General features: G+C 43.4%; 4 protein-coding genes across 4 annotated transcripts in view; 2 read left to right on the forward strand and 2 right to left on the reverse strand.

Annotated features, from left to right (window-relative positions):
- Positions 1-2,488: 2,488 nt before the first annotated feature.
- LOC119277012 (reticulon-4-interacting protein 1, mitochondrial-like) lies at positions 2,489-6,388 on the forward strand. The gene is made up of 7 exons (XM_037558208.1): positions 2,489-2,847; positions 3,265-3,492; positions 3,852-3,925; positions 4,347-4,506; positions 5,370-5,489; positions 5,571-5,679; positions 5,972-6,388. Exons 1-7 carry the CDS (start codon positions 2,629-2,631, stop codon positions 6,151-6,153), a joined length of 1,092 nt encoding a protein of 363 aa, XP_037414105.1. The 5' UTR covers positions 2,489-2,628; the 3' UTR covers positions 6,154-6,388.
- A 14-nt stretch (positions 6,389-6,402) lies between these two features.
- On the reverse strand, positions 6,403-9,066 carry LOC119277013 (OPA3-like protein). The gene is made up of 4 exons (XM_037558209.1): positions 8,867-9,066; positions 7,765-7,899; positions 7,460-7,546; positions 6,403-6,996 (listed from the first exon to the last, which is right to left on the reverse strand). The coding sequence occupies exons 1-4, from the start codon at positions 8,993-8,995 to the stop codon at positions 6,802-6,804; spliced, it is 546 nt and encodes a 181-aa protein (XP_037414106.1). The 5' UTR covers positions 8,996-9,066; the 3' UTR covers positions 6,403-6,801.
- Positions 9,067-10,492: 1,426 nt separating this feature from the next.
- Positions 10,493-28,836, reverse strand: LOC119279638. Its single transcript, XM_037560817.1, has 3 exons — positions 28,266-28,836; positions 11,947-12,186; positions 10,493-11,306 (listed from the first exon to the last, which is right to left on the reverse strand). Exons 1-3 carry the CDS (start codon positions 28,834-28,836, stop codon positions 10,726-10,728), a joined length of 1,392 nt encoding a protein of 463 aa, XP_037416714.1. The 3' UTR covers positions 10,493-10,725.
- Positions 28,837-69,193: 40,357 nt separating this feature from the next.
- The window catches only part of LOC119279639 (trans-resveratrol di-O-methyltransferase-like), a 4,236-nt gene continuing 1,340 nt past the window's right edge, over positions 69,194-72,089 (forward strand). The window contains exon 1 of the mRNA XM_037560818.1: positions 69,194-69,313. Coding sequence (XP_037416715.1) covers positions 69,194-69,313 — 120 coding nt within the window. The remainder of the gene's footprint in view (positions 69,314-72,089) is intronic.

The raw sequence follows: 72,089 nt of genomic DNA on the forward strand, positions 1-72,089 counted from the left end.
TAGCCTCTACTCTACCGTCGTCCATCCCTTTGGCCGTCTGAATCTGCAGTTTTCTGCGTGGTTCATTATCTGATTCGGTAGCAAAATCAAGCCCGTTCGTCCAAACTGTGCCCGTAACCATAAACAACTATTTTGAATCAGCTTCAGTTGCAAATCTTGAATATGATTCATGCCATTTTCAATGTATTTTCCTAAAGCACGCCCCTGTGTAGTTCAATGGCAAAGCTGATTATGCGAATTCAGCTTTGCTAGTGAAGTAGATCCACAGTTAATTTGAAGTCCGCTAAAGCTGAAACAAACCAAGTTAGTTCCTCCATATTCTAATTCGGTCAACAACTCCATCGCTACCGTGTAATGTTCTGATGGTTTACCTCCCGAGCTTACAATTACAAGGTGATATTGTGTTGCAAGGTGATTTTCGGTTTGTGCCATACTTTCATCATTGATTTCTTAACTACATAACAACGGGAAATGGATTCTGAACATTTTATGTCTTCTTTGTCTTCGGTGTGCATTCTGTGCCCGACTTTGGTGATCAAAGACATAGGAATTAGTCACTTCAAGTTATTGTCGGGTTATGCAGCTCCACCGTTGTTATGTCATGTTTTGAAGGTGTATCACCTTACATCTGAGTCTACAATGTTTGAAACATAATGCTCATGTCTCTCTTCCCTTTCTAATTGTTGCATGGTGATGTTTTTTTGTGCTTATTGCAAAGAGATGTTGGTTACCATCATTCCTGTCATCGTTGCTTGCTCACCTACATAGACGTGGTATAATGGGTACTTAACATGTATCTCTTTTTTCTCCTCGATCTATAATATATCATGCATAAGCGAGATTGCTCACTCAACTTTTTTGACCTCTGTGCGTATGACACAAACAAGGGAGGCCATTCGACTGCGATGTTGTGGCACCTAACGCCATGGTCTTTGGCCGCAACTTAATCATAAGTGAATCTTGTGTGGACAAATTATGGCGAATTTGTCTGATTCTACATGGAATAACGATATGTTCATATTAATTTCATGTTTGGAGTACGTAAAATAGATCGCCGACATCACTCTGCGACCACCAAGATCATGTGACTTCCAGGAGGCTCCAACTTCTAGCACCACCCCCGTTCGCCCAATTCCTTGATTACCACTTTGTCAATGTCAACATGAATGTATGCTACCCTATCACTTGTCTTGCATGCTCTAGGTGGATATTCTTGTCAATATGGTTATCTCTCTTCAACATCCATTATTCAAACGCCTGCAAGCTGTATGTGGGAGTCCTAGAAGGCCCTCACTCTCGGGGTGATATGATACCCTAGTAGGGCAGTGTGACCACCGAGAGTGATCCCATGCTCCTTATTCGTAGCCTTGCACCGCTAGAGGTTCATCTTTGAGGCGAAGTCGCCCAAAACGAAATGACTAATTTTCCCCCTTTCCTTTTTGGAGGTCCTTTTGTACTGTAGTGACCAATAATTTGTGTGCAAATTTCCATTGATGGTCCCTTTAATTTGCGTAAGGGAAGCATTGTCATCACTTTTATATAACAATACCTAGCAGCTTTTGGGCATTGTGGACCCATAGTACTTAAACTATGTCTTTCATTAATTTTAGAACATTGAAACTGGGTAGACTGGGCGTCCTTTAATGCTCTCAGCGATTTCGACCATCGGACTTTGCACCCTGGTCGTCTCTGACCCTTGGATTACTATGGGCATTCATGCTAAGTGGGACAAACGTCAATGGTAGCTATTTTGACGTTTGATTGGGCGTGCCTAGCACGTCGAGGTAACGATGAGCCGATGGCCTATCGATAAAAGTAGAGAAAGGGCCTCCTGGTCAAAGGAAAAAAGCGGTGTCTTCTTTTTCTAGAAAAAAATACTTTGCATTTAGAAAAAGATATGCAATGGAAAATTGAGGGGGATTTTAGCTTGCAAGATCCTCTCAGTCCCCTTCGCCCCCCCTTGATACCCACCAAACCGAACGTACAACCCGTCTGAAGTTTGTGGACGGCAACCAAATGATGAAATGAATAAAGTATCTGGCCTTGAGCCTTTTCCGCAAAAGAAGAAAAGAAGTGAATATGTATCACCTAGACCTTTTTTTTCCTTTAGAAAAGTATATAGGAGTATCATTCATACTCTTTTTTTTTTTGCATGAAGTATCATTCAGACTCTTTTGCTCCAAAATGTAACACCTTATGTGTATAACCTGCTGAATTTATGGAAAATCACCGTAGCACGATCCTAGAGCCGTACAAAGAGTGAAGTCCCAACGAACGGACGAGATCTCTCCATCCTCCGACGCCGCGACCCCTGGCTGGGAGCCGGACACATCGCACCCACCTCGCCCGTGCGTCCACCGTCGCCGCGAGCTCGAATTCCCCTCGAGCCACGTCTGCCCGCGTGAGGACACGTAAAGCCTCCCTTCCCATGTCCCCACATGTCACACACCCACGAGGCTCGATTATACTTAACCCTCTCCCCCCGCCTCCCCCCGTCTCCTTCTCCGGTCGCCCAACCGAGCAGGGGTGTCGCCATTGTTGTCGCCTCTCTCTCGCAGGCCGCCTCCGCATCCGTCACTAGGCCACGAGACCTAGGATCCCCCGCCCCCTCGCTGTGACCACGCCGCGATGTGGTGGAGGGCGGTGGCCAGGGCTCGCCGCCGGATCCCGGGAGCGCGGCCCGTGTCGACGGCGGCGGCGGGGAAGAGCGGCCGCGAGGTGGTGGTGCCGCGGTTCGGCGGGCCGGAGGTGCTGGAGGTGAGGCAGGGGGTGCCCGCGCCCGATCTGAAGCCCGGGGAGGTGCTCGTGCGCGCGCGCGCCGTCTCCATCAACCCCCTCGACCTGCGAGTGAGCACTCCCCCCCATTTTGGACACCCCCTCCCCACCTTGGGACTTAGCGGAACTGTCTGGTGAAACAGTCGTTTCCTTTTGTTCTGACACGCGGGGAATCAGGATTAGCTTGGGCCGTTGGGCGCCTGTTTTTATCTGAACCGATCACATTGTAGGAATTTATTGGCCACTCACTAATTTGTTGCGATGTTTGCTACTGAATAGTGTGAGGATTACTGCCATTTCAATGAAAGACTGCTATAATATACATTAGAGTTAATACATTTTTGGTCCCAGATGACACATGATGTGTGTTACCAGAATATTAGATGTACTTTTCTGTTCTCAGAATAAATGAATCTGCTTGCAGATTATATCAGTCTGGTGCTAATTGTTGGAGTGTTTATACTTGGTAAATGTATTGTTTGTCGGCAGATGCGGGCTGGCTATGGCCGTTGCATATTCGAGCCACTCCTACCTCTCATCATTGGCCGGGACATCAGTGGTGAAGTCGCAGCTACAGGGACTTCTGTGTCGTCATTCTATATTGGGCAAGAAGTGTTTGGTGCCTTGCATCCAACAGCGATTAGAGGGACATGTGCTGATTATGCAGTTCTTTCACAGGATGAGCTTACGTCTAAACCATCTAAGCTCACTCATGTGGTATGAGCTCACTGAAATCCTATCCTTTGCAGTCTACCATTTCTTAAAAAGTCTAATTCAGGATTACTTTCAGTTTGTCCACCTAGATTACTCAATAGTTTTACTATAATGATTTGATCTAGTTTTGGGCATATACCCTGTTTCAGTCTCTAATATATACAAGACATTTTTTTAATCAGTTTCAAGGTTGCACATTTGGTAGTTCCCGCAAAGGGTCTGTTATTTTTTACATTTGGTGATGGAGAGAAGAATTTTGTTTTTTCTGAAGTTGATGACTGAAGACATAGTGTTTAGTTTGATTGCCTGCTTGAAAAAGGCTCCTTACGAGCAGCGAGAGCTAATTTTTGTTTATATTACAGGAGGCCAGTGCAATTCCGTTTGCTGCGTTGACAGCGTGGCGTGCTTTATATGGTACTGCTGGAATTTCTAAAGGGTATGTTCTATTGCACACCACAGTTTGACAAGTTGCCTTTGTTGCTGTTTCTTGTGCATTGGTTGCACATTGGTTGATTTACTGAATATTGTTAATATGGCCGCTATTTACTGCTATGTTCATGATCTAGGTACGTATGCATTAGATGGTTTCTGAATTATGCTGAATTCCTTTGGCAGTTATATTTGTGCTCCTCCCATTTGCGTATTCAGCAGCTAACCAGAAGCATGCTACTGTCAAAAGTTAATTCATTTGAAGTTTTAGGAATATTTGTTATATTTTGCGCTACAGTTCCTGCTTCCCTTTTGATTGTTCTGAAAACCAATCTGTTAGTTAGGCCAGCATTCCTGATTAAATGCCAGCATATTAAAGTTTATTTTTTCCATTCTTACGAACTGGTTGCAATCAATTTTTATTTTAGACAAAGATTACTTGTGCTTGGTGGAGGAGGAGCAGTTGGGCTTTCTGCTGTTCAGCTTGCGGTAGCTGCAGGGTGTAGTGTTTCAGCCACCTGTGGAGCCCAAAGTATTGAGCAAGTTTTGGCAGCCGGTGCTGAAAAGGCTATTGATTACGCCACTGAGGTAAAAATCCTTCAGAAGTCAGAACTCTTGTCGTTATCCATAATGATGCAGTAAAGTCTCTTGACCTTCTAATATTTTGACCTCAACAACATAGCGAAGTCATGTATATGTATGTCCCTGGTTCGTGTAGATATTTCACTGTACAATGATCATTCTTTGTCTTAACAGAATAGGAATGCATATAGTGGGATAGTTACGTATTAGTATGGTACTCAAGACACGACATTTCATTTCTGTCGCTTTTATCTAGCACTGTAGTTTTATGGCCACATGAGCTGGTAAATTCATGCATAAATGGAAAAAAGGGGAACCTAGAATCACCACTTTTTCAACTCCACTTTGCTCTGTGATGCTGAACACAAGGGACTGCTAGCTGTTGTGTATCATTATCTCCTTTTATGTTTTTGCTGAATCTCCCATTTCTCTTCGAGGCTATGAAGCAGCAAAATTAATTATGCAATTTGGCAGGATGTGGTTAGTACGTACAGAGTGGCTTTACTTAGATCTATTGTTACTACTATTTCTTTCGTTGCAAAATTGCAGTACGGCAATACTTGCAGATTTATCAATCATGCTCTTGGTGCCAGTAGTTCTGTATGTGAGCTTGAGCAGTCATGCAACTCCATGTGTCTGTGTGATCTGCTGTATAAATATAAACATAACATTCTGAAATTGTTAGTTATTCTCCATATCTGAGAAAGCATGAAAGAACTTTGTGTCAGGGGTAAGGAATCTTTCTGCAGTTTGATGAAATAGTTAAAGCCGCTACCCTCTCATATATTTTGATTCTCTTTTCAAGAAATTCCTAGCCTTGAATACCATTTGCTCCATGATTTTTATGTTTTATACATTGTACACTACAGGATGCTGAATCAACGGTTACAGGAAAGTTTGATGCCGTGTTAGACACAATAGGAGTGGCTGAAACTGAAAGAATTGGCATTAATCTTCTGAGAAGAGGCGGGCATTATATGACCCTTCAGGTAATCAATCTGCACGTTTAATCTTTCGGTGTTTTTCTTTTGTTTCTCCTTTCCTTATTGTCTTTCCTTTTACGTGATTAGGGAGAGGCAGCTTCACTAGCAGATAGATATGGATTATATGTGGGACTTCCTGCTGCTACCGCTACTTTACTGAAGAAACAGATGCAGTATCGTTGTTCTCATGGAATAGGTAAAGAGCTCCGTTGACATGTATATTTTGATCCATTCGTATAATTCGTTTAGGAACTTGGTCAGTAACTGGCAAAGAAAATGCTGTTTTTGCAACAAAAAAGAAGAAGAAGAAGCAAGAAATACAAAGTGCTTTCTTTAGTTGAGTTATTACAAACACTACTAGGATTTGGTTGTTGCAGTTTTATAAAATGCTTTACCTAGCTATCTAGGTAGCATACATATATTCCATTATCTGTGTAAGATGTTGGTCTTAATAAATGCTGTTCCCATCCAATCTAATATAATTTCAGAGTACTGGTGGACATACATGAGAGCTGATCCTGACGGTCTCCATGAGATCCAGAGGCTGTCGGGAGCTGGAAAACTACAGATACCGGTCGAGAAGACTTTTCCTATCAGCCAAGTAAGAGAAGCTCATGAGGCCAAGGAGAAAAGGCTGGTGCCTGGCAAGGTGGTTCTAGAGTTCGACTAGTGTTAACAGGGTTTTGTCCGACAGCCACGGAAGGACCGACGTTCCTTCTTAATTGTACCATGATGTTTATTTTTGTCTTTTCTTCAAAAAAAGTTGTGCGGCTTAATTTGCTCGTTCTTTAGGTAGTACTCCAAAGGTTATTTTGTCAGGAATTAGTGCAAATGCAGTAAATAATGATATGCAATACGAAGAGACTTAAATCAAAGGATCCCACTCATTATTATTTTCAGGTGCATTTTGTCCCGCCAGAATACGTTTGTGGATGGACGTTGAACGAGCTTCCTCTCGATGTTCCTTCTGTGTTCTGCTAATAGTCCAATACCAGAGTCCTTAAAAATCACTTTCATGCCAGAAGATATTACCACTTGAGTTGTTACCTTGATTGCTCTCTAATATTAGTATTACTCTGAAGTCTGAACACGAAGTAACTACAATTCCAGGCACCTCATTACCACCAGGAACATATCATCCTCTGATGTCAAAAAAAGAAAGGGATATCATCCTCCATCGACAGCTCCAATTCAGACCAAACCTCTCGGGACACACTATTCACAACACGCGCTACACAAATCTCAGCGCTGGTTTGCAAACGCGATGGAATCATTCAAGGAACTGCCTACAGAGGCGATCTGCATCTGCCATCGGCAGCTAAGCAGCCGTGGGCTGCTGAGCTGCTGGCTCTGGCTCTGGCTCTGGCTCTGCCTGGGCGGCGCCGGAAGTAAAGGCCCTTGGAAGAACCCACGGCCACCCGCCCCCTACCCCGGTCACCCGCTCCACCTCGGCCACCCTCAGCTTCATCATCTGCTTTTCCCTCTCGAGCTCCTCCATCTTCTCCTTTATTTCCTGACATTTTTATAAACATGAAAAAGAGTTGATCATCTCCGCACAACTCTTGGCAAGATTGTATGTAGGGCATGAACCAAATTAACTGTCAGCGATTTGCTTTGTCTCTTGATATGTAAGTGCAGGATAAAAATAACTGTTAGTAATTACTTATAAATCTGAAGTCTAGAGAGTAGAGTCCACAACACAGGTTACTAGCACTTTCTGTCGTGTACTTGATCGTGATATATCCTAGAAATCTCATGTTTTCCATTAAAAATATGTTAGTGTGAAAACCGTGTCTCTCAGTGAGAACAATTTGAACCAATCATCTTTTTTTTCTTTTTCAAAAAGGTGAGTACCCTGGCCTCTGCATCAATGTGATGCACACAACCATTTTATTAAAAGTGAGAGTATCAGAGAGTGATGGAAATAAAAAGAAAACACGGCCACAACTGATCGGACCATGAACCAATCATCTTACCTCGAGCGCCTTCTTACGGGCCTCTTCTTTTCTGGCTTCTGACTTGCCACTTCTATGAACCTCAAAGATTATTGCACCACAAGCAACCTGAGAAATTACATGGGAGTCCATGTCAGTTGTAAGAGCAGTGCAGTTGTAATCATCTGCCATCATACAATCATCAAGTATTTCTAGGGGTCTGAAGATCTGGGACAGTTAATGATAACAGAAAGCAGATTCTTGAATTGTTGGGTTTTTAGTTTTTCCATATGCATTACAGAAAGCTGTTAATAACTCAACAGTCCATTCTGGTCCAGAGTACTTACCGAGAAAATGAACAGTTCACCAAGAAGATCTGTAGCAGCTTGAATAGCTTTCTCTTCATTCAGGGGCCGAATGTGAATGTCAGTTGCACGTCCAATAAGTCGCCTCTGCATGTTTGTTGCTAAACGATGGTTTGCCTGAACATAGTGTGATATACACCTTGTCAGTACAGCAATCACATTCTCATTATGTATTATATATACTATTGTTTAGTACTCTATACAAGACAAACAGAGCACATCCAAATTTAAATTTCTTTGAACAGATCAATAAACTATAAACTGTAAGCAAAATTGTTAAAAAGTTCTTGTACGAGTAAATCTCAACCGAGAACTTCTTTGAAGTGTTCCACAAGGATTGAACATCATCATCAACAATACTTCACATCTATTTCCTTCGCGACACATACGCTCTATCCACATGCATCAATAGCATACACATAAGTCCTTTCATTGTCAGCAAGAAGTAACGTGACATTTTGATGGTGATCATTGACAAATGTTGTTCACACAGAGTTCCATGATCATTCTAAACTGATCTGTAAGACTATAAGGAATCACTGTAAACTGTCATCACTTAGATAATCCTTTTGTGATATTAACACCAGCATTCAGAATTTCAGAACCTCAAAAAACTACCGTGTGTCCACATTACAGAACTTTTGGCGTCAGATAAGGTTGCACCAACAATCTGAATCAACTACATTGGCGTTCACAGGAATCAAATTCCCCCGAAACAACAGTGCGAGTGGTTGATAGAACAGGGTGACCTAAATCGCCAATTATCCCACACGCCTAAGCATGAAATCGATTCGATTTTGCACATATCAAAGCAATGCTGTCACCAACTTATAATTAACCAGTAAAAACAGAGGCAGGTCCTCACGCCTTTTCTAATAATCATTTTGTCATGCACTTCCCCCGCTTAAAATCATCAAGAGAGAGAGAGAGAGAGAGACAAAGAACACGGAAGGAAGATCCGCTCCGGTCCTCCAAACCGTACTGGACAGAAGCGATCAAGAAGTGCAAGCGCTGCCCCAACTTCCAGACACCAGGATCAGAGGCACGGGCAAGTCAAATGGGGGATGAACTGACGGAACGTCACCTGCGCGACGTCGATGATGAATCCGCGGAACCTGGGGTGGATGCCGGCGTTGCGCTTGAGTTTATTGGCGACGGGCTTGCTCAGCGTCCGGAACGCGAGCAAGCCGAGCTTCATCAATGGCAGCACCATCGTCGGTCCTCCGCCGGTGCTCGCGAAGGGGAGAGAGGAGGCGGCGTGGGTGTGGGGGCGCAGGCGGCGTGGCGGAGTTTGTTGCTGGTTTGGTTTGGCTCTACTTTTCTTGGAGAGGAAGGAGAGGGGACTCTTGAGGAAGGACGGGCAGTTGTTCGCTTATTGGCCAAGCTGGTCGCCAATTTCCCCGTGTCCGTGAACAATTCATCAATAAACTTATTGTCCAAGTTTGCCTCTGCTTCCATAGAACGTACGGAGCAGAACCCCAACACACACACACGTATGTATCTCTGCCTCCACAGTCACGTATGTATGCCTTCTCTTTGGTCGTACTATTGGAGTATCTTTTAAGATAGCACAAAATAAATCCATACTGACCAGACAATACATATGTGTTTAGAGCAACTTTAGCAAAGTCATTATATCGTCCCAATCGCCGTAATAATGACTATTTTGGCCGAAAAGACCGCTCCTAGCAGAGTAGCCATCCCCTCTATCGCCATAGTTTTTGGAGGCGCTTCAAATCAAGCCCGCGAGCCTTCATATTTGACGGTTGTACGATGATATTTGGGGGTCACACCATCTCGAAAACGGTTTGGCGCGACTGACATTTCCCCCTCCCGCCGCCTACCTTCCCTCGCCATAGCTCTGCCTTTGACTACTTCCGGCCATCCCTAGTCCCTGCCGACGATGTTGAACACCGTCTCGACCCCCGCGTCCGATTCCATCGGCATGGAGTCAAATCCCGTGACTTCAACAATGGTTGCGCCTCCTGCACCTTCGACGGCTGGCCACCACTGCCCAGGGCAGCACCTTGTCCTCACTACCGACGCGAGTATGACGCTGAGGTGGCAACCTATGCCACCGCTTGCAGGCGTCAACCTTCCCAGCCGGTATAGAAGGGGCCGAAGAAGAAGACAAGGGCCACGCCGTTGCCCCTCCCCGTTTCGTCCCGGCGGGAGGAAGAGAGGAAAGGAGAAACTCAAGGAGTTGGTAAATACAAGAATTGAGTACGTCCAGTATAATAAGCAAGAAAACCGGAGATGGGAGGAGAAGAAAAACCAAGAGAAGAGGGCGAGATGGAATGCTATGCAAGAGAAGAGATGACATCATGAAGAGATGGGGGCACGTATGCTCCAAATTCAGGATAATAGGGCGACAACTGAACACATTGAGTCAGATAATTGGTTCATCATGTTGGATGTGAATCAAATGGATCCAGTGGCGCGAGAATTTTTGAGAGACGGCGTGAATGGTGCTCATACGTTACAGGAACCTCGAAGGAGGAGACAATGCTCACACCAGAGGAGGGGACGATGCACACACCAGAGCAAAGGACGGTGCAAGCGCCGGAACAAGGGGACGGTATATCCATCGAAGCAGGATATGGTGCCACCTGAATACCTGATGTCCAATATAAGGTCAGCATGCAAAATTAGTGCCAAATTGCCAATTCCAACGGTCCCTGGAAAAAACATATCATTGGTCGCAACAAGCAAAGCATGAAACATTTGACTGCATATTCACAACAAGGATCATGGCAATCAGGGTTATGTTTAAGTAGCTTGGATATGGAATATGACTTCACCTCCTAGAGGTGTCAAGTCCATGAGCAATAGTAAATTCCAGCCATATATAACCCCAAATGGATAACCTCACATGGCATAACATTGCCAACGGCTATGGAATATCCCAATACACAACATAAACCACCAGAAAGTGTCAGCATTTCATTCTTCAATATGTGAAGCATGGTGAATGCAAATATACCATGTGCCATCTATCTTCTCGAAGACGTTGGTGGCAATTTGCTTCCCCCAAGATTTTCCTTTGGTCTTAACCAACTCCAAGCATGTAACATAACCAAGGTCACCACGCACATGAACCTCTATGTTCTTAAGATCAATGTTTAGAGGGAATTCATAATCCGCGTTGCAAACCATCTCCCAGCTTTGCAAGACCACATCGTGACCGGATATCCGACCTGCACCGGGATGGACAACATACACATGGTCTCCTTTAGCCCAGATAGAGTACATTGCAGTAAAATCTCCATTCTTGAAAGCGTTGTAGAATCGTGTATTTGCTGCAAGGACGGAAGCCTCAGTATCCTCATGGAGGACGCGCAGATCGTCCCTGATTTTGGCAGCATGGGCATAATCTTCTTCCCGGATAGCTCTGTCCAAATTACGCTGAAGGGTTTCTTCGTCAGCTAACTTATCTTCTTCAGTTTTTGGATAGCCATCAGCCTCCCCACTTTTAACATGGCAAATTCTGGATCTGTTAAAGTTGGAGGCTGCAATTTGAAGCCCTGCACTGAACGTGTGGCATTATGAGAATAGCACATGGTTTTGTTTCTACTTGATTCCTGTTGAAAAGTATTATATCATTCATGACCACTTTCGGCTAGATTCAAGTATCAGAAAATGTCTCATTCAGAATTACAGTTCCGAAGAATGTTCTAACTTATGCAGAAAATTACTACTCTCAGAAATACTCTGTAGCATCAGAAAAATACAAGTTGCACATTCTAGCCTTCTAGGTTCACAAGTGGAGCTAGACACATTAGCAATTGATGTTATCTTCTAGTAAACCTCTAATTTGCTCGAGTAAGTTCACGTTCAGCTAACTCTTGTCTAGGTCTTCTGTAAGTTAGGCCAGTTATATAAGATCATATGAGACAGTGCTAATATGCCACCACACAAGCGCATATTGGCATCTACACTACACAATCCAATTCCATAGCTGCATAACTAAAGTCTGACAGAAATAAATTATGCCCCAGAACTGCTGAAACATGGAAGCTGCGGGGCGCCCGACGGTGCGAGAACCGGAAGGAAAAAAAAATCCCAACCAAATTGAGTGGTTGGAGCAAGAGCCAGGGGATTACTGCGTGGGCTTATGCAATCAGACCAAGAAACCGAGAACAATAGCCAAGAAAGGGGCCTCACAAGGTTCTCTCCGCACTGCGTCGTCGGATGCAGAGGCGAGCCGGGGAGGGGTTGTGGTTATCGGTGAAGAAGAACGCCACTTCCCTGAGCGGCGCACTCGCGGACGGCCGCAAGATGGCGCTCGCAGCCTACGCCGCCGACATCGCCGGGAAATAAGTCGTCGCAGCCGCGAAGGCAGGCTATTCTCCGGCTGCTCGTGTTTATCTTTGACTCTCTCTGTCGTCGCTCGGAAAATTGGATCTTTTCCCCCACTTTACTTCCCACTTAGGTAATTTGCCCCCTGAAAGGCTGCGGGGTAGGGCCGAAGCCATTGGTCATTGAGACAATCCTGATGTAAATCATCTAACCCCTTGTAAAGTGGGACAAATCATCTAATCTCCCCGTCGTCGCTCGGCTCCGTTGTTATTTTAGGAAAATTATATTACGAAATCGTCCATGTGGTTATGTAGTTTTGCACTTTCCAGCGAAGTACTCATATACTTGAAAATACAAAACAACATTTGCAGGTGTGATGATTTCTTTTTCAGAAAAAAACCAGATCTATTACAAAAGTTCACCGAAAATACAGAACATCTCAAACATAATAAAAATTACATCGAGATTTCAATCAATTGAACTACTACTATTACCGCCAGAGCGAGCGCCGAGAGCCGGCTAGACATCGACGCCTTCGCCTCCTCTTCGAGATCCGCCCGCTCCGACTTCCCCCCACAGTTGCGATCCCCACCTCCGATCAAAACCCTCCTCCATCGTATGCTAGGTTCTCGGGGAAGAACACACACGCGAACAAATGTCATTTCTTGGTTTGGCAGGACAAATCATTTGGGAGGTGGGAAAACGCGAGGGGAGGGCTCTCGCGACTCCGCCCTCCCGCTAGTTCGCGCCGCCACCTCGCGACGGCCAGAGAGCCTCTTCCTCCCCGGCTCCCCTCGCCTCCGCCCTTCTTCGCCCTCCTCGCCGCCGCCCGCATGGGCCGCCGGGTAAAACCTGGTTTGCTTGGGTGGCGGCGGGGGTTTTCTTCTCCCCGTCTGTCTCCGGGGGCGGGGTGTGGCCGATCCTGCGGGGCCGCGACGGCGGGGCTGCGGGTCGCAATGTTGGTGACGTGGGCGCTCACTACTAGGGAAAAACTTATAGATAGAACCGTAGCAGTAGCGCGGTCTAAAGACCAGGTGCTACTTGTAGGTAGCAGTAGCGTGGGTGTATAACACGCTACTATTAAGGAAGTAGCAGTAGCGCGTTCCTCCAAACATGCGCTACTACTATTTATACACGGGCCCGGCTCCCAGTCACCACCTAGCAGTAGTGCCGTTTACAGGACCGTGCTACTACTATGGGCACCTTATCCACCCCGTCGTTTCCCCTATCTCCCTCACTCTTCCCCTCACACTCTCTCTTTCTCTGCCGCCGCCTACTGTTGTAGTTGTCGCCATCGAGGTATATGCGTCCTTCCCTCCTCCTCCGGTCGCCTTCCTCCCTCCTCCCACTGTCCTCCTCACTCCTCCCACTGCCCTCCTCCCTCCTCCTCCGGCCGCCCTCTCCTCCCTCCTCCCACTGCCCTCCTCCCTCCTCCTCTGGCCGCCCTCTCCTCTCTCCTCCCACAATGACCTCCTCACTCATCCCTCCACCCCCGGTCGCCCTCCTCCCTTCTCCCACTGCCCTCCTCTCTCCTCTCTCCTCCCACTTCCCACTGCCCCTCACTTCTCCCTCCTCCTCACCCTCCCTCCTCCCACCTCTCTCTGTATAGAAGTTTTGAGTAAAAAAAATAGGTATACAAATTTTTAGTAATAAAAATCAATTGTAATTTGATTGTAGAATGTTTGTTTTTTGAATAAAATAGAACATATAACTTATATGAATAGAATGTATGTATTTTGAATAGAATAAAATACAAAATATAGGTAGAATGGATGTTTTTTAATAGAATAGGTAGGTAGTATTTTCTTGTAGAATGTAGAAATCAGTAATAGAAATTTTTAGGTATAGAACATTTTCAATTATAGAAATGTATTGGAATGCTATATGACAAATTATAGAAATGTATTGGAATGCTATATGACAAATTATAGAAATGTATTGGAATTCTATATGAAAAATTATAGAAAATTAGTAAATGTAGGTCTTTTGAAATAAATATTTTCAATGTAGGCCTTTGAATAGAGTAGATTTTTTTAGTAAATGTAGGTATTTTGAATATAATATAAATGTGGCACAGGGTACATGACCGACGATATGTTAGTAGTTGTTATAGAAAATGTTAGTAGTTTCGTTATAAAAAAAGTTAGGTATAGAAAGTTTCAAAAGTTTACTAATTTTGTTCATAGGTTTGGATGTAGTTCATGCCTACTAAATTGAGAGAGAGAGAGAGAGACCTAATGATATGAAATGGTTTTGCAAAAAATGAAATGATACCAAGTTTGAAATTTTCTATACAAATGCTCATGTGTTTGTGCTCATATGTGGCGCAGGGTATATCACCAACGAGCCAGTCGACGACGCCCAGAAGATCATCGACGACACCCGCATCCTTGACAACCATCTTCTATAGTGAGTAATAAACATGTATATCTAGTGTTGTGTACTAGTGTTGCTCAAATATGGTGAATATTTAGGCATGTCATATGTAGTGTTGTGTGCTACTAGTGCTGTCACACATGAATATTTGGAAAATGAAGGAAATGTGCTTGCCCAAGTGGCCTATATTTGCATGGAACACCTCCAAGTAGCCTATGTTTTGCCGGAGTGTTGATTCATTTCCGTTCAGGCAAATTTCAGGCGCTCGATATGTCCTATTTTAGCAAAGGTCATGCCAGATTTTTCCATCAATTTTAGCATGGCTTGTGCTAGAATATAGGAAATATCGAGTGCCTTGGATTTGCCGGAAACAGAATTAAATGACATTTTGGGTTGACTTTAAGTTTGTTAGAGCTCCATACATGAGAGTCAAAAAAATAGTGAGGGAGAGTGTCCACCATATATGAGAGATGAAGAATCCCGACTGTTGTCATGAGGGGAGCTTATTCTTCATTTGAAGGTGCTAGACATTTTGGTGTAATGCACATTCAAATGAACATAGGAGCTTCCATCACCGTCGGTCGGAAATGTCAGAGAGGAAGAAGAATCCCAACTGTAGACGTGGGGATCGCTTCTCCTTCGTTCTCGTGTGCTAGACATTTTGGTGTAATGTATTCGGGGACGAAGGGAGGAGCGACCATCATCGACGGTCGAATATATACACCACGTGAGCTGAGAGTTTTCAAGAAAAGACCCGAAAGACCGATAGTCAACCCTTGATGAATAATAATGATCTAATTTAGTTTTTGTAGTACATATATTGAATTTCAGAACTTTAATCTTTGAATTATGAACATAGAAAATGTCCGAGGACGACGATAGGATCCAAGAGTGCGGGTACTACGGTGAAGACCGGGGTCTGTGCGACAGGCCTCATCTGGAAGGCGGTCGACACTTCAGTATTAAGCTCGATGAGACCTTTGATGTTTATACAGTACACAACCACTCGTACGCGTCGGTGCTATACGCATGGTTTTTAACCCCTTTCCGCGACGGCATTTGGAACCATCGCCAAGTGAGTGTGGGCGATAGGGGGGTCCTTCCCACATGACTCAGAAACCGTCGGGGATAGGGAGCCTTGATGCATACAGTTGCCCCTATATAATCATTTCCGATGTCTCGAATATCCGAAACGCTTCATCCTTGCTACTCATTTGTGCTCGCATTGCCATCGCAGTCGGAGTTTTGTGGTTTTACCTAAAACCAGGCAGATTCCAGGCACGAGAGTTTTCTAGGCACGTACCAAACTGGTTGTACGTTTACGATGCCTGGCACATCACAAACAGTTCATGATTATAAACCGTGTATGATAGATAGACATTCACACACATTTAGTATTCCCGAACTGTATGTGATAGTGTCTGACATCACACACGCTTTGCAAACAACAACTGTGTGCATTGTTACACACGTTTCCACTCCGTGAACCATGTCGGATTATGATGTATATCACATATGCTGTGCTTTATTAATCGTGTGCGCCGTAATGACCTACACACCGTAATTTCGCTCTAATTTAATTGCTGCTATTTAAAATTATGCCTAATTTAAACTTGAAAGTAGGCTATAGCTTTATTCATATCCATCAGGTTCAAACAACCAATGCATTATTCAATTCACACCTACATATGTTTAAGAATTACATAAGCATCAAATAAAGAATAATGAACCAGGGTTCTATACTTGTACTATTACAGATGGTAAAGAAAGAGGCGACATACATTCTGGTTCCTAAACAAGGTAAAGCGGAATGGCTCTATTGTACTCTCCTGGATGCAGAAGGCACACACGACTCTAGTCCAACCCCTTGTGATGGTCGACCGCCAATCATGTAATTTGAGAGGTAATCTTGAGTAAACTGCTTCAGGATCCACTACAAAGGAAAAAAATTCAGACATTGTCATCTAACACAACTCATTATGGGCAGTAAAAAGAAGGCTACAAGGTTCTTACTTACCATCCTGCAGTTCACTGTTGTCTTGCATAAAGTGTAAACAAATAGTTCGATTGACACCTTTTGACCCATTTAATAACAATCTTTATCAGTTTCCTCACTTGATGTTGGTTCATGAATATAAGATTTTATACATGTATATCTAGACATCATCAGAACATTAAGGTAACACGAACATTAAGGTAACACTCTTCCTTGTTGCTATGTAGCCTGTGATTGCATATTTAGTCATTCAGTACAATGCATGTTGCTATGTAGCCTCAGATATATTAAATATGACCCGAGTTAACCTACTGATAAATGGGTTACAGATATATTCAGTGAAATGTCTGATTCAGCGATTAATCCCTTATCAGCCTCCAGGCTATATGGTACCAGCTACCGAGATCCTGAACAGTGAGTACATATAAGTAATGTGATGAAACTAACCTTGATGGAAAACAACACTATTCTCAATATTGTCCTGTATGAGTACATATAAAGGCATGTTAAGCAAAACAGGCTAAACATCAACCAAATATATCCATGGTAGACAACATAATCTACAAATGATAGCTTCAGTGTGCAGGCTTAAGCACGCTACTTAAGCAAAACAAGAAGTGAAAAGGTGTGTTAACTGCATCAGACATAACATTTATAAACAAGCAAATAGTCATTCAAACTGGTATTGTGCAGGTCTAAAGTACACTAGTTATTGTTAAAAAAACCAAAAGGCATGTTAACTGCAATATCCTTAAGAGCAACCAAATATTGTAATTCGTAATGGTATTGTTGAAACTGTTATTGATGAAATTGAATTGCACGACAAATAGTTGCACATATATAGCATCACATTGTGAAGAACTGAAATAAACAAGGCATAAGGCCATCTCTAGCCGATCCTTTAAAAACTAAGGGACTAAAACCCTTAGTGGATATATATATATATATATATATATATATATATATATATATATATATATATATATATATATATATATATATATACTCTAGCAATTTTTGGCCGTTTCTAGTCGATCCCCTAAACTTAATGTTGTAAACTTCAATTTGATCAAGTTCAAAGCAGGTTCAACTGAAAGTAGCATGCATTTAAACATAAACATAGATAGTTTTGCATAACCAAACATAAAACATAAATTTAAACTAAGCTAAACTACTTTTGGTCGAAGTATAGGTTGAGTCAATCCTTCCTCGTCAGGTACGGTGTGCCACGAGCCGGGTCCGGGACGGTGCCGTCATCAGGGTCGTTGGGGAAGGCACTCCTCTACTCGTTGACGTCGATCTCCTCGTCCTTGCAGCCCACCTCGATGCCCTCCGCACCGCGTCCTCGCCGCTTCTACCTCGTCATCGGAGGAGAGCGCGATAACCTCGTCGCCCTCCGCGCCGCCGTCCTCGCCGCCTTCGACCTCGTCATCGAAGGAGAGCGCGATAACCTCGCCGCCCTCCGCGCTGTCGTCCTCGCCACCTTCGACCTCGTTAGTGGAGGAGAGCGCGATAACCTCGCCGCTCTATGCACCGGCAAAGATCGCCCGCTCGGCCTCCACGAGCTGCGGGTGCTGCCGGCGGAGCTCTTGCATGTAGGCCTCGTCGGTGGCCTCGGCCTCGAGGCGCTTCCACGCCTCGCGGTCCTCCCGCACCATAGCCGAGCTCACCACCCCTGGGTCCGGCCGAACGAGGCGGGCCGGACGTGTGCTGAAGGGGAAACTGAGCCTAGCCACCGCGCCGTGGTAGCGGACCTGCTAGCGGTCATACTCCATGGCCGCGAGCTCGGCCGTGTGGAAGCTACCAAGCCACCGGTGGGTGTGGGTCTCCGGATCTGTAATCTCGGCGACCCATGTCCCCCACCGCCACTACCAGACCCCGAGGTAGGACCTCGTCGGCTGCCGGGTCCGAGGGAGGACGGGGAAGTCCTCGAACCGGCGTAGGGGCGCGACAGCGGGCGAATCGGGGGACCGACGACGGCAGATCGATAAAGAGCCCGCGGAGGATGATGGGGACATCTCGGTGGCCACCTTGCCGGAGTCGGTCGAAGAGGCTGCGATAAACCTCTCTTGGGCCATTGGCTTCTCGAGCTCCCCGACACATAGGCAGAGGTTGAGCATGGAGGCGACGGCGATGGTGGAGAACTACCAATGGTTACGGGGGTGGTGTGTGTCGGTGAGCGGAGATTTTGGGGAGTGTGTGGTGTGTGTGGAGGGGGGGAGGGAGGTGTCGGGGGGGGGGTTAAGGTGGTGTTTGAGGAAATACCACGGCAACTGAAAATTTTACTAGGCGGGAGTAACAAGGCGGGGCTACTAAAAATTTGGATCAAGGGCGAGCAGATATTTTTGAGATTGCGAGGGATGCAAAGGCGGGAGTATTTGGGGAGCGAGCTAGTGTGCTTGACACGCTGGCCGTGGACTGTAGCCGACGCACCTGCTCGTGTAAGCCATATGCGTACTATACACCAACGGTGCTCCAGGATATTTTGTACTGCATCTCACACGGTTGGTGATACTAAACTGTGTGGGATATACTTGATTTTTCATTTTGATTTGAATTACATAATGGGGTCACAGCGGCAATAGATAGTGTTTGAATTGGTAGACCTTTTATCTACAGTGAATATGCAACTATATGTGTGTCATACAAAAATTGGAATTATTCAGGGTTCGTTTGGAAATTTTATAAATTAAATTTGTTCTAGTCATTTCAGGTGCATAATTCAAAATTAAAGCACATGCTCCAGTCCATAAAAAAGGGTTGCAAGATCAAATGTTTGTCCTTGGTTGCAAGCTTAGGTCACATGCAAGAAATGAGAATGAATGTCAAACACATTGACAGTGTCGCTTGGCTGCTAACATTGAGATACATGGTTTTAAAATTCTAGTAAATCGAAAACTCGGCTGAAATTCATGAAACTTGACATGATATCGTGGAACGACATCGACATGCCGTGGTAAAAATATTTTCCCATTTGGAGCAGGTTTGGGTATAAGCTTCACGCAAACCGGAGCTTCTCTCACAACAAGCCAGATGGTTTCGGTAGGGAACGTGCCACCTTGGGGGACAAACGATATATGTTGCCTCTTCTTACTTTCTAATTTTTTCTCGTGTCAACGTAGAACAACCCGAGTGTTGTGTCTTTTTTTGAGATTTTTCGGGGTTTGCTTGGACATTTTTATACATTAACTGAGGTTTCTATGCATTCATGTGCATATTCAAATTTGAATAGCTACATACACATGCTCCAGTGCATATAAAGTGGTTCAAAATTGTAATGTGTGTCCTTGGTTACATGCTTAAGTCCCATGCAAGAAATGAGAATGAATGTCAAACACCTTGCCACCGTCGCTCGGCCGCTAACATTGAGATACATGATTTTTAAATTCTAGTAAATCGAAAACGTGTTTGAAATTTATGAAACTTGACACGTTAGCATGGAACGGCATCAACATGCGGTGGTAAAAATATTGTCCCGTTTGAGGCAGTGGTAAAAAAATAGAACAACATGAGTGTCGTGTTAGTTTTAGGATTTTTTTCGGGGTTCGTTTGGACATTTTTATACATTAATTGAGTTTTCAATGCATTTATGTGCATAATTCAAATTTGAACTACATGCACATGCTCTAATGCATAATAATTGGTTCAAAATCCAAATCCATGTCGTTGGTTGCATGCTTAGGTCCCATGCAAGAAATGAGAATGAATGTCAAACACCCTGCCACTGTCACTTAGCCGCGAACATTGAGATACCTGCTTTTTAAATTCTAGCAAATCCAAAACTCTTCTAAAATTCATGAAACTTGGCATGCTATCATGGAGCGGCATCAACATGTCGTGGTAAATTTTTTGTCCCATTTAGGACAGATTTGGGTATAATCTTCTCACAAACCAGATCTTCTCACAACAAGAGCCTCATGGTTTCGATAGGGAACGTGCCACTGTTGGGATCAAACAATATCCGTTGCCTATTATTCTTTCAATTTTTTCTCTAGTGTCAACATAGAACAACATGAGTGTTGTGTTCAAATTTGGAATTTTTTGGGGTTCATTTGGACATTTTATACATTAATTGAGTTTTTAATGCATTTATCTGCATAATTCAAATTTGAACTACACGCATGCTCTAATGCATATAAATTGGTTAAAAATTCAAATCCATGTCCTTGATTGCATGCTTAGGTCCCATGCAAGAAATGAGAATGAATGTCAAACACCCTGCCACCGTCACTCGGCCGCAAACATTGAGATACCTGCTTTTTAAATTAACCTCATTACCGGCTGTTCATCAAAGTGATGGACAACAACCTCGCGGGCCCACTGAAAGCGTCACACGCAAGTATCGAGTGTCATGTAGGACAACCATCGATTGCATGTGGCCAAAATATGTATGTATGAAAGAGTTGTGTAGTGTTTTAAATTACGAATTCACGACTCTGATGTGGCACCGGCCTGCATAACAAAATGGCCAACCCACATGGTGGCTCACAACTCGTATTGTACTACGAGCCACCCGCCACCCCCAGACGCACACACCCACACACACACTGCGAATCCACCACAACTACGATGCATGTTAAATTAATTATCTCGCAGTGAACATATATATGTTACCAAAGGAGGGACATTTTAATTTGGAAAAAATTTTAGAGGTCATTTAGACGTTTTAGTACATTAATTGATTGATTTTCTACGTGTATAATGTGCAAAAGTCAAATTTGAGCTACATGCACACGTGACAGTGCACCTAAATGGATTGCAAAAACACATGTGTCTCACTGGGTGCATGTTTACTCCCCGTGCAACAAATTTCAAACAATGAGCATCTTGATTGTTAAATTCTAGTACATCCAAAACTTATTTGAAGTTCATGAAACTTATTGTGTTGTCATATGGACACTAATACAAAGTTGCATTGTACTTTTTTTGTCAGTTTTGAGACCAGTTTTGATGTAATCTTTATCTAATTACAAACGGGAGATTATTAATAATTGGGAACCAATATCCCAAATGGATTATTATTCGAACCGTGAGCATTAGACCAACAATGTATACTTGCCATGCTTCGGTTAAGCAATAAAGTGGCATCATTAATCATCCAAATAGAAAAATAATATACGTTGGATTATATACAACCAGTCATCAACACACAACGTCAATGAGGATACATGTTGGATTATAGATTATTTCCAACAAAACATTCTAGTAAATACTAAAGTTTTTCTCACACAACAAATAACAAAGCGATGAAATGAACTTTAGCTCAACCAATCCTCGGTGTTGGAAACGATTGCTTCGAACCATAACTGATTCTCTGGGAAGGGCCTGCTATTGTCAATCTCGAGACCAACGCAGGACTGTTCATCCAAGCTGAAGCAGCCTATATGACGCATATTTTGATAGTGAGGGTAGGGAACCATAGCAATGTTCGAGGTATAGATACATTTGTTTCTCATAAACGGTAGTAACGTTGTGTCAACAGCAGCTGGATCGCCTTTCACCATCATTGGATAGTTTTGTCCAAGGAAGAGCGAGTTTTCTCCAAGACTATCAATACTGAACCAGGGAGAAGGTGTTGGCGCTAGCACACGAGTATCCATCCCGAATACCCTACAACGTATGTTGGAATAGGTCCTAAGAGTGCGACCATGGGAGACAACACCTGCTTTGTTAGGAACATCAGCAATGCCTTGTATACATACAAGAAGAGGTGATCCATCAGAATAAGTTGCCAGGCGCCACTGAGTATATATGTCCTGCTCGTCATCATGCTCGTCATCATCATCATCGTCATCTCCCCCTTAGTTATAATTTTTTTCAAGTATAGGTGGTGGAATGTTCACAGGACCTTGGAAACACAAGAAGTTTAATTAGTAAAGGGAAACTAGCTAACCCGCATGCATATGGATGAAACAATTGTATTTACGGTGGAAGACAAACGTACCAAAATTATAAGGATTCCATGCAAAAACAGTGCCACGAGTGGTGGCAGCAAACACAAGACCCTCGTATTAAATTGCATCACAGTACTCATCCATGTACAGAAACTGATTTTTGAGCAATATCCATCGAGGCGTGGAAGTAAGGACGGCAACAAGCTTGTCGAAGATAGCAACAACTTCATAGTTCTTGTAATCCCAAGAGCGGTTGGGAACTCGACAATTTGCTATCTTCTGTAGATGACAATCCCCATGATCATACTTGAACGTACGTAGATCATCTGTGTGCTCAACCTCAGGGCAGTCTGTGATTTTTGGAAGTGGAACCCGGTGATGAGTGTACACATTCACAAGTTCCCACTCGCAATTATACCCAATATAAACAACCCAATCTCCATTTGCGCCTGCCCAAGCCTTACCCTCAAGCGATGGCATCTTAACATCACACGTATCATTATCAAGAGGCATAAACTTGCACAAGGCAAGGTTTCCGCCGTTTCCACGCCAGCGACCTGCGTCATGGCGAAGAAGATAGGGGAGATCAAACCGCTCCTGAACCCTTGGGTTCTGTGCAATGATGTTATTTGTTGAGTCGAGAATGGACTTGAACGAACCTGCCATGCTAGCCGAGGTGATGACGTCACTACGATCAATGAGTTCCTCCACCACGTCATCTTTCAGATCAGGGCAAGAATAACGGGGTCATTTCTGGCCTATTCCCTCCATGGAGAAGACGATCGAACAATGGCAGAAGGAAGGGTGAAGGCAAATGGAGGGAGGGAGAGCGTGCGACAGCAGTTCCAAATCGAGAGGGAAAGGCAAAGAGGCGGTGGACGGTTGCCACAGTACACGAAGAGGCTAGTGGGGAGCGAACGGTTGCCATAGAGAGGTCACACACTGACGACAAGTCCGTCCTCTCAGACCTAGCGCCCGTGCGGGATGGCCTCCGTCCCCCACACGAGCGAAGCCACTTTGCACCCCACACGGTTGGTCCGCCACACCACTAAGAGCAAGTACTACAATAATGGGCTTATAGCCTACTTACATGACAATTTTGCCTATCTGGAGGAGAGAGACATGAAGGATTCCTGCAACAAGGACAAGCGTGCCTGGCACTCAGCCTGGATGGAGAAACTCGACAAAGCTCATGTCATGTACGCGGCCAAGGAGGCATACATGTGCTACGACATGTACAGGCAGATCGTTGACATGAGGAAGTGCCTCCTTTCCTAAAATGGCCAGGGACCTAGCCGGAAGCAAAGCAATGGCAAGCGTCGTCGCAACAAGAAGTAGATTATTAGATCCTCGTTTCTCCTAGTTTAGTATGCATGTAATTGTTTACTTTGGTATGTGAAAATGTTATGTGTGTAGTCACTTGTGTAATTGTATGCTTAATTTGGTTATGCAATGCTGTCTTTTTAAGTATATATATGTTGATGCTCTGTATACAGAGCAAATCACATCTCACATGGACTAAACAATGGAACCCGTCGGTGATGAGTTCATCAATCACTGACAATTGTATACCAACAATCGTTTGCTCACAACACACACGGCTTGTTAACAGGTATCGTCTGTGTTGTTATCGGTCTTCCCACACATTTCCGATTATAGACCTGTTTGCCGCGTATCACACACATTGAACCGTTTCTGTTTTCTTGGATCAACGCAAATAGTTCATCCGAGTGAACTGTATGTCATATATCGCACACACCTTCATTTGGCTACCCGTTTCTGTTGTTCCTCTCATCGCAAACAGTTCATCTGAGTGAACCATATGGTCTACATCGCACACGCCTTCATCTCGCAGCCTGTTTCTTTTGTTCACCCTCATCGCAAACAGTTAATTGAACTGAACCTTATGCCCTGAATCGCACACGCAACAAAAATCTGAACTGTGTTTGATGCATCCGTCATCACAAACGTTTTGCACCTTTTTTGACGGGGTTTTTACACCACCGTTTGTGATTATTGCATCACATACAGTTTCATCGAAGGGTCTCTGACCGTAGTGTCGCGTTAGCAGCATCCTGCAGTAGTGAACGACGACAAGTATTTTTCCATAATTAAGCATGACTTATGTTTCTTCAACGTGTAATTTCCGCTTTCTACAATTCAACTAGTGCATCCCCTGTCATGCAAGACGTTATGTCTTGGAGAATCTAGATTTCGAAGATCATGAGAATATGCTGATAAAGAGAGTTCACCTCAGGACCCATCATGGTTATGCTTTTAACATAAAGCTATACAATGCGGTTACCTACTCCCATTTTGGTTGCTCGAATTGGGTAGCACTATGCAAGGTGTATGGTTTTCAGGAGGGTATGTGAAAGTGCTAGTTATCGACTAGAGGGGGGAGGGGTGAATAGGCGATTTTTATGAGAGTCTTCAAAACGCGATGGTTTTGAAGACAAACAAGTAAACTAAACCTATATAGTAAGCAGCGGAATGAAAACTACACTAGGCAAGCATTAGTCAAGCATACAATACAGTGAAAGCACGAGGACTAACTGCAACTAGGTAGACAGGATCGGAATGGAAGATAGTACGAAGCCAAATAGATATAAATCTTCACATAGTGAAGTCAAATGAATCAGGCAAGCAGGCAATGACTTCACGAAGACAAACTGAAGAGTAATGAGAGTAGGGGATAGAACCAGTTGCTTGGTGAAGACAAGTATTTGGTAGACCAGTTCTAGTTGCTGGGACAATTGTACGTTTGGTTAGGGAGGCTGAGATTGAACTCAGAAGACCGTGTCTTCACCTTATTCCCCTTGAGCTAAGGATAGTCCTCGCCCAATCACTCTGGTAAGTCTTCAAGGTAGACTTCCAAACCTTCACAGACTTTGTTCACTGGCAATCCACAATTACTCTTGGATGCTCAAAATGCGACGCCTAACCGGCTGGAGGATTCACAATCCTCAAGTGTAACAAGTCTTTAGATCACGCGGACAGAAAGACTTCAGTGATGCCTAACACTCTTTGACTCTGGGTGTTTTGGGCTTAGTCCTCGCAAGGATCTCTCTCTCAAATGCTTCAGAGGTGGGTTGCTCTCAAACGACAAAAGCCGTGCACTAACTCTAAGCAGCCACCAATTTATGGTGTAGGGGGTAGGCTATTTATAGCTAAGTGGCAACCCGACCTGATATGTCCGAAATGACCCTGGATCACTAAGGAACCGACATGTGTCCAACGGTCGGATTTCAAACACACGTGGCAGCTTGGCTTGGGCTACAAGCAAAGCTGACTCATCCAGCTCTGGATAAGGTTTGCTCTCATTGTCTTCCTCAAAGACATAGGATTTGGTTGAGCATCACATCAGTCACTCTGAATTTGTTCACTTGGACCCCACTTAACAGTATGGTGGTTCCTATGACTCAATAAAGAAGAAAGGAAACTACGAAACAACTATGTCTTCGCAGTCCATAGTCTTCAAGTGAATATCTTCACACGTCATAATCTTCATAATGAATGTCTTCATGAACCACCATTGTCTTCAGTGTCTACACACATTTTTAGGGGTCATCTCTGGCAGGTAAACTGAATCAATGAGGGACTACTACATGTGTTATCCTACAATTCTCACAAACACATTAGTCCCTCAACGATGTTTGTCATCAGTACTCCAAAACCAACTAGGGGTGGCACTAAATTCACCTACAATATCCCCCTTTTTGGTGATTGATGACAAACTGGTTGAAGTTTTCATCAGGGATAAAAGTATGTGAAAGTTCAGTTTTGTGAGCATTGTCTTCATAGATCAAAGAGGCTCCCCCTGAAGATATGCATACAAGTAGTTTGCTTTTGAATGCAAATGCACATGGCAGGTTTTGCTTTGTGGAGGCCATCTTCAATGTATGAAGACAATTCATCATGCATATGTGAAGGTAATGAAGATAATGATATGCATAATGAGAAATGGACGTCTGCAGAATGACTTCATGCGGAATTTATCATCGCATCACAACATAGTAGCAAAAGTAGCAGACGACCATCAAGTTTAAGTGTTACAACTCAAGAGCCAAGTAGTTTCAAAATGAGAGTTGCAAGCACTTAGCAAAAATTAAGGCAACCACCCCATATGGACCCGCTTGAAGACTACCGAGCTCATATGCTTCTCCCCCTTTTGTCAGTAAGGACCAAAAAGGTTTGAAGACATAGAGTTTCTATGCGTTCCCAGGTGGAGACGAAGTTGGAGCAGCAGGGTCGATGTTGGAGTTAGGTGGTGCAGAAGGGCCTGGGGCAGCATCTTGATGCAGTGAAGCTAATGCTGGTGAAGTGGCGTCGTCTTCATCATCGACGACTCTCGCAACAACAGTTGCAGCTGAAGATGAGTACTCAGAATCTTCAATTGAAGTGTTTGACACCAACTTGCAGATTGTGGTAGCCTGGAGTCAAACTTGAATTTTTTCAGTGAAGCCATCCTCGCGAAGATCATCTTCAAAGCAGAGCAAGGTAAGGCTCTTCCAGGACCGCCGACAGGCTTCATGAGCAACGAAAGAATTCTTGGTGGCCAGGTTGCGAATGCGATTGACATCCACTAGAATACTCTGCATTGGCGTTTCAGCCATTCATGATGCTTATCCTACTTCTGATGCAAAGATACCAGAAGCTCACGGTCATTAAGGGCACGCGGATGCTTCTGAGGCCTTTGTGCAATTGTACTGGCAATGGCTTCAGTATTGGCGTGATGTGGCATACGCATGTTGCCATCCAGGGGATAGTCAGGAGTAGCAGAATTTGGTACGTGAATGCCTTCAATAGATTGAGTGAAGCTTTGATATTCAGCATTCTGCAGATGGAGTGGTTTCTTTGCTGGATCAGAGTAGATGGCTTCATAAGACATGTCAACATTAGGCAGAAATACGACATGATTGCGTGCTGAAGGTTGATAGTCAACTATGGAATGAAGCTTGATTAGACGCATGATCCAGGGGGCATAGAACTTCAGGCCAAACAGATCAATTCCAGAAGCAGCTAGCTGACGAATGAAGAAATCCTGAGTGATGAATCTTATGCCATTGACAATATAGAAGACCAATGTCTTCATGGCACCTTCGAGTTTAGCTCCAGAAGAGTGACCTTTGACTGGCCATAGAGTACACCTCATAATGTGATATACTGTGTGGGGCAAGTACTCGAGGTCTTCAACAAAGAACTCTTTGGGATATTCAATGTCTTGAGGCAATGGCTTCATCATGATCAGCATTTGACTCATATTTGGCTCAGGCTTCCAAAATATGCTCTGCAGTTCATCTTGATAGCGATGACAACCTGGTTCATATAACTCACTAGGAGTGGGCAGGGAAGTAAGCTCAATGACGTCCTGAGCTATGTATTCATGGTGAACATCTCCTGTCATCCACTCAAGGACCCAAGTCTTGGGATCCCTGTTGTAGCCTCGAATGTGCAAAGTGGCATAGAACTGCAGCAAAAGCTCTTCATCCAGTGCTCCTTGTCAGTCACAAAATATAGCAGTCCAACATCTCTGAAGCAATCAAGTGCCTCTTCAAGGCATGGCAGCCTAGCAACAACATCACAATCCAGACGCTTATGAGGAAAAATCCGGTCTTGGTTGTATAGGATATACGAGTAATAGCTTCGTTGCCGTCGGCTCCAAAACCTATCAGAGGAGATCTTGGGCTTAGTGTATGGGTTCTTGGTGTTGTCAAAGAATGTGTTGTGCTCTCTAAAGATGAGCACACTAAACGAGCCGTGTGTTGTTGCAGCACTAGGAATCCTTGGCAATCTTGGCTTTGGCTTCAAAGCCTGAGGCTTCAAAGCCTGAGGCTTCTGCTCCACGTGATAATCATATTGTGGTCTAGTAGCAGTGGGTGGAACCATTATAGGTCATCTAACTGTTACCAGCTCACCTTGATAGAATGTGCGTTCCATGGTATGAGGCCTTGGTGGAGGAACGACATCATCAGAAGTGATTGGTTGTTCAATGTTGTCTGGAGCTGCATTGGCTTCGAGCTCCACATTGTCTTCAGCCATGACAGTGTCATTGGCTTCAGCATTGTTTATGGTGGCAACCACATTGGCTTCAACCTCCATCTCTTCAATGATAGGAGGGTTTGGCACTAGCACATTTTTGGCTTGTATGACTGGAACACCGGCAGGAGGAGTGGCTTCTCTTTCTTCATCGGCTGATGCAGTCGGGATGTCTTTAGCAGCTTTTGCTTCAGACTCTTGAGCAGTCGCAGAGAGGATGGCGTCAGGGAACACTTGATGTGCTACCGAGCCAGTTTGTTGCACATCCTCCTCTGGTATGCTCGACATGGATGCCTGAGACCTGGGACCTCTGCGAATCCTCCTGAAGGAAGGCGGTGCCTGTGGTGAGGGGATAGTGTAATCAAAGTCTTCAGGACTTTCTTCCTGAGCCTCAAGCGCCGAAGTGGTGACTTGAGCTGGAGGAGTGCGCAGAATAGCTTCATCATCCATTGGCAAATCCTGAGTGATTGGTGTCATAGGATGAGGAGTCAGAGGACGACCAATACTGATCAATTCGCAGCTCGTCGGATCAGGCGAGGATACTATGGGTGTTGGTTCAAGCTGAGGAAGGATGTCATCATCATTCACATTGTCTTCACGACTAATGTCTTCAGTAGTGATGGGGTCAGCAGCTAGAACTTCTACATTTTCTGGAGCCTCTAGGGAAGCAGGCTCATGGACTACGAGGCGGCGTTCGCGGTTAGCAGAAGCAGGTCGACAATGAGGGGCTCTAGGGCATCAACATGCTCTTTTCTTGAAGACTTAGAGCCCTTTGTCTTCAACTTCTTCTTGGAGGAGCATCATCAGATTTATCCTTGAGCTTCCTCTCTCTGGCTTCGGCTTTAGCTTGCGGAGTTTTCTTAAGTTCTGAAGTTGCAGAGGGGACCTTTGGCTTTGAGCCAGTCATGCTGGCAGGGAAGACAATGCTTGGTTGTTTCTGCTGTGGAGCATCGAGATTAGCTTCTGTGGGCTTCTTGCTTTTCTTGGCAGCCATCCTAGGGTCGATGCCAGGACGCCCATGAACCTTTCTCTTTTTAGCTTCATTATGTGCTTGCACACATTTCTGCGCATAATACTTCATGTGCTCTCTTGAGACTTTGGCTTCTTCACGCTTCTTGTTTAATTCAGCCTTGAGGTCGTTCATCATCTTCTTGAAAATTTTCACATCAGCCACGTTGAGCTTGTGCATGTGCTTCTCGAAGTGTGCCTTCTCATGATCAATCTTTTTCTTGAGCTCGACGATTTTCTGAGCCAAGGCAAGTTCATTTGCAATGGCTCCATGAAAGACAACACTTATGTCCACTGGCAGCTGCAGATCATCAAGATTGATGCATTGATCCTCAAACCATTCATCAATGAAGTTGTTCAGAATGTCAGCATCAAATAGAGGCAGCTCCTGGAAGATCCCAGCCTCCTACTTGCTCTTGATTAGCTGTTCCAGAGCATCATCTGCAAGATCTTCGTCACTTGATAAATCAATAGTGTTTTCCTCATTGCGCAGGGCGGCAGCTGGAGTGAGAGCCTGCCCATAAACCTTCTTAGGCTTTGACTTCTTGGTCCTCTTGGACACACGGGACAAATCTTTTGATTGCACACTAGCTTCAAGAGGTGCAGTTTTCAATGGCTTCTTCATCGAAGCTTTTGGAGCAGCAGCAGCAGAGGGCTTTGAAGCTTTAGACTTTTTCTTCTGCTTCGGTGGTGAAGGAGCATCATCAGAGTCTGCTTCTTCAGCAGATTGCGCCATTGTGACCCTCTGGGCAACAATGTGAGACAGAATCCCATAAAAGTTGGCGAATGGGCCAATCTGTTTTCATTGGCTTCACGTGTACCATCTGACCTATGTGTAGACGGACCAGGGTTGAAGTCGAGTCCAAACTCCTTGTTCTGCTTGGCAGAATCCTTGGCAAATTGGAAGTTGCGCTTGAAGAGATCATCATCATGACACCATAGAAGAGATGATGGGTCAACATTTTCTGGCCGAGGTCCTCGGACCATGCATGGATAGAACTTCTAAGCAATAGCTTCAGCCTTTGTCTTCGGTGCCAAGTTTTTGTAAGGAATATCGCCCTACGGGCGCTTGATTGCATTCTTATCAGCATATTCAGGTGTCATGAAGTTGTACTTGAACCACTGCTCAGCCCAATATCTTCGGATCCATTGGATCTTGTTCTTGCGTTGTGTATAGCTCTCTTCAGGATCAGATTTATAGAGCTCATACAAATCTGGGGGCGGGTCCAGTGCAGTATTTCCACGGCGTTGCCTGCTGCCTTTCCTTGCATATTTTTTAGTGGGCATTGGATTCAGACGGATTGGCTTCAGAACAATGAAAGGCTTCCGTCGACTTGTCAAACAAGAACCGGCTTCAGGAAATTCGATATGACGCTGTAAGAATTCTGCAAATGAATGCAGACTATGAGAACCAAGGGATTCTTCCACGGACATGTACCTGTGACAGCATTAGAGATGCGAGGGAAGGGGAAGAGGTCATAAGCATTCTCAGAAGAATTGGAAGATAAATCATTTAGAAGACATTGACCTCGTAGTGCGAAGACATTCACTTATTTGAAGGAAGTTGGTTCCAGATTTGTACGAATCCAAGAATAAGTACAAGTGAGGAATCCAACTAGTTGTGAAGCATAAGTGAACATACTTTGCAAGATATGAGATGCATAAAAAGAAAGATCCAGATTTGGAAGTTCAGAAACCACTTTTGGGTGAAGCTGACAAATTTGACGGATCTAAAAGGCAGTAAAATTGAGGTTTTATTTACCATAGAGGAACTGCTAGATGAGGCAAAACGAATGCCAAGCAGTGTGCCCTATCTTGGCGGCGGAATACACCTATGGCGGCGGCGGAGAAGACAAGGACCGCAACCGGTGTGAGGACGATGTTGAAGAGGTCATGACAGCTAAATGCTTCGTCTCCGGCGTCGACATGAGCTAGCGGCGGCGTTAGGGTTTGAGCGAGATAGTGAGGTGGAAGAAAAGATAATGACCGTGTGGGGCAAGCTAGTATTTATAAGGAGGAGGCCGCGGACGGTGACAGATTTGACGGATCTAAAAGGCAGTAAAAATCGAGGTTTTATTTACCAGAGAGGAACTGCTAGACGAGGCAAAACGAATGTCGAGTAGTCCAATCTCCCGTGCCCTAACTTGGCGACAGAATACACCTACGGTGGCGGCGGAGAAGATGAGGACCGCGGCCGGTGTGAGGACGACATCGAAGAGGTCACGACAGCTAAACGCTTCGTCTCCGGCGTTGACATGAGCTAGCGGCGACGCTAGGGTTTGAGCGAGATGGTGAGATGGAAGAAAAGATAATGACCGCGTGGGGCAAGCTAGTATTTATAAGAAGGAGGAGGCCGGTGACGGTGTCCTGGAATAGGGGGTACTCACCACATCGTCTCCCGACCGGGTGGATCGGGCCGATGACCCCCATGGCGGTTCACTCATGGGCCACTTCGGGCAGCCCATGCCGCATACAAGGAGTATTCCACAAGACTTGGTGATCAAGACAAGGACTCCTCTCCGCCAACGTATTCGGCTAGGACTCTTATTATCCTAGGCCTCTGGTGCATTATATAAGCAAGGCCAGGCTAGTCGATAGAGGATGATGACAATCATACAAGCTAGACTTCTAGGGTTTAGCCATTACGATCTCATGGTAGATCAACTCTTGTAATACTCATATTCATCAAGATCAATCAAGCAGGAAGTAGGGTATTACCTCCGTAGTGAGGGCCCGAACCTGGGTAAACATCATGTCCCTTGTCTCCTGTTACCATCGACCTTAGACGCACAGTTCAGGACCCCCTACCCGAGATCCGCCGGTTTTGACACCGGCATTGGTGCTTTCATTGAGAGTTCAGTTGTGTGATCGGCAAAGGATCAATGGCTCGTCTATAGATTAACTACGATGTTGGCATCTTCGTAACTGGCTCGACTGGTCACCTCGGCTTGACCGAGGACTGTGCCCTGCCTCCGATAGTCATGTTTGGACGAGGACCTTCATCAGCATCAACTCCGATGTCTATCATGATCATGGAGGAATTATCCTCGGAGCTCAGGGGCTCAACGTCAACATTGCCCTCAGGCGACCGTGTTGTTTTCCTGGACAACGAACTTGTATCCACTGCCACCACCTCCTCGAGCATCGCTTTGACGATTCCTTCGGTGGAATTGTGTGGAATTAAGTCTACAACAACCATGCAAAATTTCATCGAGTTTCGATGGAGGAATCTCCGGCAATCTACGATATACCGGAGCCCTGTTGAATCTAGATGGGAATCTGGGCGAGTTTAGGGCGTGGTCTGCAGAGCCAAGCTTGGAGGTCCTTTGGAAGATCCAACCATTTTTTTGTTGTGGAATTCCCATATCTACCACCCCTCAAAATTTCAGCTCGATCCGACGGTTCAAACTTCGGGAACCTTCCGATGAGTGGACCAATTTTCTGATCTGTTTTCCGCGCGAGAACAAATACGACCCAAGTTCATCTTTTTTATGAACGGGATTTCGGACATCCTTTTTGAAGGAAGTTTTGTATGGGGTATTTTGTTTTGTTCCCAAACACATCCCACTAATTTTAAAGTCTTTCCAATATGATCTTCAATGCACCAGTGTCAAACCAGCCTGACAATGTTGCTCCACGGCTGCTGACATGCGCTAGACACGTCGTCGCCTTGTTGAGCCGATCTCAACTTCTTCGGATCATCATCTCGGCAAGCCGGACAAGAGTTCGGCATCGCGAAGGATAAATCATCACCAACATCGCCGCCCCATGGATTACACGGAGTGGGCACACCGGCATCGCCACACAGTCACTTCATCAAGCCGGCATTGACCGCGTCACAAGTTACGACCTGCGCCGGCATGGCCGCACTATTGCTTCATCAAGCCGATGTCCATCATGCCGAATTGCTTCAATACCTCGGCTGACAAGGCAACTACAACTTCTCCTTACCGACGTGCTCCGTCACCTCGGCTAGACCGGGGGCTTCGTCATCACTTCATTAACCCACGCCGGGGACTTCGGCATCACTCTGTCGGCCTTCATTGGTCGAGCCATGTCACTACCTCATAGTGCCGAACTCCTTGCTCGGACACCTCGGGATTGGAGGCTGGGACCTCGGCTATGCCGAGGACTGCGTACGTTATCGGATCTGTCACAGATCAATGGGCGTCTTCATCCCGCCACAAGCCCTAATCGTGTCATCAACACCAAGCACATTAACCAGCTAAGTCGCTTTCATGCTCAAAAACTTTCAGTTTTAAATTTTGTTCGGTTCGACCAAGCATTATATTTTTTTGGCAAAAAGTTGTTTGTGACAAAATTCCTTGTCAAAACTTTGTTTGTGACACACAAATTCAAATACCCCATTTATTTGGGGGCTTCCTTTATAAAGCCTTTCCTCTTGCATATGATTATACTTGTATGGCTTCATTCCTTGTTCGTGTATTATGCCACAATATGCACCATGTTGACTTAAGTGTTCCGCAAGCTGGGTTGCCTTGCTCTTGTGTTTACCCCTACATTCCCGATTGTTCGGCTAGGGAGTAAAGGGAGCACCTCTGCGATTGTGACGATCGGGTCATCCGAGCTCGGACCTCAGTCTCGGTGAAGCCGAAAGCTAGCGCTCTTATTGTTTTCAATCATGGTCGGCACACAACGGAACTCATGAGTACAAAAAATCTATTGCACAAGTCTCATAGTAACAATGAGCAACCGAAGAAAGGTATCGATGGGGGTACTATTTTCTTCGAAGATGCTTCTTACACTTCGTCAGTAATATAGCATAAGTTCCCTGAGCGCGCTTTGTTTGTTACAACCTTATGGTCTGGTTGCTTGGTTATCGAAAACACCGTCGATATTCTCGACAGGTGGAGTACATAACACTTTTTGGCCCTTGACCGAAGAGGGAGAAGGCGACAGTCGGTTAAGACGCGTTTAAAGTTCAGGTGAACACAGATATGATATAAGTACTTCGGTACATACAATCATTATACATAAAATTCTTTCACCCAAGTCACTTGGGGGCTCTTAAAATTTATATGAGCTATTTTATAGTAAATGTGTTTTCTTATTGGTCGTTGCAAAGTCTTTTTCTACCACTCCTTTTTCAACTCGAGTGTATGGTTAATAGACGGATAGCCTATCTTCTCTCTTAAAGCCGCTTGAGTTTAGTTCGCTAAACTAACCTCGGAGAAGTACTATGCCTTTGGGATGAGGAGCTTGAAGCCGAAGGCTGGCCCGTGTCAAGTCTTGAGTGTCATGTTAAAGCACGACAGAAGCACATTTTTTCCAATTTTCAGATTGGCACCGAACACTTGATCTTGTTCGGACGTCAAGTTCCTACTGACGTTTTTTGGTTTTCCAAGCTTATGGCACTTTTAAACTATTTGTGTGTTTCCAGCATGAGTCTCGTAGTGCAACGCCGGACACCTTTAGAGATTCGGCAAAAACATTCTTGGATATTGCTATATATGCATCAGTTTCAAATTGTGTCTTCGGTCAATAGTTGGGTTGCCCGGCTCCTGTGCTTGCCTCCTATGTTCTGCTTTGTCCGGCTAGGTGTGCAAAGGGAGAACCACTGCGATTGTGCTTCCAGCTCACATGGTTAAGCACCTCAGTGGAGAAAGCCGAAAACTGACTATCATAATAAGCGTAAATTGGTCAGTGATCCGATGACTATGTTAAATGACGGGCCATTCATAACATTGGCCGAAGTGTTTACGGCTTGACCTAGGCTGTCGCTGAACACTAACCGGGGGCTCGTAGCTAGCTTCCCAAGTTTAAATCTCCTATGACTAAGTGAAAGTTATAAAGCCCGCATATCTGATTGCCTCGTTTCCGCTAACACAACCGCATTCGAGCACCGAGACGTCGGCTAAGGATTGTCTTGTTATTGCGGAAACACCCTGCATAGTATCTACAAAGGGGTAGAAGCCGACGATGGGCCACTTTCAACCGATAAATGGTTGCAACGGAGTCAAAATAAGCATATCATCGGCATTTGTATTTAATATGCAAGGGCCGCCTTCCGTAATCATCATTATAAAGCCATAAATATGCATCAATTTGACTTAAGATTTTTGCCAAGCTGGGTTGCCTAGATCGTGTGCTTACCCCTATGTTCCCGATTGTTCGGCTAGGCGGTAAAGGGAGCACCTCTGTGATTGTTACTACTGGGTCATCCGAGTTAGCACCTCAGACTGGGTGAAGCCGAAAGCTAGCAATCTTAAAGGATCACATTGGTCGGCAACGATAGAAGTGAAAATTTTGGTTCATTAATACCATAGAGTTCGGGAACTTTCCCTGAACTAAATCCTCAATATTTTCCTCCCACATTGATCGGAGGTGAGGTTTCATGATCATGATAAGCATGACGACCCAAAGAAAGGAACCGATAGCGGGACTATTTTCCTTGGAAGATGTTTCTTACATTAAGTAATATAACATATTTCTCCGCATACCTTTGTTTATAAAACCGTATGACCGGATTGCCTTGTTTGTCGTAAATCTTTGCTCTCATGAAAGCTTTATAAAGAAGGACAAACACTCCCCGGCTGCTGGCCGAGGAGGTGGAAACCAATGGTCGGTCAACAAAGTTTTGTACAATGCGGATCCGAGCATTAATGATGTAAAATACTTGGATACATAGGATCATAAATTGTGAGTAAAGCCGATTTATTGCAGCTCATCTTTTAAAGACCAAGCGAGCAACTTACATAAAGCTCTCCTAAATCCCAAGTGGCATCGATTTCCTATCTATTAAGCCCCTTGGGGCCAACCTTGGCGAACACAACTTTCGCTGGCTCTAGCTCCTTTAAGAGATCGTTATTCTCTTTTCGAGAAGTTTGTGTTAAACAGAACAAAATTTTCTATCGCACGGATATCGATCCTTAATTCGGCCACCCGTGCCCACATTAAGGCTTGGGGGCTACTGGGCTTCGCGCTCATTATTTATAAATATCAAAGGGGCACATCGATCCCCTGATCTGGTGTTGCCACCCGACCAATCTCTCGGGGGCTACTGCGTTGCCTGTTCAATGCAGAAAATTCAAAGTGCTTAGTGTTCGGCTTGACCGAACTATGGGCAAACACGTCTTCAGACAACAATATGTACCATCTGGACCTATATGGCGTCAAGCTAATATATTGCGACAACTTCTCAAGACCCTCTCTCAAGGGCCCGTTCGCCGATCACTATTATCTCTAATATATTACACTGCGTTTCTATTCCTACGTATGCTGCCGAGCTAGGAGTTGATCCTCAGGCCGATTTGCAAATCGACCTGAGTCTCAGGGGCTACCAGGATCAGCAGTTTTATGTTTTCCTTCAGGTGCACCTCGGGTTTAGACCGACACACACCTTGAGGGATACTGGATATACATATACTCGCTATATATCTCGGTAGAGAGGAAATTGCACCAATAAAAAATATTCACAAAATCAGCCCGCGGTCGGGGTGATGCACCACCTCGGAAGTAGTCCGGCATAAAGCTCGGGCGCCAGTGGCTGGCTCCATAGAGGGCATTTCCGGCATTAAGCTTGGCTGAATTCGTTCAATCTTTTAGAAGACCGAGGTAGTTTATGACACCTCGGATGCTGACCATCGTTGGAGCTCAGAAGTGGTCCGGCATAAAGCCCGGATTCAAATGGCTCGTTCCATAGAGAACTTTTCAGCGTTAAACTCGGATAACCTCCTTCAAACTTTTTCAAGCCAAGGTGATCTATGACACCTCGGATATAGTCCAGCGTTGGAGCTCGGATATAGTCCGGCGTTGGTGCTCGGCTGCAAAAGATATCTCGAATGCAGTCCGGTGTTGGAGCTCGGATGCAAGAGGACACCGCCACACGGGAACAACTTCAAACCCGAGGTGTGGCGTAAAAAATAATCCTAAGGCATTGATAAAGGCCGAGAACTTAAAGGGGCTCCTCGGATACCCGATGTGTAAATCCTTCAGATTCATTTCGGTGATCCTCAAGATCGAAGATGAGAGGATTTGTTGAACCAGTTTTCAAGACCGACGATCGAAGATGAAGAACAGTTCAGAAGGATCGAGGAGCGTCCCCAACTTGAAGACTGGTTCAGGTGGCTACTGACGGTGTCCTAGACTAGGGGGTACTCACCACATCATCTCCCAACCGGGTGGATCGGGCCGAGGACCCCCATGGCGGTTCAGTCATGGGCCACTTCGGGCAGCCCATGCCGCATACAAGGAGTATTCCACAAGACTTGGCAATCAAGACAAGGACTCCTCTCCACCAATGTATTCGGCTAGGACTGTTGTTATCCTAGGCCTCTGGTGCATTATATAAGACAAGGCCAGGCTGGTCGATAGAGGATGATGACAATCATACAAGCTAGACTTCTAGGGTTTAGCCATTACGATCTCGTGGTAGATCAAGTCTTGTAATACTCATATTCATCAAGATCAATCAAGCTGGAAGTAGGGTATTACCTCCGTAGTGAGGGCCCGAATCTGGGTAAACATCATGTCCCCCGTCTCCTGTTACCATCGACCTTAGACGCATAGTTCGGGACTCCCTACCCGAGATCCTCTGGTTTTGACACCGACAGCCGGCGCAACACAATTACGCAGGTGCCCCTGGAGGTTCACATCTGGAGGACACGTGGCATGCATGCAACTTATCAGGAGTTGAACCATGTTCCCACACATGCCTGGATTGTCGGGTGGTCGTTCCGGCTTCTCCGGTTTTTAGGCAAGAGATAGGGCGTTAAAACAGTTTTGAATGTGTGTCTCTGTATCTTCAGCTGACAAGGACACAGTGAAGATATTTGACAGGTGTTAATAGAATGCATATATATATATATATATATATATATATATATATATATATATATATATATATATCAAAGATAAATCAACATTGTGAAGATATAGATTTTGAAGACAAAACAATGTTGAAGACAATCCAAAAGCGAAGATAATGCAATCGCGACGCCAAATGAAAATTTTCAAGAAAGTGTGGTGGTGGCGTTACCCACCATATAGGAAGTATTAGACCCAGACACGGCGCACAATTATCATGGCGCTCCGAAGTCAAATTCCACATTAATGTATTCACACTCAGAGGGTAAGTCTTCATTGATTGAAGAAATACGTTACTTTGTGTGTTGCGCATCCAAGTCATCAATATGCATAAGCATTAGGATGTGTGTCCATTCACTGCACATCTGAGGATTCTAAGATGTTTAGTTCACACCGCAGCTTGCAAAATATTTTCTCATCCAAGGGCTTTGTGAAGATATCTGCCAGTTGCTCTTCAGTGTTGACGTGAATGATATCAATATCTTCCTTGATGACATGATCTCTGAGAAAGTGATGACGAATCTCAATGTGCTTTGTCTTCGAGTGCTGAACTGGATTCTTGGCAATCTTGATGGCGCTTTCATTGTCACAGAAGAGTGGCACATTCTTCATGTTGATGCCATAATCCTTGAGAGTTTGCTTCAACCACAGAAGCTGAGCACAGCAAGATCCAACAGCAATGCATTCAGATTCAGCAGTGGAGATGGATACACAGTTCTGCTTCTTTGAAGACCAACAGACAAGAGATCGTCCAAGAAAGTGACATGTGCCTGATGTAGACTTGCGATCAACCTTGTCACCAGCATAATCAGCATCTGAGTATCCAACTAGATCAAATGATGAGCCCTTTGTATACCATAATCCTAGTGTTGGGGTGTGAGCCAAATATCGAAGAATTCGCTTCACAGGAAGGTGATGCGATTCCTTTGGTGCCACTTGGAATCGGGAACACATGCAAACGCTAAGCATAATATCAGGCCTAGATGCACATAAGTATAGTAAAGAACCAATCATGGAGCGGTATACCTTTTGATTGAACTCTTTACCATTGTCGTCAGGGCCAAGATGACTTTTGGTTGGCATTGGCGTCGTGTACCCTTTGCAGTCTTGCATTCCAAACTTTTTCAGGCAATCTTTGAGGTATTTTCTTGTGATATGAAGATGCCATTGCGTTGTTGACGATTTTGAAGACCAAGGAAAAACTTTAACTCTCCCATCATGGACATCTGATATTGCTCTTGCATCATGGATCTAAACTCATCACTGTATCTCTTATCAGTGCATCCGAAGATGATGTCATCCACAGATATTTGATACACGAATAGTTCACCATCATATGTCTTCGTGAAGAGAGTGAGATCTAGAGAACCGGGTTTGAAGCCTTTGCTCTTCAGGAATTTTTTGAGTGTGTCATACCAAGCGCGAGGTGCTTGTTTGAGGCCATATAGTGCCCTGTTGAGCTTGTACACCATATCAGGATGCTTTGGATCTTCAAAACCAGGCGGTTGAGTGACATACACTTCTTCTTCGATTTTTCCATTGAGAAAGGCACTCTTCACATCCATTTGGTATAGAAGAATGGTGTGATGGTTAGTAGAGGCCAATAGTATGCGAATGGCTTCAAGCATAGCCACAGGAGCAAAGGTTTCATCAAAGTCAATTCCTTCCACTTGTGTGTAACCTTGAGCGACGAGGCGAGCTTTGTTTCTAACAACTTGTCCAAGTTCATCTTGCTTGTTGCGATAGATCCATTTCGTGCCAATAATGTTGTGCTTGCGAGTATCAGGACGTTTGGCAAGCTCCCAGACATTATTCAGCTCAAACTGTTGAAGCTCTTCTTGCATAGCCTGAATCCATTCAGGTTCCATGAAGGCTTCTTCGACTTTCTTGGGTTCAGATATAGAGATAAAAGCAAAGTGACCACAAAAGTTCGCTAGTTGTGTAGCTCTTGATCGAGTGATAGGACCAGGTGCATTGATTCTATCAATAATATTCTCAATCTGGACTTCATTGGCGACTCAAGGATGAGCTGGATGAAGATTTTGATCAGACTGACTATTGTCTTCATCATTAGCATTGGCTTCAGACTGAGCATTGTCTTCAAGTTGATTAGGTGTAGAAATGACGATCTCATCCTCATCCTATTCCTCGTTGGGTATGATTTCTCCAGTACCCATCAGCCTGATAGCTTCACCTGGTGTAGCTTCATCTAGCACATTTGGCAGGTGCTCTCTTTGCGAGCCATTAGTTTCATCGAACTGCACATCTATAGTTTCAACCACTTTGTAGTGAAAGAGGTTGAAGACTCTGTAGGTGTGCAAGTCCTTTCCATAACCAAGCATAAAATCTTCATGTGCTTTTGGTGTGAATTTAGACGTGTGATGTGGATCCATGACCCAGCACCTAGCACCAAAGACATTGAAGTAACTTACGTTTGGCTTCTTACCAGTCAGAATTTCATAAGATGTTTTCTTGAAGAACTTTGAAGATATACTATATTGATGATGTGGCATGCAGTATCAATGGCTTCGGGCCAGAATTTTCTTGGAGTCTTGTATTCATCAAGCATTGTGCGTGCCATCTCAATGAGTGTTCTGTTCCTGCGCTCCACTATGCCATTCTACTGAGGTGTGTAAGGAGCAGAGAACTCATGTGTGATGCCCAAGGTATCAAGATAAATATCGAGGCCAGCATTCTTGAACTCAGTGCCATTATCACCCCGGATGTGCTTGATCTTGATGCCATAATTCGTCATGGCCCAATTTGTGAAGCGTCTGAAGACATCCCGCACTTCAGTCTTATAGAGAATTATGTGTACCCAGGTGTATCTCGAATAATCATCAACAATAACAAAGCCATAAAGATGTGCAGTGGTAGTAAGGGTAGAGTAGTGAGTAGGGCTAAATAAGTCCATATGAAGCAACTCAAAGGGACGTGAGGTAGTCATGATTGTTTTCAAGGGATGCTTGACACTAGTCATCTTCCCAGCTTCATAGGCACCACATAGATGATCCTTCTTGAACTTGACGCCCTCGATGCCAATGACATGCTTCTTCTTCGCAAGAGTGTACATGTTCCTAATGCCCGCATGTCCTAGCCGTCGATGCCATAGCCATCATTCTGAAGCCTTTGCTAGAAGACATACAACAAGCTGTGGTCCTGCTGAGAAATCTATCATATACAGATTACCTCTTCGATAGCCTTCAAAGGCTAGAGATTTGCCAGGTTCCATTAGCACAAGACAACAATATTTTCCAAATATCACAATCATATTCAGATCACAGAGCATTGACACAGACATTAAGTTATATCCAAGGGATTCAACAAGCATCACTTTGTCCATGTGCTGATCCTTTGAGATAGCAACTCTACCAAGACCCAATACCTTGCTTTTACTAGTGTCAGTGAATGTGATGTGGCTCTTAGTAGATGGACGTAGGGTTGTATCCATAAGAAGACTTCGATCACCAGTCATGTGGTTGGTGCAGCCGCTGTCCATGATCCATTCAGTGGCTTTTGTAGTTGTACCCTACGGTGCAGTTAGCGTGATAGGCTTCACCAAGAGTATTATGAAGCAAAAACATGTAACGAACAAGCATATTATCAAAGTTTAAGTTCTGGTTAGGCATGATAGGATGCTCGTCAAGGAACCCAGGGACGAAATACATGGTAAGACCATTGGGTCATTTTATCTTGCGTCCCACAAGATGTTTTAGGTCTCCATCATTGGCGTCAGAAGTCTTTGCTTTCCGGCTGGATACCTTTCCCTACAAGAGAAGTTAATTCTTCTTAACCACCCACATCTTCAGGTGTGGCTTAGAAGCAACGAGTCTAAGTGCAGCATCTGAGAACTTTGGCTTGGGATCCCTAGCAAATAGCTTCGCAGGAGGAGAATAGTACTCATATGAATATGCAGAAAAGTTCTTAGTTTTGTGAACATAGCGGTTAGAGGAAACACGCTCATATTCATGAGTCTCATAACGGTTCTCCTGCAAAACATTGGTGTTAGGGTGACCATGAGTGGTCCTCTGTCTATATGAAGCCTTTGGGCATGACGCCTTTGGTCTAGGGTTTGTCTTCTTCCCAGGTGGTGTCATGATGACATTCATGGGAAGCTTCTCAAGACAGCTTTTGGACACCCAGATGTTCTTCTTGGGTGACCTATTCCTGCAGTTAGTACCAATGTACCTGGCAAACACTTCACCATTCTGATTCTTAAACAGTTTATAATTGGCATCAAAGGATTCATTAATGACAATTGGGTTAGCACAAGTGAAGCCAGATAAAGTGGATGGGTCCACTGAAGGATCCTTAGCAGCAACCCAGGTGGTTTTGGGGTACTACTCAGGCGTCCAGTATGAACCATCAACGTTCATTTTCCTCTCGAACCCAACACCCTCTTTCCTAGGCTTTCAGTTCAGAATCTGTTTCTCGAGGACATCACACAAGGTCTGATGCCCTTTGAGGCTTTTGTACATGCCAGTCTCAAGCAATGTCTTCAACCTAGCATTCTCATCAACAATAGTAGTGGCATCCTCAGTAGAGGGGTTAGTTACCACATCAGAAGTTGAAGATATTGCAACATGAGAAGTAGTAGAACATCCAGCAACAAAGACAACATTATCACGCTCAAGACACTTTAAGCATGGTGGAAAAAATTCTACCTGAGCGGAACTGATCTATTGGGCGAGTAGTGAATCATTCTCTTTTTGAAGATCTTCATGAGACACTCTCATTTCTCAAGGTCTTGCTTCCTTAGAAGATAATTGTAGGAAAGCTTCTCATGAAAGGTTGAGAGAGTTTCATGTCGACTTTCAAGTTCTTCATACTTAACGCGAAGACTTTTAATATCTTTGATTAAGGACTGATTTCGATTCATTTCAACGTCCAACAGGTCATCGCTTTTGTCTAGCAGCTTTTGAATATGTTCCATAGCAGTTTGTTGCTCAGTTGCAATTTTAGCAAGTGTCTTATAGCTAGGTTTGGATTCACATTCAAAGTCATCTTCACTAGAGGTTTGGAAATAGGCATCGCGTGAGGTTACCTTGGCACCACGTGCCATGAAGCAGTATGTTGGAGTAGAGTCGTCATCATCATCAACTTTGGCTTCAATGTCGTGACCATTGTCTTCAATGTTGAAGATTGACTTGGCGACGAAAGCCGACGCCAGAGCCAGGCTTGCCACGCCTGAATCGGACTCCTCCTGGTACTCCACCTCCACCTCCTCAGAGGCAGACTCCTCCTCTGAATCCTTCTCCTTGCCAATAAATGCACGGGCCTTGCTTGATGAGGTCTTCTTGTGAGATGGAGACTTTGACGAAGACTTAGAAGAAGATTTTGATGATTTTCTTTTTCTTGTCATCAGAATCATATTCCTTGCTCTTTGATGTCTACTACACAACCTTCTTCTTGTAGACGTTGTTGGGCCTCCAAGTGCAGAGTTTTGTAGGACAGCAGCAAATTTCCCTCAAGTGGATGACCTAAGGTTTATCAATCTGTGGGAGGCGTAGGATGAAGATGGTCTCTCTCGAACAACCATGTAACCAAATAACAAAGAGTCTCTTGTGTCACCAACACACCCAATACAATGGTAAATTGTATAGGTGCACTAGTTCGGCAAAGAGATGGTGATACAAGTGCAATATGGATGGTAGATATAGGTTTTTGTAATCTGAAATTATAAAAACAGCAAGGTAACTAGTAACAAAAGTGAGCAAAAACGGTATTGCAATGCTTCGAAACGGTATTGCCACTTTTGGTACTGTTGTGAACTCATTCTAAATTCATACTGGTGTAATATCTACTGTATTCCAACTTCTCTATGGTTCATACCCTCCGATACTACTCATAGATTCATCAAAATAAGCAAACAATGAAAACAGAATCTGTCAAAAACAGAACAGTCTATAGTAATCTGGAAACTTTCCTAACTTCTATAACTCCACAAATTCTGAAAAAATTAGTTCCACCTGAGAAATTTGTGCACCAATACATAGCAAAAACAATCAGGTCAAAAGCACGTTTCAATAAGATTCTGGAAATTATTTACTGAGTGCAAAAGTTTCTGATTTTCAGCAGGATCAACACAACTATCACCACAAGCTATCCTAAAGGCTTTACTTGGCACTTTATTGAAACAAAAGCTATAAAACATGATTACTACAATAGCTTAATCATGTGGGCACACAAAAACAGTAGGGGTAAATGTTGGGTTGTCTCCCAACAAGCGCTTTTCTTTAATGCCTTTTTAGGTAGGCATGATGATTTCAATGATGCTCACATAAAATATAAGAATTGAAACATAATGGGAGCATCATGAAGAATATTACTATCACATTTAAGTCTAACCCACTTCCTATGCATAGGGATTTTGTGAGCAACTTACGGGAACAAGAATCAACTAGCATAGGAAAGCAAAACAAGCATAGCTTCAAGATTTTCAACACATAGAGAGGAAACTTGATATTATTGCAATTCCTACAAGCATATATTCCTCCCTCATAATAATTTTCAGTAGCATCATGAATGAATTCAATAATATAACCATCACATAAAGCATTCTTTTCATGAGCCACAAGCATAGAAATTTTATTACTCTCCACATAAGCAAATTTCTTCTCATGAATAGTAGTGGGAGCAAACTCAACAAAATAACTATCATGTGAGGCATAATCCAATTGAAAATTAAAATCAAGATGACAAGTTTCATGGTTATCATTATTGTTTATAGCATACATTTCATCACAATAATCATCATAGATAGCAACTTTGTTCTCATAATAAATTGGAACCTCTTCCAAAATAGTGGATTCATCTCTAAATAAAGTCATGACCTCTCCAAATCCACTTTCATAATTATCACAATAAGATTCAACACCCTCCAAAATAGTGGGATCATTACTTCCGAAAGTTGACGCTCTTCCAAACCCACTTTCATCAATATAATCATCATAGATAGGAGGCATGCTTTCATCATAATAAATTTGCTCATCAAAACTTGGGGAACCAAAAATATCATCTTCATCAAACATAGCATCCCCAAGCTTGTGGCTTTGCATATCATTAGCATCATGGACATTCAAGGAATTAATACTAACAACATTGCAATCATACTCATCATACAAAGATTTAGTGCCAAACATTTTAATGCATTCTTCTTCTAACACTTTGGCACAATTTTCCATTCCATCATTTTCATGAAAGACATTAACAAGATGAAGCATATGAGGCAACCTCAATTCCATTTTTTAGTTTTCTTTTGTAGACTAAACTAGTGATAAAACAAGAAACTAAAAGATTCGATTGCAAGCTAAAGATATACCTTCAAGCACTAACCTCCCCGGCAACGGCGCCAGAAAAGAGCTTGATGTCTACTATGCAACCTTCTTCTTGTAGACGTTGTTGGGCCTCCAAGCGCAAAGTTTTGTAGGACAGTAGCAAATTTCCCTCAAGTGGATGACCTAAGGTTTATCAATCCGTGGGAGGCAGAGGATGAAGATGGTCTCTCTTGAATAACCCTGCAACCAAATAACAATGAGTCTCTTGTGTCCCCAACACACCCAATACAATGGTAAATTGTATAGGTGCACTAGTTCAGCGAAGAGATGGTGATACAAGTGCAATATGGATGGTAGATATAGGTTTTTGTAGTCTGAAATTATAAAAACAGCAAGGTAACTAGTAACAAAGGTGAGCAAAAATGGTATTGCAATGCTTCGAAACAAGGCCTAGGGTTCATACTTTCACTAGTGCAAGTTCTCTCAACAATGATAATATAATTAGATCATATAACAATCCCTTAACGTGCAACAAAGAGTCACTCCAAAGTCACTAATAGCGGAGAACAAACAGAGAGATTATTGTAGGGTACGAAACCAGCTCAAAATTATTCTTTCCGATCAACCAATTTGGCTATTCCTATAAGTGTCACAAACAACCCTAGAGTTCATAGTAAAACAACACCTTAAGACACACATCAAACAAAACCCTAATGTCACCTAGATACTCCAATGTCACCTCAAGTATCCGCGGGTTTGATTATACAATATGCATCACACAATCTCAGATTCATCTATTCAACCAACTCAAAGAACTTCAAAGAGTGCCCCAAAGTTTCTACCGGAGAGTCAAGACGAAAACATGTGCCAACCCCTATGCATAAGTTCACAAGGTCACCAAGCCCGCAAGTTGATCACCAAAACATACATTGAGTGGATCACGTGAGTATCCCATTGTCACCACAGATAAGCACATGCAAGACATACATCAAGTGTTCTCAAATCCTTAAAGACTCAATCCGATAAGATAACTTCAAAGGAGAAACTCAATCCATCACAAGAAGGTAGAGGGAAGAAACATCATAAGATCCAACTATAATAGCAAAGCTCGCGGTACATCAAGATCGTGCCATATCAAGAACAAGATAGGAAGAGATCAAACACATAGCTACTGGTACATACCCTCAGCCCCGAGGGTGAACTACTCCCTCCTCGTCATGGAGAGCGCCGGGATGATGAAGATGGCCGCCGGTGATGGATCCCCCTCCGGCAGGGTGCCGGAACAGGGCCCTGATTGGTTTTTGGTGGCTACAAAGGCTTGTGGCAGCGGAACTCCCGATCTAGGTTTTGTTCTGGAAGTTTGGGGATTTATAGGAGGGGTTGGCATCGGTTTCACATCAGGGGGCCCCATAGGGAGTCCACAAGGCAATGGGTGCGCCCTCCACTCTCATGGGGCCCTCAGAACTCTCCTCTAGTAGCTTTTCATTCCAGTATTTTTTACATTTTCCAAAAATATTCTCGGTTGATTTTTAGCGCATTCCGAGACCTTTTATTTCTGCACAAAAACAACACCACGGTAGTTCTGCTGAAAATAGTGCCAGTCTGGGTTAGTTCTAACCAAATCATACCAAAATCATGTAAAAATATTATAAACATGGCATGTATACATCAAAAATTATAGATACGTTGGATACGTATCACTTTTCTTCTTCTTCTTTGATTCCTTATGCCACCGAGGACACTCGGAGATGTAGTGGCCTGTCTTCTTGCATTTCTCTTCTTGTAGTCACGTGATGAAGCCTCATCGTTCTTTGAGCTAGATCTTGAAGACTTACTGAATCGATTCTTCTTGGAGAACTTCTGGAATTTCCTCACAAGCATTGCAAGCTATTTGCCAATCTCTTCAGGATCACCAGAGCTACATCAGATTCTTCTTCAGATGAGGAAACAACTTTTGCCTTCAGGGCACGGTTTTGGCCATAGTTGGGACCATAGATATCATGCTTCTCAGATAGCTCAAACTCATGTGTGTTGAGCCTCTCAAGTATATCAGACGGATCAAGATCTTTGAAGTCAGGACGTTCTTGTATCATCAGGGCTAAGGTGTCAAACAAGCTGTCAAGTGATCTCAGAAGCTTCTTCATGATCTCATGCTTGGTGATCTCAGTGGCACCGAGAGCACGAAGCTCATTGGTGATATCAGTCAAGTTATCGAACGTGAGCTGGACATTCTCATTGTAATTTCTCTTGAAGCTGTTGAAGAGATTGTGAAGAACATCGATTCTTGAGTCTCTCTGAGTTGATATGCCTTTGCTGACCTTGGACTACCAGTCCAAGACCAGCTTTGCAGTTTCTAGTGCACTCACACGGCCATACTGCCCTTTGGTCTGATGACCACAGATGATGTTCTTGACGGTTGAGTCCAATTGCACAAATCTCTTGACATCAGCAGCGATGACACCTTCACCGACTTTGGGAACGCCAGTCTTGACGACATACCAGAGATCAACATCAATGGCTTCAAGATGCATGCACATCTTGTTCTTCCAGTAGGGGTAGTCAGTGCCATCGAAGACGGAGCACACAACAGAGACCTTGATTATCCCTGCAGTCGACATAGCTAAAACTCCAGGTGGTTAAACAAAATCACACAGAACAAGGGAGTTCCTTGCTCTGGTACCAATTGAAAGTGCTAGTTATCAACTAGAGGGGGGTGAATAGGCGATTTTTATGAGAGTCTTGAAAACACGGTGGCTTTGAAGACAAACAAGTAAACTAAACCTATGTAGTAAGCAGCGGAATGAAAACTACACTAGGCAAGCATTAGTCAAGCATACAATATAGTGAAAGCACGAAGACTGACTCCTACTAGTTAGACAGGATCAGAATGGAAGATAGTACGAAGCCAAATAGATATAAGTCTTCACACAGTGTAGTCAAATGAACCAGGCAAGCAGGCTCCATGAAGACAAACTAAAGAGTAATGAGAGTAGGGGATAGAACCAGTTGCTTGGTGAAGACAAGTATTTGGTAGACCAGTTTCAGTTGTTGTGGCAACCGTACATCTAGTTAGGGAGGCTGAGATTGAACTCAGAAGACCGTGTCTTCACCTTATTCCCCTTGAGCTAAGGATAGTCCTCGCCCAATCACTCTAGTAAGTCTTCAAGGTAGACTTCCAAACCTTCACCGACTTCGTTCACTAGCAATCCACAATGACTCTTGGATGCTCAAAACGCGACGCCTAACCGGCTAGAGGATTCACAGTCCTCAAGTGTAACAAGTCTTCATATCTTGCGGACAGAAAGACTTCAGTGATGCCTAACACTCTTTGGATCTGGGTGTTTTGGGCTTAGTCCTTGCAAGTATCTCTCTCTCTCAAATGCTTCGGAGGAGGATTGCTCTCAAAGGACAAAAGTCGTGCACTAACTCTGAGCGGCCACCAATTTATGGCATAGGTGGTAGGCTATTTATAGCCAAGTGGCAACCCAACCTGATATGTCTGAAATGACCCTGAGTCACTAAGGAACTGACACGTGTCCAACAGTCGGATTTCAAACACACACGATAGCTTGGCTTGGGCTACAAGCAAACTGACTCATCCAACTCTGGATAAGGTTTGCTCTCATTGTCTTCGCTCAAAGACATAGGATTTGGTTGAGCATCACATCAGTCACTCTAACTTTGCTCACTTGGACCCCACTTAACAGTACGGAGGTTCCTATGACTCAATAAAGAAGAACAAAATAGTTATGTCTTCGCACTCCATAGTCTTCAAGTGAATATCTTCACATGTCATAATCTTCATCGTGAATGTCTTCATGAACCACCATTGTCTTCAATGTCTTCACACATTTTTAGGGGTCATCTCTGGCAGGTAAACCGAATCAATGAGAGACTACTACCTGTGTTATCCTGCAATTCTCACAAACACATTAGTTCGTCAACGACATTTGTCGTCAATACTCCAAAACCAACTAGGGGTGGCACTAGATGCACTTACAATATGTATGTCACCTTCGATCTGGGTGAGTATCCTGAAGATGACATGGATGAAGATAATGTCGACGAAAATAATATCGACGAAGCTAATATCGACATTTGGGTCGATATTCAGACGCTTCCACTTCTACCTCTATGTGAGTTTCTCAAACATATTAAATAAGTAATTTATATTGTATTAATAAAAATAGTTGACAGCTTATTTCCATTCTTCAAGAAATGTATGGAAGGTAGTAGACAAAACCTACTATAGTTATGGGTTTGAGCTAAATTGCGAGGAGATAAATCATATTGTTTCATGGATTAAAGATGTTGAGACTTTTAAGATGAATTATCATACCCCTCCAAGTTATTCTCAGAACGTGCCACTAGTGCACATGTTGAATTAGGGTAACATCCATCGAGATATCATGGTAAGATTTTTCCTATTATGTCATCATTGCACTTTTTGCACAAATTCTTTTAAGCTAAACTAAATTTTGCTAAGTATGTTATTATGATGTTCTTCAACACAAACTCCCGGCGGATTGTATACCTAGTCTTATGGAAATGAAAGGTGACATGAAGATTGTTAGCTTACGGCCAACTTGGCCTACGATTCACCGCAGTGCATACACGATTCATCGAAGCAATGACATCCTCACAATCAAAGATTGGAGAAATGTTCTGAAAGATCATAGAGATCTACTTGGGGGTAACATCAAGCGCAACCCACAAATGGGAGACAGGTTCATCTGTATTCTCCATAATGGAGAATCAGGGGTTTACCTATTTTATGCCATTTTACCTTCAAGAGAGTAGGAGGTCTTAGGTAGTTATGTGCTACATTATGCTAGAATGATGAGCTAGTTCTTATATGACTATGATGATGAGTTGTTATCATGATGATGTTGATGATGATGATGAGTTATGTGCTACCTTTGTGCTAGAATGATGAGCTAGTTCATATATATATATGACTATGATGATGAGTTGTTATTATAATGATGATGATGTATGAGTTATTATATGAATATGATGATGAGTTATTATGATCAGGTTGAGTTATTATGTCATTGGGCGGTCCTACTAATCCAACCTTTGGTCACATGAATCTAATTCGTGTTTCTTTCACCTAATAATATAATAACTCAACATGATCATAATGATATAACAACCCCTCATGTGATCAAAATTTTTATAACGATGTATAAATACAAAGGAAAATATGCAGCAGTTTTTTTTCCAGAAGCTAATAACAGTAGCGAGGGCATGACTTTAGCAATAACGTGCTCTTAGCAGTAGCACGTTTTTGTAAAAGATGCTACTGCTGGACCTACATAGCAGTAGCGCGGGTCAAAACGCACTACTGCACCGTAACAGTAGCGCCTCCCCCACGCTACAGATGGCCCTTGGACCCGCGCTACTACTAGGCTTTTCCCTAGTAGTGCTCGTCGGTGCCGCGTGCTACCTCTTGAGCTTGCGTTGATTTTCTCTTGAAGAGGAAAGGGTGATGCAACAAAGTAGCGTAAGTATTTCCCTCAGTTTTGAGAACCAAGGTATATCCAGTAGGAGACGATGCACAAGTCACCAAATATCTGCACACACAATCAAGAACTTGCAACCAACGCGATAAAGGGGTTGTCAATCCCTTCACGGTCACTCGCAAAAGTGAGATCTGATAGAGATAAATAAATGGTAAAGTAAACATTTTTGGTATTTTTGGGTGTATAGATTGGAAAGTAAAGATTGCAAAATAGTAGACCCGAAACTAGCAAGATGTAAATGAGATTCAATAATATGGAAAAGAGACCCGGGGGCCATAGGTTTCACTAGTGGCTTCTTTAGAGATAGCATATATTACGGTGGGTGAACAAATTACTGCCGAGCAATTGATAGAAAAGCGCATAACTATGATGACATCTAAGGCAATGATCATGAACATAGGCATCACGTCTGTGTCAAGTAGATCAACTCATGCCTGCATCTACTACTATTGCTCCACACATCGACCGCTATCGAGCATGCATCTAGAGTATTAAGTTCATAAAGAACGGAGTAACGCATTAAGCAAGATGACATGATGTAGAGGAATTAACTCAAGCAATATGATGAAAACCCCATCTTGTTATCCTCAATGGCAACAATACAATACGTGCCTTGTTGCCCCTACTGTCACTAGGAAAGGACACCGCAAGATTGAACCCAAAGCTAAGCACTTCTCTCATGGCAAGAAAGATCAATCTAGTAGGCCAAACTAAACCGAAAATTCAAAGAGACTTGCAAAGATATCAAATCATGCATATAAGAACTCAGAGAAGAACAAATAATATTCAAAGATAATCTTGATCATAAATCCACAATTCACCGGATCTCGGCAAACACACCGCAAAAGAATATTACATCGAATGGATATCCAAGAACATCGAGGAGAACTTGGTATTGAGAATCAAAGAGAGAGAAGAAGTCATCTAGCTAATAACTATGGACCCGAAGGTCTGTGGTAAACTACTCATGCTTCATCGGAGAGGTAATAGTGCTGATGTAGAAGCCCTCCATGATCGAATCCCCCTTCGGCAGATCACCGGAAAAGGCCCCAAGATGGGATCTCACGGGTATAGAAGGTTGCGGCGGTGGAAAAGTGGTTCCGTGGCTCCCCCTAATGTTTTTAGGGTATAAGAGTATATATAGGCGAAGGAACTAGGTCAGGGGAGCTATGAGGGGCCCATGAGGGTGGGGGCGCGCCTACCCCCTGGGCACGCCCTCCTACCCCGTGGCCGCCTCGTTGCCTCTCCGACTTCATCTCCAAGTCTTCTAGTTTGCTTTCTGTCCAAGAAAGATCACCGCGAAGGTTTCATTCCGTTTGGTATTCCTTTTTTGCAAAACTCTAAAATAGGCAAAAAACAAAAATTGGCACTGGGCCCTCAGTTAATAGGTTAGTCCCAAAAATAATATAAAAGAGCATATTAAAGCCCATTAAACATCCAAAACAGATAATATAATAGCATGGAACAATAAAAAATTATAGATACGTTGGAGACATATCAAGAATCCCCAAGCTTAATTCCTGCTCGTCCTTGAGTAGGTAAATGATAAAAACAGAATTTTTGATGTGGAATGCTACCTAACATATTTATCAATGTAATTTTCTTTATTGTGGCATGAATGTTCAGATTCGAAAGATTCAAGACAAAAGTTTAATATTGACATAAAAACAATAATACTTCAAGCATACTAACAAAGCAATCATGTCTTCTCAAAATAGCATGGCCAAAGAAAGCTATCCCTACAAAATCATATAGTCTGGCTATGCTCTATCTTCATCACACAAAATATTGAATCATGCACAACCCCGATGACAAGCCAAGCAATTGTTTCATACTTTTGAAGTTCTCAAACTTTTTCAATCTTCACACAATACATGAGCGTGAGCCATGGACATAGCACTATAGGTGGAATAGAAGTGTGGTTGTGGAGAAGACAAAAAGGAGAAGATAGTCTCACATCAACTAGGCGTATCGACGGGCTATGGAGATGCCCATCAATAGATATCAATGTGAGTGAGTAGGGATTGCCATGCAATGGATGCACTAGAGCTATAAGCGTATGAAAGCTCAAAAAGAAACTAAGTGGGTGTGCATCCAACTTGCTTGCTCATGAAGACCTAGGGCACTTTGAGGAATCCCATCACTGGAATATACAAGCCAAGTTCTATAATGAAAAATTCCCACTAGTATATGAAAGTGACAACACAGGAGACTCTCTATCATGAAGATCATGGTGCTAATTTGAAGCACAAGTGTGGAAAAAGGATAGTAACATTGCCCTTCTCTATTTTTCTCTCATTTTTTTATTTGGGCCTTCTCTTTTTTATGGCCTCTTTATTTATTTATTTTTTAGTTTTCGTCCGGAGTCTCATCCCGACTTGTGGTGAAATCATAGTCTCCATCATCCTTTCCTCACATGGGACAATGCTCTAATGAAAATCATCACACTTTTATTTACTTACAACTCAAGAATTACAACTCAATACTTAGAGGAAAATATGACTCTATGTGAATGCCTCCGGTGGTGTACCGAGATGTGCAATGATTCAAGAGTGAAATGTATGAAAAAATTATGAATGGTGGCTTTGCCACAAATACAATGTCAACTACATGATCATGCAAAGCAATATGACAATGATGGAGCGTGTCATAATAAACAGAACGATGGAAAGTTGCATGGCAATATATCTCGGAATGGCTATGGAAATGCCATAATAGATAGGTATGGTGGCTGTTTTGAGGAAGGTATATGGTGGGTGTATGGTATCGGTGAAAGTTGCGTGATACAAGAGAGGCTAGCAATGCTGGAAAGGTGAGAGTGCGTATAATCCATGGACTCAACATTAGTGAAAAAGAACTCACATACTTATTGCAAAAAATTATTAGTTATCGAAATGAAGTACTACGTGCATTCTCCTAGAGTGATTGATTGGTAGGAAAATACCATCGCTCGTCCCCGACCGCCACTCATAAGGAAGACAATCAATAAATAAATCATGCTCCCACTTCATCACATAACGGGTCATCATACGTGCATGCTACGGGAATCACAAATTTTTAGCACAAGTATCTCTCAAATTCACAACTATTCTACTAGCATGACTCTAATATCACCATCTTCATATCTCAAAACAATCGTAAATAATCAAACTTCTCATAGTATTCAATGCACTTCATATGAAAGTTTTTATTATACCCATCTTGGATGCCCATCATATTAGGACTAATTTTATAACCAAAGCAAATTACCATGCTGTTCTAAAAGACTCTCAAAATAATATAAGTGAAGCATGAGAATTCAACCATTTCTATAAAATAAAACCACCACCGTGCTCTCAAAGATATAAGTGAAGCACTAGAGCATTATTGTCTAGCTCAAAAGATATAAGTGAAGCACATAGAGTATTATAATAAATCATGATTCATGCATGTCTCTCCCAAAAGGTGTGTACGGCAAGTATGATTGTGGTAAACTAAAAATCAAAGATTCAAATCATACAAGACGCTCCAAGCAAAACACATATCATGTGGTGAATAAAAATATAGCCTCAAGTAAAGTTATCGATAGACGAAGACGAAAGAGGGAATGCCTTACGGGGCCTCCCCAAGCTTAGGCTTTTGGTTGTCCTTGAATTTTACCTTGGGATGCCTTGGGCACCCCCAATCTTAGGCTCTTGCCACTCCTTATTCCAAAGTCCATCAAATCCTTACCCAAAACTTGAAAACTTCACAACACAAAACTTCAACAGAAAATCTAATGAGCTCCGTTAGTATAAGAAAATAAATCACCACTTTAAGGTACTGTTGTTAACTCATTATTTATTTATATTGGTGTAAAACCTAATGTATTACAACTTCTCTATAATTCATACCCCCCGATACTAGTCATAGATTCATCAGAATAAGCAAACAACATGCGAAAAATAGAATCTGTCAAAAAACAGAACAGTCTGTAGCAATCTGTAACTTTCGAATACTTTTGTAAGTCCAAAAATTCTTAAATAAATTGGTGGACGTGAGGAATTTATCTTTTAATATTCTTAAAAAAGAATCAACCTAAAAGCACTCTTCTGTAAAAAATTACAGCTATTCTCGTGAGCGCAAAAGTTTCTGTTTTTTACAGCAAGATCGCATTGACTTCACCCAAGTCTTCCCAAAGGTTCTACTTGGCACAAACACTAATTAAAATGTAAAACCACATCTAACCAGAGGATATATGAATTATTTATTACTAAACAGGATCAAAAAATAATGAACAAAAATAAAATTGGGTTGCCTCCCAACAAGCGCTATCGTTTAATGCCCCTAGCTAGGCATAAAAACACGAATAGATCTAGGTATTTCCATAATAATGATAGGGCAAATCGCAAAAACTCATCTTGTACTCCCTACATTCAGCAGCAAGTTTTCTTTGTGGCAAGAAAAAGTAATCAAAAGGGCTAAATTTAATGGGACAAAAGTCCCCAAGATCAAGCTCAGGAGGAATTGGTTCCTCCTTTGTCCCTTCATATTGTACAACCAATTCATCATTATAAGCGTTCTTTTGGCAAAAAGTCATGAGCCTTTGTTCAAGAGGAAAACCTAACCCATTGTTCTAAATAGCAAAATTATCATTAAGTTCAGAAATCCTATCAACTAGAACATCGGTAGGAACCCTCTTTCTAAGATTTTCATTATAAGCAACATGATCTAAAGATCGTAAACGCATTATGTCTTCTTGATTAAAAAGAATCGCTTCTATGGGAGGACGACCGACGTCCACCCTATAACGCGCAAAAAATACATTAGCCTCTTTTATTATAAATCTAAACTCATGTGCTAGAAAGATGGTAGCCACTCGCTTAATGGAAGAATGCTCAATATTAGAGAACTCTAGAAAAATTCTTTGTATGCAAGGATGCATGTGAATAAGTTGTCTTCCAAGTTCAACTATGAGCAAAGATATAGCGTCCGCAAGACTACTAGTTTTATGAAGAATAGACCCACCCATAGTGGGCAAAGCACCAGCACAAGTAAAGAAATCCTGAATCACCCCCTTTTCCAATAATATATTACCACTACCATTGCAAAACTTTTTAGTGTGCAAAATAGTGGGTTCTTCATGAGTATTATAAAAAGCATCAAAGTTTCCCCCATCATTACTGCTATCCTTTTCAATGACAACCTCCCCAGTTTCAGACATGATGGAAACAAACCAAACTAACAAACGAGCACACAAGAAGCAAGCGAGAAGAGATGAACGGAAGAGGGGTGCTACCTCTTGAGCATGCGTTGGTTTTTCCCTCGAAGAGGAAAGGGTGATGCAACAAAGTAGCGTAAGTATTTCCCTTAGTTTTGAGAACCTATCAATCCAGTAGGAGGCTACACTCCAAGTCCCTCGTACCTACACAAACAAACAAGAACCTTGCAACCAACGCGATAAAGGGGTTGTCAATCCCTTCACGGTCACTTGTGAAAGTGAGATCTGATAGAGATAATAAGGTAAGATAAATATTTTTGGTATTTTTGTGATGTAGATTGGAAAGTAAAGATTGCAAAATAAAGTAGATCAAAAACTTATATGATGGAAAATAGACCCGGGGGCCATAGGTTTCACTAGTGGCTTCTCTCAAGATAGCATAAGTATTACGGTGGGTGAACAAATTAATGTCAAGCAATTGATAGAAAAGTGCATAGTTATGAGAATATCTAGGCATGATCATGTATATAGGCATCACGTCCAAGATTAGTAGACCGACTCCTACCTGCATCTACTACTATTACTCCACACATCGACCGCTATCCAGCATGCATCTAGAGTATTAAGTTCATAAGAACAGAGTAACACATTAGGCAAGATGACATGATGTAGAAGCCCTCCGTGATCGATTCCCCCTCCGGCGGAGCGCCGAAAAAGGCTCCAAGATGGGATCTCATGGGTACAGAAGGTTGCGGCATTGGAAATAGGGTTTCGTGGTGCTCCTGGATGTTTTTGGGGTACGTAGATATATATAGGCAAAGGAAGTCGGTCAGGGGAGCCGCGAGGGGCCCATGAGGGTGGGGGCGCGCCCACCCCCCTAGGGCGTGCCCTGAACCCTTGCAGCCGCCTCGTTTGCTTCTTGACGTCCACTCCAAGTTTCCTGGGTTGTGTTTGTTCCAAAAATAACACTCCCAAAGGTTTCATTCCGTTTGGACTCCGTTTGATATTCCTTTTCTACGAAACACTGAAACATGCAAAAAAACAACAATTTGGGCTGGGCCTCCGGTTAATAGGTTAGTCCCAAAAATAATATAAAAGTGTTTAGTAAAGCCCATAAACATCCAAAACAGGTAATATAATAGCATGGAACAATCAAAAATTATAGATACATTGGAGACGTATCAAGCATCCCCAAGCTTAATTCCTGCTCGTCCTCGAGTAGGTGAATGATAAAAATAGAATTTTTTATGTGGAATGCTACCTAACATATTTCTCAATGTAATTTTCTTTATTGTGGAATGAATGTTCAGATCCAAATGATTCAAAATAAAAGTTCATAGTGACATAAACATAGTAATACTTCAAGCATACTAACAAGTAAGCATGTCTTATCAAAATAACATAGCCAAAGAAAGCTTATCCCTACAAAATCATACTTTAAGGCTATGCTTCATTTTTGTCACACAAAATACTCCCATCATGCACAACCCCGGTTCCAGCCAAGCAATTGGTTCATACTTTTTAACACGCTTCAACTTTTTTAACTCTCGCGCAATACATGAGTGTAATCCATGCATATAGCACTATGGGTGGAATAGAATATGATGATGGAGGTTGTGTGGAGAAGACAAAAAGGAGAAAGTCTCACATTGACGAGTCTAATCAACGGGCTATGGAGATGCCCACCGATTGATGTCAACATGAGGATAGGGGTTGCCATACAATGGATGCATTAGAGCTATAAATGTATGAAAGCTCAACAAAAGAAACTAAGTGGGTGTGCATCCAACTTGCTTGCTCACGAAGACCTAGGGCATTTTGAGGAAGCCCATCATTGGAATATACAAGCCAAGTTATATAATGAAAAATTCCCACTAGTATATAAAAGTGACAAAATAGGAGACTCTCTAGCATGAAGATCATGGTGCTACTTTGAAGCACAAGTATGGAAAAAGGATAGTAACATTGTCCCTTCTCTCTTTTTCTCTCATTTTTTTTAATTTTTTTGTGGGCTTCTTTGGACTCTTTTTTCTATTTGGGCTTCTTTGGCCTCTTTTATTTTTCATAAAGTCCGAAGTCTCATCCCGACTTGTGGGGCAATCATAGTCTCCATCATCCTTTCCTCACTTGGGACAATGATCTAATAATGAAGATCATCACACTTTTATTTATTTACAACTCAAGAATTACAACTCAATACTTAGAACAAAATATGACTCTATGTGGATGCCTCCGGCGGTGTACCGGGATATGCAATGAATCAAGAGCGACATGTATGAAAGAATTATGAAGGTGGCTTTGCCACAAATACGATGTCAACTACATGATCATGCAAAAGCAATATGACAATAATGGAACGTGTCATAATAAACGAAACGGTGGAAAGTTGCATGGCAATATATCTCGGAATGGCTATGGAAATGCCATAATAGGTAGATATGGTGGCTGTTTTGAGGAAGATATAAGGAGGTTTATGTGTGATAGAGCGTATCTTATCATGGGGTTTGGATGCACCGGCGAAGCTTGCACCAACTCTCAAGGTGAGAAAGGGCAATGCACGGTACCATCGAGGCTAGCAATGATGAAAGGGTGAGAGTGCGTATAATCCATGGACTCATAAAGAACTCATATACTTATTGCAAAAGTTTATTAGCCCTCAAAGCAAAGTACTACTACGCATGCTCCTAGGGGAAGGGTTGGTAGGATTTAACCATCACGCGATCCCGACCTCCACACATAAGGAAGGCAATCAAAGAGCACCCCATGCTACAAATTTTTTACACAACTTTTACCATACGTGCATGCTATGGGACTTGCCAACTTTAACACAAGTATTTCTCAATTTCATAATTACCCAACTAACATGACTATAATATTACCACCTCTATATCTCAAAACAATTATCAAGTATCAAATTTATCATAGTGTTCAATGCACTCTATATGATAGTTTTTATTATACCCCACTTGGATGCCCATCATATTAGGACTAATTTCATAACCAAAGCAAATACCATGCTGTTCTAAAAGACTCTCAAAATAATATAAGTGAAGCATCAGAGATCAATAATTTCTACAAAATAAAACCACCGCCGTGCTCTAAAAAGATATAAGTGAAGCACTAGAGCAAAATTATTTAGCTCAAAAGATATAAGTGAAGCACATATAGTATTCTGATAAATTCCGAATCATGTGTGTCTCTCCTAAAAGGTGTGTACAGCAAGGATGATTGTGGTAAACTAAAAATCAAAGACTCATATCATACAAGACGCTCCAAGCAAAACACATATCAATGTGGTGAATAAAAATATAGCCCCAAGTAAAGTTACCGATAGACGAAGAGGAAAGAGGGGATGCCTTCCGGGGCATCCCCAAGCTTAGGATTTTGGTTGTCCTTGAATTTATCTTGGGATGCCTTGGGCATCCCCAAGCTTAGGATCTTGCCACTCCTTATTCCGTAGTCCATCAAATCTTTACCCAAAACTTAAAAACTTCACAACACAAAACTCAACAGAAAATCACATAAGCTCTGTTAGTGCAAGAAAGAAAAACCACCACTTAACATACTGTAATGAACTCATTCTTTATTTATATTGGTGTTAAACCTACTGTATTACAACTTCTCTATGGTTCATACCCCCCGATACTAGCCATAGATTCATCAAAATAAGCAAACAACACACGAAAAACAGAATCTGTGAAAAACAGAACAGTCTGTAGCAATCTGTAACTTCCGAATACTTCTATAACTCAAAAAATTCTTAAATAAACTGGTGGAAGTTAGTAATATGTATATTAATCATCTGCAAAAATAATCAACCTAAAATCATTCTCCAGTAAACAATGGTAGCTAATTTCGTGAGCGCTAAAGTTTCTGTTTTTTACAGCAAGATCATAAAGACTTCACCCAAGTCTTTCCAAAGGTTCTACTTGGCACAAACACTAATTAAAACATAAAACCACATCTAAACAGAGGCTAGATGAATTTTTTATTGAATAACAGCAAGGAAAAATATTGGGTTGTCTCCCAACAAGCGCTTTTCTTTAAAGCCTTTTTAGCTAGGCAGTGAGATTTCAATGATGCTCACATAAAAGACAAGAATTGAAGCAATAAAGAGAGCATCATAAAACATGTGACAAACACATCTAAGTCTAACATACTTCCTATGCATAGGCATATTATAAGCAAACAAATTTGCAAGGCAAGCAAAAACTAGCATATGCAAGGAAGAAGAAAGAGACGATAGCAATCTCAACATGACGAGAGGTAATTTAGTAAGATAAAAATTTCTACAACCATATTTTCCTCTCTCATGATAATTACATGTAGCACTACTAGAGAAAAGCTTAGTAGTGGCGCTGGTTTTTTACATACCAGTAGCACGGGCACCCGCGCTACTGCTAGGGCGCTACAGCTATTATTTAACAGTAGCGCGTTTCTGAACAAGCGCTGCAGCTAAAATACTTATTAGTAGCGCTGCTTCCTCCACCAGCACTACTACTATCATCACGTAGTAGTAGCGCCCTATTTTCTCCCCACGCTACTACTAGGCAAATAGAAATAAAAAATAAAAAAAGGCAGTCAGGTGCAATATTCATGGAAATCAAGACAAGTCCAGTGCAAATAAACTAAGTTCACAGAACCATCTCACAAACATTAACGATAGTACCACATTTAATATAACCACACAATCTCACAAACTCATATAGTAGTCAACAATGCATGGATAGATAATAGTTGATAAGTCTACTAGGTAGTCATACTAGCATATATATGGTTCAACAACCACATGCATGCATATGAAGTTCTAGATGATGTCGATGACGACCATCATCCTCAAGCCTGGGCGGTGGGTGTTCCTGATAGTAATTAGGATTGCTTGTCCAACATGAAGATTCTTGCCGACGAGGAAGCTCTTCCACCCACCCGAGTTGAAGTCTGTGCGACCGTTCGTGTCCACGTCGTAAGGCGTATTCCAGCAGAGCCTTCTTCATCAGGCTTGATACCACAACTCTTAGATAGGCTCTTTGGCAATTTTTGAATAAGAAAAACATATCAATTAATAAGTAGCCTCACACATTCTACACGAAGCATATATATCATCGGACTCTACACTAAGCATATATATCATCGGACTCTACACTAAGTATATATATCATCGGACTCTACACTAAGTATAACAGTAAAGCATATAAGATTCACTAAGCATATAAGATTCACTAAGCATATAAGATTCACTAAGCATATATATGATCGGACTCTACACTAAGTATAACAATAAAGCATATAAGATTCACTAAGCATATATATCATCGGACTCTACACTAAGTATAACAATAAAGTATATCATCAAATTACTCTAAAAACTACAGTAAATGCAACATACCATCATATGCCGATCAACCATGGTACTTGTCAGGCGGGTCACGAATGGCACCCCAATGAAGTCAGCACGTGGCGGAATGATGTCTCGTAGGTTGCACACCTCCTCCTCGCTCAACTTCATTCTTTGAGCTACGATGGCATCACCGAGTGGGTCGTCATCATCCTCATCATCCTCATCATCCTCATAATCTTCTGCTTTGTTGATATAAATCACGACCAGCTTGGATCTTTCAGCTCTGAAGGAGAAGCTGATCAACTCACCACCGGTGATACGCATGTTGTCGATGAAATGGACCCATCCATCTCCTCCCACCCGCGTCATCTTTCGTCCTTTCTCGATCTCCATAGTGTAGGGGCCCCCAGGAGCCTCAAAGGTCACAGAATCTCCAGTCAGATTGTTGAATTCTGACCTCACATTGCATGGGACGATCTGTGTACAAAAAGAAAAATGATATATACATGATTCATTAATGCCAATAACACTAAAAACAAAATAGTAGTTACTAGTTTCATATAATTTATTACCGCCGCATGAAGAAAACTAGACTTGAAGTAGATGCCAAACAGCGTGCCAGTTGCAAGGCTGCTGGCGCACCTTGACTTGCACCGTCGACATGGTGGTGGTGGTGGTGGTGGCGCCATTTCCCTAAAGCAATATGATTAAAGGATTAACGATCCAAAAAGTAAACATAAAGTTTTCATAGCTAGAGTTCACGTGGCAAGCAAAATAACAACTAAAAATTAAACATAAAGTTCAGTCCAACAATCAGAAAGCTAGCAATCTAGTAAAGTAATGTCCCCAACTCTTCAGATGAAGCGTCGCTATCAGCATGAAATTTGCACTAAACACAAGGTTAAACAATACTAGTAGCTCAATAATCTAGAGATGTAACAAACAAATATATGGCAAAACATAACAATACTTTGATCTCATCTCATCTTCGTTAATCACAACAAAGCACATTAAATAAACTACCCCCTTCTTATCAGTAATCCTAAATCTTGATGATTTCTCACAACAAGGCACACTAAATAAACATGACCTTGTAGCTTTGTCTCTCACATGAACAACACCTATAGAACATCCTATAGAAGGGCACTTGATACAACCTGAACCGAGCACTTACACTCCTATAGAAGCAATATCCATAAGATCACATCAGAAAAGTCGAAACCGCCCAACCACAAAGCAAAAAATCAAACATGAGCCTGCCCAATCCAATGTCAAATCATGTCAGCAACAACCAACCCAAATCCTCTACTCTCTCCCCTATGTGAGTACTCCTACTTTTTGCGATACAGAAGAATTATTACTATCACATTTTACAGATATGGAATTCTTGTTGCTTTGCACTAGATTGGTAGGTATGTGAACAAGTGAATGGATATCCCTTCGAGATAACAGTTTGCCTAGTCTAGATAGATTGCTCCAAGATTCGCACTGGTCACCGGCGTATGCGACCGTGGGGCATGGAAGAAGCTATCGCGCGACCGTGAGCAATCCCTAAATCCCAAAACATGGCGAGCCACCGCGGCAAATCGATTGGAGCCCCTATGACGAACCCTAACCGAGAGATCGAGAGGAGCTACTATGGCGCGCTCAGGGAGGAGGAGATCGAGAGGGGGACTTACGGGGCTGGAGCATCGGAGGAGGCGAGAGGTGACCGCGCATGGTGGCGGCGCACGGCACCATTGACGGGGGTGAGACGGCCGGGGACGAACCCTAACCGCGGCAGCGTCGTCGTCGGGCGGAGGGGATTGTGTGAGACGAGGGGGTGCAGGGGCGCTCGTGGGCCGGTTTTCTTTAGCTATAGTAGTAGCGCTGGTTGGAGCACCATGCTACTGGTAAGCCCACCAGCTGTAGCACCCTTTCAGAACAAATGCTACAGCTAAGTGGGCTACAGATGCTGCCCTGCGGCCCATGTAACAGTAGCGCGGCCCAAACAAACAAACGCTGTTGCTATATGTTAGTAGTAGCGTGTTTTCTACATAGCGCTACTGGTACATACTAGTAGCGTGGGGTAAAAAAACTCGCTATTGGTAAACTTCTATCTATAAGCATTTTCCTAGTAGTGTAGGATCATAGGAAAATTCAACAAAATAGCTATCACATAACATATTCTCAACACGATCCACATGCATGTGAAGTTGACACTCTTCCAAAACAGTGGGATTATCATTAACTAAAGTCATGACCTCTCCAAACCCACTTTTATCAAAAATACCATAAGATTGAACATTCTCCAAATATGTGGGATCTAAAGTTGACACTCTTCCAAACCCACTTTCAATATTGTTGAAAACACTATTATCAATCTCATATTCATCATGGGGCTGAAATAAATTTTCAAGATTATAAGAAGAATCACCCCAATCATGATCATTGCAACAGGTACTAGACATAGCAAAACTAGCATCCCCAAGCTTAGGGTTTTGCATATTATTAGCACAATTGACATCAAGAGAATTTATAGTAAAACCGTTGCAATCATGCTTTTTATTTAAGGAGTTATCGTGAATCTCTTCATAAATTTCTTCATCATAATTTTCAGATTCACGAATTTCGAGCAAAGCTTCATAAAGATAATCTAGTGCACTCAAATCACTAGAACTTGGTTCGTCATAATTGGATCTCTTAAAAAGATTAGCAAGAGGATGAGAATCCATAGATCTTAGGTTCTCTGTTTAGCAATAAATAAACAACTATTCCAACCAAACGAGCAAACGAGGCAAGTAATACATCAAAGCAAACGAAAATACGAACAGAAGAAGGGCGAATAAAACGACAAAGGTGAAGTGGGGGGGGGGGAGAGGAAAACGAGAGGCAAATGGCAAATAATGTAATGTGAGGGAGAAGAGTTTGTGATGGGTACTTGGTATGTCTTGACTTGTTCATAGACCTCCCCGACAACGGCGCCAGAAATCCTTCTTGCTACCTCTTGAGCATGTGTTGGTTTTTCCCTTGAAGAGGAAAGGGTGATGCAGCAAAGTAGCGTAAGTATTTCCCTCAGTTTTGAGAAGCAAGGTATCAATCCAGTAGGAGGCTACACTCCAAGTCCCTCGTACCTACACAAACAAACAAGAACCTTGCAACCAACGCGATAAAGGGGTTGTCAATCCCTTCACGGCCACTTGTGAAAGTGAGATCTGATAGAGATAATAAGTTAAGATAAATAATTTTAGTATTTTTATGATGTAGATTGGAAATTAAAGATTGTAAAATAAAGTAGATCGAAAACTTATATAATGGAAAATAGACCCGGGGGCCATAGGTTTCACTAGTGGCTTCTCTCAAGATAGCATAAGTATTACGGTGGGTGAACAAATTACTGTCGAGCAATTGATAGAAAAGTGCATAGTTATGAGAATATCTAGGCATGATCATGTATACAGGCATCACGTCCAAGATTAGTAGACCGACTCCTGCCTGCATTTACTACTATTACTCCACACATTGACCGCTATCCAGCATGCATCTAGAGTATTAAGTTCATAAGAACAGAGTAACACATTAGGCAAGATGACATGATGTAGAAGCCCTCTGTGATTGATTCCCCCTCCGGCGGAGCGCAGGAAAAGGCCCCAAGATGGGATCTCATGGGTACAGAAGGTTGCGGCGGTGGAAATAGGGTTTCATGGTGCTCCTGGATGTTTTCGGGGTACGTAGATATATATAGGCAAAGGAAGTCAGCCAGGGGAGCCACGAGGGGCGCACCCTGGACCCTCGTGGCCGCCTCGTTTGCTTCTTGACGTCCACTCCAAGTCTCCTGGATTGCGTTTGTTCCAAAAATAACTCTCCCGAAGGTTTCATTCCGTTTAGACTCCGTTTGATATTCCTTTTCCGCGAAACACTGAAACAGGCAAAAAACAACAATTTGGGCTGGGTCTCTGGTTAATAGGTTAGTCCCAAAAATGATATAAAAGTGTTTATTAAAGCCCATAAACATCCAAAACAGGTAATATAATAGCATGGAACAATAAAAAATTATAGATACGTTGGAGACGTATCAACGGGCGAAGAAAAGGCAAAGGTTTTTGAAAATCGTTTTAGAAGTGGGGGAGAGGAAAACGAGAGGCGAATGGCGAATAATGTAATGCAAGGGAGAAGAGTTTATGATGGGTACATGGTATGGCTTGACTTGGCGTACATCTCCCCGGCAACAGCGCCAGAAATCCTTCTTGCTATCTCTTGAGCTTGCGTTGGTTTTCCCTTGAAGAGGAAAGGGTGATGCAGCAAAGTAGCGTAAGTATTTCCCTTAGTTTTGAGAACCAAGGTATGAATCCAGTAGGATACGACACACAAGTCACCGAATACCTGCACAAACAATCAAGAACTTGCAACCAACGCGATAAAGGGGTTGTCAATCCCTTCAAGGTCACTCGCAAAAGTGAGATCTGATAGAGATAAATAAATGGTAAAGTAAATATTTTTGGTATTTTTGGGTGTATAGATTGGAAAGTAAAGATTGCAAAATAGTAGATCGGAAACTAGCAAGATGTAAACGAGATTCAATAATATGGAAAAGAGACCCGGGGGCTATAGGTTTCACTAGTGGCTTCTCTCGAGATAGCATATATTACGGTGGGTGAACAAATTACTGCCGAGCAATTGATAGAAAAGCGCATAACTATGATGAGATCTAAGGCAATGATCATGAACATAGGCCTCACATCCGTGTTAAGTAGACCGACTGCTGCCTACATCTACTACTATTACTCCACACATCGACCGCTATCCAGCATGCATCTAGAGTATTAAGTTCATAAAGTACGGAGTAATGCATTGATCAAGATGACATGATGTAGAGGAATTAACTCAAGCAATATGATGAAAACCCCACCTTGTTATCCTTGATGGAAACAATACAATACGTGCCTTGCTGCCCCTAGATGCACTGGGAAAGGACACCACATGATTGAACCCAAAGCTAAGCACTTCTCTCATGGCAAGAAATATCAGTATAGTAGGCCAAACTAAACCGAAAATTCAAAGAGACTTGCAAAGATATCAAAACATGCATATAAGAATTCAGAGAAGAACCAAATAATATTCATAGATAATCTTGATCATAAATCTACAATTCATCGGATCTCGGAGAACACACCGCAAAAGAATATTACATCAAATAGATCTCTAAGAACATCGAGGAGAACTTGGTATTGAGAATCAAAGAGAGAGAAGAAGCCATCTAGCTAATAACTATGGACCCGAAGGTCTATGGTAAACTACTCACGCTTCATCAGAGAGGTAATGGTGTTGATGTAGAAGCCCTCCGTGATCGAGTCCCCCTCCGGCAGATAGCCGGAAAAGGCCCCAAGATGGTATCTCACGGGTACAGAAGGTTGCGGTAGTGGAAAAGTGGTTTCGTGGCTCCCCCCGATGTTTTTAGGGTATACGAGTATATATAGGCGAAGGAACTAGGTCAGAGGAGCTACGAGGGGCCCACGAGGGTGGGGGCGCGCCTACCCCCCTGGGCGCAACCTCCTGCCTCGTGGCCGCCTCGTTGCCTCTCCGACTTCATCTCCAAGTCTTCTGGTTTGCTTTCGGTCCAAGAAAGATGATCGTGGAGGTTTCATTCCGTTTGGACTCCGTTTGGTATTCCTTTTATGCAAAACTCTAAAATAGGCAAAAAAAAATAGAAACTTGCACTAGGCCCTCGGTTAATAGGTTAGTCCCAAAAATAATATAAAAGAGCATATTAAAGCCCATTAAACATCCAAAACAAATAATATAATAGCATGGTACAATAAAAAATTATAGATACGTTGGAGACGTATCACCGCGACGGCTGTGCGGTGGAGGCGGGGCTTCGTCCTTCGGGCGGATCATGCGGGATGGTCCTAGTCTGATACGGCCGAATCTGGCGTGGACGTCAAGGGTTGCGGGAAGCCGGTGCTGCCGTGGATCTGTGGGCAGTGCTGGTGGCGTGGCTGAGGTAGTGGAGGTGCATGCGGGTCCTGGAGTCCGATCCGGCCTTTCTCCCCGGCTTCTGGATGACGGTGTATGGCGTGGGCGCGCGTCTCTTGGGTCCATCCTCGGCAGTGGTGGCGACAGATCTACCCCCTTTTCGGCGGACGGGCGGCTGTTTGTGGCCTCTCACCAGTCCGCGCCTGTAGCCATGGTGGGCGAAGCAGGGGTGCTTCTGAGGGGAGGTCGGTAGGAGGGATGGGGGCTCTGATGTGGTTGAGCTGCCCATAACTGGCATAGGGGCACCGGTCATGGCCGTGTGCTGCTCCTTCCCCTTCCCCTTTCCCTTGCCTGGTCCTTTCTGGTCGCTGACCTGGCGATGCTTGAGGCGGGACGGTTGTTGCCAGTTCCGGCAGTGGCTCGGGTTGGCGGAGCTTTCAAAGCCATCCCCTTTGATGTTCTTTGTAGCAATCTGGGTGTAGGGCGGCAGCCTTGGCGGTGGGAGGCGCGTTGGTCTTTGGCGATTGCGCGGCTCGGGTGCGGGCGAGTAGACATGGCCGCTCGGGCGGCATGGATGCAGGCGGTTGGCGGAGCGGGGGAGCGACATAGGGGTCGGAGCATCGGGGGACATCACTTGCCCGGTCTTTGTACTGTTGGATGGCGGTGGCGCCCGCGAACGTCGCTTCCTCCTTGCAGTCTCCGTCGCGGTGCTCTCATTCCATTTGTGTTGCTCCGAGTGAAAACTTGATCCATGGGATCAGGCGGTGGCGGCTATCCATGGTCATGCCCTTCTTGGAGGCACCGTTTTGGAGTCCCCGCTCCAGCGTTGGGCGTCTCACCTCTCCTCAATGGATCACTCATGCGGTGGTCTCCGTTGGCTAGAAGCGGTTCTTTTTTGCTCATTCATAGTATGCTTGATAGTCATTGGGGTGGTTGTCGGTGCCCGACACCTTTGTATCTTCCTTTGGGTGTGTGCGTTGAGTGCGGTGGTGACGTTAGTTTATATTGGTATTCTCGGATGTATGCGGTGATGGTTTCTTTATAATATAAAGCGGGGAAACCCTTTATCATCTTGGTTTGACCAGAATCGATTAATCATTGGAACCATACACCGGTTGGTCTCAGCCCGATGCGCTCACCACAGGCACCTCGACGACGGGATTGTTTTCTTCCAAACATTGTTAGAAGGACTGCAATAAATTCAGAAAAATGTGAGCACGGGTACTAAGTTTAGGACTTGAACCTTGATGGACAAGTTCCACCATAAGAAAACTAAGGGAAACTCCAATGCACGACCCCAAATGGTTCGCCCGTGTCAGTTTGGAGGTAAACGGACAAAGCAGGCCCTCCAACGCGCGGCTGCAAACGGACCATCGTCCGTTTTCTTTCCGCTTTCGACCCATTCCCGGCCCAACTTTGGGTCGAGTTTGCGGCCGAACAGACATGCACGGACGGCGCGTGGTTCCTGCCCATGTCCTCCCCTGGTCCACTTGTCGGGGACAACCCCCGCTTTTCTAAACCCCCTCCCCGCTCCAGTCGCATCCCCGCCCCTCTCGTCCCGAGTCGCCGTCGCCGCCATTTTTCTCAGGCGTGCCGCTGTGCAGCTCGGCCGCCCGCTAGCCCCTACCCTTATCACAGCCCCCGTCCCCTCGATGCCCCGAGCTGCCCAACCCCGGGCACCTGATTTTAGTGTGCCCGGATGTCGGATTTGGAGCGGATCCAGCCGGACTTGAGCTCACCCGGCCGCGGGAGGCCGTGCCGTTCCATCCATGGGCTGGCCGGGCACCGGGACAGAAAGCCCCGGCAAGGCCGCATGCACGTACTGACTCCGCCTCTAGCCGCTTGGACCTACCCCGTCAGCGGTTCGCCGGCAAATACACGAACACCCATCGTCCGGACTCAGTGCTGGCCCAAAGGCTCGTCGGCGCACCGTTGCCACTCATAAAGTGCGACGACTGCCCAAGGAAGCTCTTGCGCCGCGTGTGTACAACGATGGAACATCCCGGACGAGTGTTCGTCAAGTGCTCAAACAATGGGGTATGTGCTACTTTAGCTTCAGTTGTGCTCTCGGATTCGGCTAGTTTTAGTTACACTCAAATATTTATTGTGTAGAATGGATGCAACTTTTGGTATTGGGAAGAAGAATACATCGATATGTTGATAGAACACAATTTAATAGATGTTCGTGCACTTGCTGCTAGAATAGAGGCTAGAGATGAGACTAGATGCGAAGAAACAACGTCTACATTTTTAGACTCGAAGGAGAAAGAAGCACGCAAGATCGAGCCTCCATAGATCAACAATGAATGCATCGAGAAGGCACTAATCCAACTTAATAAATAGGCTTTCGCCCCGCTATATAGATATAGCAACCGCCCGATACAACACCCTAATCCAACTTACGGGAGCAACTACGGAAGTTGGATATCGTCTAAAATGTTTTCTTGTAGTTCTTGTTTTCTTTGGTTTGGGGATGTCATAAAAAATCAATGATGAAAATAAAAATATGTATTTGCAAAAACAAAATGTATGATGAGTCGAAATGTGGCCGTGCGTTGGGCGCAATCCATAAATCCGGACGGACACGACCCTATTGCCACCCCTAAACAAACGAAACAGACGTCCATTTAAGGCCGTGCGTTGGAGTTGCCCTAACAATCTCAGCTTGTTGTCAGCTGAAAGAGATATTCCTCGCTTATGTAACGCGATGTCAACGTCGCACTGTCTGCTGGTTGGGAAACTTCCCTCTGAGGACCTCGTACATGGGAGGTGGTCAACGACTGTAACCCTGATATGTAATGAATGATTCTCTTTCTCGCAAAAAATTAAGTATTTTGTGGAAGGAGGTCAGTTGAGACCGGAGGGTCGGGGGCTTTAGGAACCTTCGTAGTTTGTAGGCATAGCAACACAAGTTTACGCAATCTCTCCCTAATAATAAAACACAGATTGGGTCTCCGAATTCACCGTCACAATACGCTTTCTTCTCATGTCATGTCGTACGTCCACCGCATCTGATTAAAACGTTGGTTTGGTCCGTCCGTCACCCCTGTGGGCCGAGGGAAAAGGAAGGCTTGCCCTTGCCAGACTATTAACGAGGGAGGGAGAAGGAAGGCTATGTGATAAGAGGAATCACACGTGCTAATTAACGAGGGAAAAGGAAGGCGTATTAACGAGGGAGGGAGTAGGAAGGGAGGGCTGAGGAGGAAATCACGCATGCCAATATTAAAGGGAAAAAGGGCGTCGGATGACCAGCACTCCGCGCCGCCGTCCTCCGCTCTCAATGGGCATCCCTTCGTGACGCTGATTCTATGATGTTGCCACTGATTGCTACTCCTCCGGCTGGCTCGCTGCTGCTTAGTACTTCCCAATACAGTTGCTAGATTGAATATGATCCATATTTTAAAGTTCTTACAAATTGAACTGGCTATTTGTTATTTCTTCTGTACAATAGGAGAGAGATATCGATATGTTTTTCTAGAAAAAGGAGAGTATGAATTCAAGGGCCGTGCTTCATCTATTCTGTGATACGCCGTCGTGTTGTACGATTACTTTTTTTCGAAACGGTGGCAAAAGATTTACCTCGTCGATTAATTATAACATGAGTACTATATTCTATGCGATCAGATTATGAATAACTTTGATGTAGCATGCTTTGTTGTAACTCTCAACATGGACTTTTGCCATTGTACTTTTGTGTTGTTAGTTTGATCCAACCGGAATTTATAGTGTATGAGAATGATGCCCATTTTATTCAAGTGCACTGTTATGATTTTTATGTGACTTGTGCATCCATCGCCACTTCTTTCAATGTTCTTCAGTTCTTTCATGGTTTTCTTTTGGAAGTCTGGGATTTAGGACAACTTATTTCAGGAGCACTAAACCGTTGTTTGGACATCATTCATGGCCCTTGATACTTTTGAGTGCTTTTAATATTCTTTTGCTTCTTGCGAAATTGTTTGAATGATAAATTATTTTCAGGTTACTCAGCATATATTTATTTATTTTCTTTCATTGTAATGCACGGATATGTTTGCTTTTTTTAATAATAAATGGAGCCGACTTTCTCCTTTTTTTCATCTGTCATGGTATTTACCCGACATAAATGAATTAATGTCCAGTGAAGTGAGAGAGGGGCTAAAACACATTATTTAACCCAACCCTTTTAGCTAGATTTTTTCAGACTCGGTGGAACATCTGAAAAAAATTTGCTGCTCGGTGCGAATTTCGAAAAAAAAATCACGGCGTAGTGCAAACACTAAAGAGTACTCCAACTTTCCAAAATAGTACCTTGTATGGAAGATTTGAATCCTTTAATATTAAAACCGTCATACAAAATTCATACCAAAAGTAGTGTATGTGTAGCATGGTTTTTTATGTATGACTTATATGCATTTTTGCTAGCTTTCGGCATACGCCTCCCTGCAGCCACCAGATGACACTGTTTAGTTATTGTCGCGTTGTGCCTATTCTATGGACACGTCAAGTATCTCTTTCGTTGCAACGCACGGGCATTTGTGCTAGTGTAACTTAAACTATCAGCTATTCAGACCCTCGGCCGGACGGCAATTCATAGTTAAGGGCGTGGTGGCGCCTCT

The sequence above is a fragment of the Triticum dicoccoides genome, chromosome 3B (assembly GCF_002162155.2).
Source record: "Triticum dicoccoides isolate Atlit2015 ecotype Zavitan chromosome 3B, WEW_v2.0, whole genome shotgun sequence".
NCBI classification, from domain to species: Eukaryota; Viridiplantae; Streptophyta; class Magnoliopsida; order Poales; family Poaceae; genus Triticum; species Triticum dicoccoides.

Bases quoted from the DNA above. Each gene is read 5' to 3' on its own strand.
- LOC119279638 (XM_037560817.1), bottom strand. From the start codon at position 28,836: ATGGATGATGAAGCTATTCTGCGCACTCCTCCAGCTCAAGTCACCACT. The intron at 12,187-28,265 runs GTGAGCTGGTAA...GTGGGGGAAAAG, and splicing joins GGAACGCACATTCTATCAAG to ATCCAATTTTCCGAGCGACG. The intron at 11,307-11,946 runs GTGAGGCCCCTT...CGTTCAGTGCAG, and splicing joins CGCAGTGCGGAGAGAACCTT to GGCTTCAAATTGCAGCCTCC.
- LOC119277013 (XM_037558209.1), bottom strand. From the start codon at position 8,995: ATGGTGCTGCCATTGATGAAGCTCGGCTTGCTCGCGTTCCGGACGCTG. The intron at 7,900-8,866 runs GTGACGTTCCGT...CACTATGTTCAG, and splicing joins TCATCATCGACGTCGCGCAG to GCAAACCATCGTTTAGCAAC. The intron at 6,997-7,459 runs GTAAGATGATTG...TAAAAATGTCAG, and splicing joins CCCGTAAGAAGGCGCTCGAG to GAAATAAAGGAGAAGATGGA.
- LOC119277012 (XM_037558208.1), top strand. From the start codon at position 2,629: ATGTGGTGGAGGGCGGTGGCCAGGGCTCGCCGCCGGATCCCGGGAGCG. The intron at 3,926-4,346 runs GTATGTTCTATT...TTTTTATTTTAG, and splicing joins ACTGCTGGAATTTCTAAAGG to ACAAAGATTACTTGTGCTTG. The intron at 5,490-5,570 runs GTAATCAATCTG...TTACGTGATTAG, and splicing joins GGCATTATATGACCCTTCAG to GGAGAGGCAGCTTCACTAGC.